The sequence below is a fragment of the Cetorhinus maximus genome, unplaced genomic scaffold, assembly GCF_964194155.1.
Source record: "Cetorhinus maximus unplaced genomic scaffold, sCetMax3.hap1.1 HAP1_SCAFFOLD_731, whole genome shotgun sequence".
Classification (NCBI taxonomy): domain Eukaryota; kingdom Metazoa; phylum Chordata; class Chondrichthyes; order Lamniformes; family Cetorhinidae; genus Cetorhinus; species Cetorhinus maximus.
The window spans coordinates 112511-182646 of NW_027596673.1; the positions used below are offsets into that span (position 1 = coordinate 112511).

The 70136-nt window shown below is 54.0% G+C and overlaps 2 protein-coding genes across 3 annotated transcripts in view; one reads left to right on the forward strand and one right to left on the reverse strand.

Annotated features, from left to right (window-relative positions):
- The first annotated feature begins 22765 nt into the window (after positions 1-22765).
- LOC144674634 (E3 ubiquitin-protein ligase RNF212B-like) lies at positions 22766-60453 on the forward strand. Of its 2 annotated transcripts, XM_078535890.1 has the most exons (13): positions 22766-22874; positions 23359-23474; positions 25430-25490; positions 28167-28195; positions 31698-31744; positions 33025-33085; positions 37626-37686; positions 38753-38810; positions 41713-41752; positions 45243-45394; positions 47867-47925; positions 59337-59380; positions 60110-60453. In XM_078535890.1, exons 1-13 carry the CDS (start codon positions 22785-22787, stop codon positions 60135-60137), a joined length of 846 nt encoding a protein of 281 aa, XP_078392016.1. In that variant the 5' UTR covers positions 22766-22784; the 3' UTR covers positions 60138-60453. The 2 variants fall into 2 exon arrangements, with proteins under 2 accessions (XP_078392016.1, XP_078392019.1); XM_078535893.1 differs by lacking the exons at positions 22766-22874; positions 25430-25490 and having other exon boundaries at positions 23392-23474.
- An 8699-nt stretch (positions 60454-69152) lies between these two features.
- Positions 69153-70136, reverse strand: part of LOC144674633 (homeobox and leucine zipper protein Homez-like) — a 2413-nt gene continuing 1429 nt past the window's right edge. Inside the window, exon 1 of the mRNA XM_078535889.1 lies at positions 69153-70136. This exon is cut by the window's right edge and continues 1429 nt beyond it. Within this exon, the coding sequence (XP_078392015.1) occupies positions 69163-70136 (974 nt within the window). The 3' untranslated portion in view covers positions 69153-69162.

A 70136-nucleotide genomic window follows, 5' to 3' on the forward strand; every position in this document is an offset into this window, starting at 1 on the left:
AAATGAGGACAGAGTTGGAAAGGTGGCGGAGCCGGGGATGGGGTTCGATTCAGGGACGAAGTCACCCTTGGGGACAGAGTGAGAAATGGGGACGGAGTCGGGAATGGGGATGGAGTTGGAAATCTGGCAAGCCAAGGGTAGAAACTGACTCGGCGACAGACGCAGACTTGAGGACAGAATCGGAAATGGGGACAGAGTCAGGGATGGAGTTGGAGATGAGGATGGAGTCGGGGATGGAGTCACAAATGAGGACAGAGTTGGAAAGGGGGCGGAGCCGCGGATGGGGATCGATTCAGGGACGAAGTCAGACTTGAGGACAGAGTAAGAAATGGGGACGGAGTCAGGGATGGAGTTGGAAATGAGGACGGAGTTGGGGACGGAGTCAGAAATGAGGACAGAGTTGGAAAGGTGGCGGAGCCGGGGATGGGGATTGATTCAGAGACGAAGTCAGACTTGAGGACCGAGTGAGAAATGGGGACGGAGTCAGGGATGGAGTTGGAAATGAGGACGGAGTTGGGGACGGAGTCAGAAATGGAAACGGAGTTGGAGGCTGGGAGGTGTCAGAAATGGGGTTGGAGTTAGAAATGGAGACGTAGTCAGAAATGGAGACTGAGTAAGAAATGGAGACTGAGTCGGACATGGAGAGGGATTCGGAAATGGAGAAGGAGTCGGAAATGGGGACAGTGCCGGAAATGGAGACAGTGCCGGAAATGGGGACAGAGTCGGTAATGGGATTGGAGTGAAGGCCGGAGTCGTCGATGGGGCTGATGTTGGAAAAGCGGTCAGAGTCAGAAGTGGGACAAAATTCGTCAACAGAGTCATAAATTGGGCTGGAATCAGAAACAGGAATCAGTCAGAAATGGAGACGGAGTAGGAAATGGAGGTGGATTTGGAAATGAGGACGAGTTGGGGACGGAGTCGAATATGGGGATGGAGTCGGAATTGGGGATGGAGGCAGAAATGGAGACTGAGTAGGAAATGGAGAGGGATTCGGAAATGCAAACGGAGTTGGGAATGGAGACGGTGTCAGAAATGAAGACGGAGTCAGAAATGAAGACGAAGTCGGAAATGGAGACGGAGTCGGAATTGGAGACTGAGTCGGAACTGGAGACTGAGTCGGAACTGGAGACGGAGTCGGAACTGGAGACGGAGTCGGAAATGGAGACGGTATCAGAAATGGAGACGGAGTCGGAGATGGAGAGGGATTCGGAAATGGAGATGGAGTCAGAAGTATGGCCAGAGTCAGAAATGGGTACGGAGTCGGGAATGGAGGTGGTGTTGGTGATGGAGTCGGAAATGGCGATGGAGTCAGAGATGGAGTGGAGCATGGGACAGAGTGGGAAATTGGGAGGAAGTTGGAAAAGGCGATGGGGTTGGGGATGGGGATGGGGTTTCGGACGGAGTCAGGAATGGGGTTGGAGTCGGGAGAGGATTGGAAATGAGGCTGAGTCGGAAATGCGTTCAGAGTCGAAAACATGGATGGAGTTTGAAATGGGAACGGAGTCGGAAACAGGCTGGAGTCATAAATGGGGCCGGAGTTGGAACCGGGGACGGAGTCAGAAATGGGGACTGAGACGGAAATGGAGACTGTCGGATATGGAGACAGAGTCAGAAATAGAGATGGAGTCGGAAATGGAGTCGGAGTTGGAAATGGAGACAGAGTCGGAAATGGAGACAGATTCAGAAATGGTAACTGTCAGTAATGGAGACTGTGTCAGAAATGGAGACTGTGTCAGGAATGGAGACTGTGTCAGAAATGGAGACAGAGTCAGAAATGAGGACGGAGTCGGGGCAAGAGTTGTGAATGGGAACGGAGTTGGAAATGGAGACGAGTTCAGAACTGGGGATGGAGTCAGAAGTGTGGACAGAGTCGGAAATGGGGACTGAGTCGGGAATGGGGATGGAGTTGAAATTAGGGCAGAGCTGAGGATGGAGATGGATTCAGTGACGGACTCAGACTTGAGGACAGAATCAGAAAGGGGACTGAGTCAGGGAGGAGATGGCAATAGGGTGGAACTGAGGATGGGGATGGAATCAGGGACGGAGTCAGACTTGAGGACAGAGTCAGGGACGGAGTTGGAAATGGGAGTGGAGTTGGAAATGTGGACCGAGTCAGAAATGGAGACGGAGTCTGAAATGGAGACAAAGCCGGAAATAGAGACGGAGTCAGAAATGGAGACGAAGCCGGAAATGGAAATGGAGTCGGAAGTGTGGCCAGAGTCAGAAATGGGTACGGAGTCGGCAATGCAGGTGGCGTTGGTGATGAAGTCGGAAATGGCGATGTAGTTAGAGATGGAGCGGAGCATGGGACAGAGTGGGAAATTGGGAGGAAGTTGGAAAAGGCGATGGGGCTGGGGATGGGGATCGGGTTTTGGACGGAGTCAGGAATGGGGTTGGAGTCAGGAGAGGATTGGAAATGGAGGCTGAGTCGGAAATGCGTTCAGAGTCGGAAACATGGATGGAGTTCGAAATGGGAACGGAGTCGGAAACAGGCTGGAGTCATAAATGGGGCCGGAGTTGGAAACGGGGACGGAGTCAGAAATGGGGACGGAGACGGAAATGGAGACCGTGTCAGAAATGAAGATGGAGTCGGAAATGGGGACAGAGTCGGAAATGGTGATTGAGTCGGAAATAGGGCAGAGCCGAGGGTAGAAGTGGACATGACAATGGACTCAGAATTGAGGACAGAATCAGAAATAGGGACAGAGTCAGGGATGGAGTTGGAGATGAGGATGGAGTCGGGGATAGAGTCACAAATGAGGATGGAGTTGGAAATGTGGCGGAGCTGGCGAAGGGGATCGATTCAGGCACGAAGTCAGACTTGAAGACAGAGTGAGAAATGGGGACGGAGTCAGGGATGGATTTGGAAATGAGGACGGAGTTGGGGACGGAGTCAGAAATGGTGACAGAGTTGGAAACTGGGAGGTGTAGGAAATGGGGACGGAGTCAGAAATGGAGACGAAGTCAGAAATGGAGACGGAATCAGAAATGGCGACCGAGTCGGAAACACGGACAGTGTCGGAAATGAGGATGGAGTCAGAAATGGGGTGGAATCAGAAATGGGGATGGGGTGAAGGCCGGAGTCATGAATGGGGCCGAAGTTGGAAGTGGGGACAGAGTCAGAAGTGGGACCAGATTCGTAAACTGAATCATAAATGGGCTGGAATCGGAAATGGGGAGGAAGCTGGAAATGGGTCAGAGTCGGCAATGGGGACGGAGTCGGAAATGGAGACGGTGCCGGAAATGGAGATAGAGTCGGTGATGAAGTCGGAAATGGCGATGGAGTCAGAGATGGAGCGGAGCCTGGGACAGAGTGGGAAATTGGGATGAAGTTGGAAAAGACAATGGGGTTGGGGATGGGGATCGAGTTTCAGAAGGAGTCAGAAATGAGGATGGAGTCGGGACAGGATTGGAAATGGAGGCTGAGTCGGAAATGCGTTCGGAGTCGGACATATGGATGGAGTTTGAAATGGGAACGGAGTCGGAAACAGGTTGGCGTCATAAATGGGGCCGGAGTTGGAAACAGGGACGGAGTCAGAAATGGGGACGGAGACGGAAATGGAGACTGTGTCGGAAATGGAGACAGAGTCAGAAATGGCGAAAGAATCAGAAATGGCGACGAAGTCAGAAATGGAGACAGAGTCAGAAATGGAGACGGAGTTGGAAATGGAGACAAAGTCAGGAATGGAGACAGAGTCAGAAATGGAGACGGAGTCGGAAATGAAGACAGAGTCAGAAATGGAAACTGTGTCAGGAATGGAGACAGAGTTAGAAATGAGGACGGAGTCGGGACCCGAGTTGTGAATGGGGACGGAGTTGGAAATGGGGATGGACTCAGAAGTGGGGACGGAGTCAGAAATGGGGATGGAGATGGGAATAGGGATGGAGTTGAAATTAGGGCAGAGCCGAAGATGCAGATGGATTCGGTGACGGACTCAACTTGAGGACAGAATCAGAAATGGGGACTGAGTCAGGGATGGAGATGGCAATAGGGTAGAATTGAGGATGGGGATGGAATCAGGGATGGACTCAGACTTGAGGACAGAGTCAGGGACAGAGTTGGAAATGGGAGTGGAGTTGGAAATGTGGACCGAGTCAGAAATGGAGATGGAGTCAGAAATGGGGATAGTGTCGGAAATGGAGACGGTGTCAGAAAAGGGTCCGGAGTCGGAAATGGGGATGGAGTCAAGGACGGAGTTGTCCAAGGGGCTGAAGTTGGAAAAGCGGACAGAGTCAGAAGTGGGACCAGATTCGTCAACGGAGTCATAAATTGGGCTGGAATCAGAAACGGGCATCAGTCAGAAATGGAGACGGAGTAGGAAATGGAGACGGATTTGAAAATGAGGACGAGTTGGGGACGGAGTCGAAAATGGGGATGAAGTCAGAAATGGAGACCGAGTGGGCATGGAGAGGGAATCGGAAATGGAGACGGAGTCGGGGATGGGGACGGAGTCGGAAATGGCGACGTGTCAGGGACCGAGCCAGAAATGGAGATGAATTCAGAACTGGGGATGGAGTCAGAAGTGAGGACGGAGTCATAAATGTAGACGGAGTCAGGGACGGAGCTGGAAATGGAGATGGAGTTGGGAACAGAGTCGGAAATGGAGACTTGAGTCAGAAATGGGGACGGAGTCGGGGCCAGAGTTGTGAATGGGGACGGAATCAGGAGTAGAGATGAATTTAGAACTAGGGATGGAGTCAGATGTGGGGATGGAGTTGGAACTGGGGACTCAGTCCGGGATGGAGTTGGGAATAGTGTGGAGCTGAGGATGGGGATGGAGTCAGGGACGGATGCAGACTTAAGGACAGAGTCAGAAATGGGAATGGAGTCAGATTTTGGTTGCAAATGAGGACAGAGCTGGAAATGGTAGTGGATTTGGTAATGGGGACCGAGTCAGAAATGGAGATGGAGTTGGAAATAGAGACAATCAGAAATGGAGACGGAGTCAGAAATGGAGACGAAGTCGGAAATGGAGACTGTGTCAGAAATGGAAACAAAGTCGGAAATGGGGACAGAGTCAGGAATGGGGATTGAGTTGGAAATAGGGCAGAGCCAAGGGTAGAAATGGACTCGGCAACGGACTCAGACTTGAGAACAGAATCAGAAATGGGGACAGAGTCAGGGATGAAGTTGGAGATAAGGATGGAGTTGTGGATGGAGTCACAAATGAGGACAAGAGTTGGAAATGGGGTGGAGCCGGGGATGGGGATCGATTCAGGAATGAAGTCAGACTTGAAGACAGAGTGAGAAATGGGGACGGAGTTGGGGACAGAGTCAGAAATGGCGACGGAGTTAGAAACTGGGAGGTGTCGGAAATGGAGATGGAGTCAGAAATGACGACCAGGTCGGAAACACGGACAGAGTCGGAAATGGGGATGAAGTCAGAAGTGGAGACGGAGTCAGAAATGGGGAAGGAGTCAGAAATGGAGACGGAGTCAGAAATGGCGACCAGGTTGGAAACACGGACAGTGTCAGAAATGGGGATGAAGTCAGAAATGGCGACAGAATCAGAAACTGTGAGGTGTCAGAAATGGAGACGAAGCCGGAAATGGAGGCTGTGTCAGAAATGGAGACAGAGTCGGAAATGGGGACGGAGTCAGAGATGGGGATTGAGTTGGAAATAGGGCAGATCCGAGGGTAGAAATGGACTCGGCAATGGACTCAGACTTGAGGACAGAATCGGAAATGGGGACAGAGTCAGGGGTGGAGTTGGAGATGAGGATGGAGTCGGGGATGGAGTCACAAATGAGGACAGAGTTGGAAAGGGGGCGGAGCCAGGGATGGGGATCGATACAGGGACAAAGTCAGACTTGAAGACAGAGTGAGAAATGAGGACGGAGTTGGGGACGGAGTCAGAAATGGCGACGGAGTTGGAAACTGGGAGGTGTCGGAAATGGGGATGGAGTCAAAAATGGCGACCGGGTCGGAAATACGGACGGTGTCAGAAATGGCGACGGAGTCAGAATTGGCGACAGAATCGGAAACTGGGAGGAGTCGGAAATGGGGATGGAGTCAGAAATGGAGACAGAGTCAGAAATGGCGACGGAGTTGGAAATGGAGACGGAGTCAGGGGTGGAGTTGGAAATGAGGATGGAGTTGGAAATGGGGGTGGAGTTGGAAATGGGGACAAGTTAGAGGCGGAGTCGGAAATGGTGATGGAGTCAGAAATGGGGAGGAATCGGAAATGGGGATGGAGACAAAGCCGAAGCCTGGAATGGGGCCGAAGTTGGAAATGGGGACAGAGTCAGAGGTGGGACCAGATTCATAAATGGAGTCATAAATGGGGCTGGAGTCGGAAACAGGAATGGAGTCGTAAATGTGGACAGAATCGGGTACAGAGTCAGAAGTGGGGATGGAGTTGGAAATGGGGCAGAGTCGGCAATGTGGACGGAGTCAGGAATGGAGACGGTGTCAATGATGGAGTCGGAAATGGCGGTGTTGTCAGAGATGGAGCGGAGTCTGGGACAGAGCGGGAAATAGGGATGAAGTTGGAAAAGGCGATGGAGTTGGGGATGGGGATCAAGTTTGAGACGGGGTCACAAATGGGGACAGAGTCAGCACAAAATCGGAAATGGAGACCAAGTCGGAGATGGGGCTGGAATCGGAAACAGGGACGGATTGGAAACGGGAATAGGGTTGGAAACGGGGCCGGAGTCATAAACGGGGCTGGAGTCGGAAACGGGGATGGAGTCAGAAACAGGAATGGAGCCAGAAATGGTGACGGAGTTGGAAATGGAGACAGAGTCAGAAATGGAGACTGTGTCAGGAATGGAGACAGAGTCAGAAACGCGGACGGAGTCGGGGCCCGAGTCGTGAATGGGGACGGAGTTGGAAATGGAGATGAGTTCAGAACTGGGGATAGAGTCAGAAGTGGGGACGGAGTCGGAAATGGGGACTGAGACGGGAATGGGGATGGAGTTAAAATCAGGGCAGAGCCGAGGATGGAGATGGATTCAGTGACGGACTCAGACTTGAGGACAGAATCAGAAATGGGGACAGAGTCAGGGATGGAGTTGGAGATGAGGATGGAGTCAGGGATGGAGTCACAAATGAGGACGTAATTGGAAATAGGGCAGAGCCGAGGATTGGGCTGGATTTGGGGACAAAGTCAGACTTTTGAGGACAGAGTGAGAAATGGGGACGGAGTCAGGGATGGAGTTGGAAATGAGGACGCAGTTGGAAATGGGGGTGGAGTTGGAAATGGGGATGAAGTCGGAAATGGGGACAGAGTTGAAAATGGGGACGAGATGGGGATGGAGTCAGAAATAGAGACAGAGTCAGAAATGGAGGCGGAGTTAGAAACGGCGACGGAGTTGGAAATGGAGATGGAGTCGGAAATGGAGACGGAGTCGGAAATGGGGACTGAATTGGGAATGGAGATGGAGTCGGAAATGGAGACGGAGTTGGAAATACGGACAGTGTCGGAAATGAGGACGGAGTTGGAAATGGGGCAGAGTTGGCAATGTGGACGGAGTCAGGAATGAAGATGGTGTCGGTGATGGAGTCGGAAGTGGCAGTGGTGTCAGAGAGGGAGCGGAGTCTGGGACAGAGTGGGAAATGTGGATGAAGTTGGAAAAGGCAATGGAGTTGGGGATGGGGATCGAGTTTGGGACGGAGTCAGAAATGGGGACGGAGTCGGGGTTAGAATCGGAAATGGAGACCAAGTCGGAAATGGGGCCAGAGTCGGAAACAGGGACAGTGTTGGAAACAGGGCTGGAGTCATAAACAGGGCCGGAGTCGGAAACGGGGACGGAGTCTGAAATGGGGACGGGGGAGCGTATGGAGTCGGAAATGGTTATTGGGTTGGATACAGGGCCGGAGTTGGAGACAGGATGAGTCGGAAACGGGGATGGAGTCAGAAATGGAGACGGAGTCAGAAATGGCTACGGAGTCGGAACCTGGGAGGAGTCGGAAACAAGGCTGGAGACGGAAATGGGGCTAGAGTCATAAGTGGGGCCAGAGTTATAAATGGGGACCAATTTGGAAACTGGGCCCAAGTTGGAAATACGGCCTCAGTCGGAAAAGGAGACGAGGATGGAGTTGGAACGGTGATGGAGTCAGAGATGGAGGTAGAGTCTGGTACGGAGTTGGATAAGGGGATGGAGTTCAGGATGGGGATCAAGTTGGAGACGGTGTCAGAAATGGGGAGGGAGCTGGAATGGGAAGGAGTCAGGAATTTGGACAGAATCGGAAATGGGGACGGAATCCGAAATGGGGACGGGGTCAGAAATGGAGACAGAGTCGAAAATGGGGTCGGAGTTGGAAATGGTGCTGGAGTTGGTGATGGAGTTGGAAAAGGCAATAGATGTAGAAGTGGAGACAGAATCTGGGAGGATGCAGGAAATGGGGATGGAGTTGAAAAGGGGATGGAGTTGGGGGCAGGAATGGAGTTGGGGATGGTGTCAGAAATGGGGATGGAGTCAGAAATGGGGAGGAGTCAGAAATGGGGGCAGAGTTGGAAATAGGGATGGAGTCGGGTCAGAGTCGGTAATAGGAACAGGGTCAGAAATGGAGATGGAGTCGGAAATGGTGTTGGAGTCGTAAACAGGGCCAGAGTTGTAAACAGGGTCAGAGTCAGAAATGGGGATGGAATCTGGAACAATTATGGGGTCGGAAACAGGGCTGGAGTGGAAGACAGGAAAAGAGTTGGGAATGGGGTCAGAGTCGAAAATTGGGAGGAGTCGGAAATGGGGATGGAATCAGAAATGGAGATGGAGTAGGAAATAGGGACAGAGTTGGAAATGGGGACGGAATCGGTACCGGAGTCGTGAATGGGGATGAAGTCAGAACTAGGGATGGAGTCAGAAGTCGGACGGAGTCGGAAACGGGGTCTGAGTTAGAAGTGAGGCCCAAGTCGGAAGTGGGGACGGAGATGGGGATGGAGTTGGAAACAGTGCCGAAGGCGGATACAGGGCCGGAGTCAGCAACAGGGACAGTGTTGGGAACGGGGACAGAGTCGGATACAGGGATGGAGTCAGAAACAGGGACTGAGCTGGAGACGAATGGAGTCGGAAACTGGGAGTGAGTCAGAAATTGGGATGCAGACAGAAAAGAGGATGAGTCAGAAATGGGGCTGGGGCCGGAATCGGGGATGGGGACGAAGTTGGAAAAGAGGATAGAGCCGGAAATGGGGACAGAACAGAAACGGAGATGGAGTCGGAAATGGGGACCGAGTCAGAAATAGGGACAGAGTCAGGGGTGGGGACAAAGTCGGAAAAGAGGATGGGGTTGGAAATGGGGACAAAGTAGAAATGGAGACGGAGTCAGAAATGGGGTTGGAGTTGGAGACGGAGTGAAGGCAGAGGTTGTGGATGGGGACGAAGTCGGAAATGGTAACAAAGTTGGAAATGGGGACAGAGTCAGAAGCGGGGACAGAGTCGGGAATGGGGACAGAATTGAAAATGGAGACAGAGTCGGGGCTGGAGTAGGGGATGGAGACAAAGTCGGAAATGGGAACGGAGTTGGAAATGGGAACTGAATCAGAAGTGGGGATGGAGTCAGAAAATGAGCGGAGTTGGGGATGACGATAGAGTCGGGGATGGAGACAGGCATGAGGACAGAGTTGGAAATGGGGACAGAGTCAGACATGAGGGCAGAGTCGGGGACAGGGATGGAGTTAAATGCCCTCTGAAATGGCCTAGCAAGCCACTCGGTTGTAACAAACGGCTGCAAAGACACAAAAAAGGAATGAAACTAGACAGACCATCCGGCATCGATCTAGGCACCGGAAACGACAATGGCAGCCCTGTCGATCCTACAAAGTCCTCCTTAGTAACATCTGGGGGCTAGTGCCAAAACTAGGACAGCTGTCTCACAGACTAGTCAAGCAACAGCCTGACATAGTCATCCTCATGGAATCATATCTTACAGATAATGATCCAGACTCCACCATCACCATCCCTGGGTATGTCCTGTCCCACCGGCAGGACAGACTCAGCAGAAGTGGCGGCACCATGGTATACAGTCGGGAGGGAGTTGCTCCGTGAGTCCTCAACATCGACTCCAACCCCATGAAGTCTCATGGCATCAGGTCAAACATGGGCAAGGAAACCTCCTGCTGATTACCACATACCGCCCTCCTCAGCTGACGAATCAGTGCTCCTCCATGTTGAACATCACTTGGAGGAAGCACTGAGGGTGGCAAGGGCACAGGGTGTACTCTGGGAGGGGGACTTCAATTGTCCATCACCGAGAGTGGCTTGGTGGCACCACTACTGACCAAGCTGACCGAGTCCTAAGTGACATAGCTGCTAGACTGGGTCTGCAACTGGTGGTGAGGGAACCAACAAGAGGGAAAAACATACTTGACCTCATCCTCACTAACCTGCTTGATGCAGATGCATCTGTCCATGATAGTACAGCGCACAGTCGTTGTGGAGACGAAGTCCCGTCTTCACATTGAGGACACCCTCCATCGTGTTGTGGCACTACCACCGTGCTAAATGGGATAGATTTCGAACAGATCTAGCAACTCAAGACTGGGCATCCATGAGACGCTGTGGGCCATCAGCAGCAGCAGAATTGTACTCAGACACAATCTGTAACCTCATGGCCTGGCATATCCCCCCTCTACCATTACCATCAAGCTAGGAGATCAACCCTGGTTCAATGAAGAGTGCAGGAGTGCATGCCAGGAGCAGCACCAGGCATACCTAAAAGTGAGGTGTCAATCTGGTGAAGCTAAAAAACAGGACTACTTGTATGCCAAACAGCATAAGCAGCAAGAGATAGACAGAGCTAAGCGATCCCACAACCAACAGATCAGATCTAAGCTCTGAAGTCCAGCCATATCCATTCGTGAATGGTGGTGGGCAATTAAACAACTCACTGGAGGAGGTTGCTCTACAAATATCCCCATCCTCAATGATGGAGGAGCCCAGCACAGCAGTGCAAAAGATAAGGCTGAAGCATTCGCAACAATCTTCAGCCAGAAGCGCCGAGTGGATGATCCATCTCGGCCTCCTCTGGAGGTCCCCAGCATCGCAGATGCAAGTCTTCAGCCAATTCAATTCACTCCATGTGATATCAAGAAACGGCTGAAGGCAGTGGATACTGCAAAGTCTATGAGCCCTGACAATATTCCGGCAATAGTACTGAAGGCTTGTGCTCCAGAACTTGCAGTACTCCTAGCCAAGCTGTTCCAGTACAGCTACAAAACTGGCATCTATCCGGCTATGTGGAAAATTGCCCAGGTATGTCCTGTACACAAAAAGCAGGACAAATCCAACCCGGCCAATTACCGCCCCATCAGTCTATTCTCGATCATCAGTAAAGGAATGGAAGCGGTCATCAACAGTGCTATCAAGTTGCACTTACTTAGCAATAACCTGCTCACTGATGCCTAGTTTGGGTTCCGCCAGGGCCACTCAGCTCCTGACCTCATTTCAGCCTTGGTTCAAACATGGATAAAAGAGCTGAACTCCCGAGGTGAGGTGCAGAAAGAGCTTCTTCTGCACCGTGTGATTCTGTGAGGTGAGAGTGACTGCCCTTGACATCAAGGCAGCATTTGACCAAGTGTGGCATCAAGGAGCCCTAGCAAAACTGAAGTCAATGGGAAACAGGGGGAATACTCTCCGCTGGTTGGAGTCATAGAATCAAAGAACCATAGAACACTACAGCACAGAAAACAGGCCATTCGGCCCTTCTAGTCTGTGCCGATATATTATTCCGCTAGTCCCATTGACCTGCACCTAGTCCATAACCCTCCAGACCTCTCCCATCCATGTATCTATCTAATTTATTCTTAAAACTTAAGAGTGATCCCGCATTTACCACGTCAGATGTTAGCTCGTTCCACACTCTCACCACTCTCTGAGTGAAGAAGTTCCCCCTAAACCTTTCCCCTTTCACCCTAAAGCCATGTCCTCTCGTGTTTATTTCTCCTAATCTAAGTGGAAAGAGCCTACTCGCATTTACTCTGTCTATACCCCTCACAATTTTGTAAACTTCTATCAAATCTCCCCTCATTCTTCTACGCTCCAAGGAATAAAGTCCTAACCTGTTTAATCTTTCCCTGTAACTCAACTCCTTAAGACCCGGCAACATCCTAGTAAATCTTCTCTGCACTCTCTCAATCTTACTGATATCCTTCCTGTAGTTAGGCGACCAGAACTTCACACAATACTCCAAAGTTGGCCTCGCCAATGTCTTATACAGCCTCACCATAACATCCCAACTCCTATACTCAATACTTTGATTTATGAAGGCCAGTATGCCAAAAGCTTTCTTTACAACCTTGTCTACCTGTGACGCCACTTTCAGGGAATTATGTATCTGAACTCCCAGATCCCATTGTTCCTCCGCACTCCTCAGTGCCCTACCATTTACTGTGTATGTCTTACCTTGGTTTGACCTTCCAAAATGTAACACCTCACACTTTTCCGCATTAAATTCCATCTGCCATTTTCTGGCCTATTTTTCCAGTTGGTCCAGATCTCTCTGCAAGTTTTGAAAGCCTTCCTCGCTGTCCACAACGCCTCCAATCTTAGTGTCATCAGCAAACTTGCTGATCCAATTCACCACATTATCATCCAAATCATTGATATAGACAACAAACAACAATGGTCCCAGTACAGATCCCTGAGGCACACCACTAGTCACAGACCTCCAGTCTGAGAAGCAATCATCCACTACCACCCTCTGTCTTCTCCCACACAGCCAATTTCAAATCCAGTTTACAACCTCTCCATGGATACCAAGTGTCTGAACCTTCTGAACTAACCTCCCATGTGGGACCTTGTCAAAGGCCTTACTAAAGTCCATGTAGACAACATCCACAGCCTTTCCTTCATCTACTTTCTTGGTAACCTCCTCGAAAAACTCTACAAGGTTCGTTAAACACGACCTACCACGCACAAAGCCATACTGACTATCCTTAATCAGCCCTTGGCTGTCCAAATAGTTATATATCCGATCTCTCAGAACACCTTCCAATAAGTTACCTACTACTGATGTCAGGCTCACTGGCCTGTAATTACCTGGTTTACTTTTGGAGCCTTTTTTAAACAACGGAACAACATGAGCTACCCTCCAATCCTCCGGCACCTCACCCGTGGCTAAGGACATTTTAAATATTTCTGCCAGGGCCCCTGCAATTTCTACACTAGTCTCCCTCAAGGTCCGAGGGAATATCATGTCAGGCCTGGGGGATTTATCTACCTTTATTCGCTGTAAGGCAGCGAGCACCTCCTCTTTAATCTCTATATGTTTCATGAAACTACTGCTTGTTTCCCTTCTTTCCTTATACACTATGCCAGTTTCCTGAGTAAATACTGATGCAAAAAAACTGTTTAAGATCTCCCCCATCTCGTGAGGCTCCACACATAGACGACCACTCTGATCTTCAAGGGGACCAATTGTGTCCCTTACTATCCTTTTACTCTTAACATACTTGTAGAAACCCTTCGGGTTTACCTTCACGTTATCTGCCAAAGCAACCTCATGACTTCTTTTTGCCTTCCTGATTTCCTTTTTCAGTATTTTCTTACATTTTCTATACTCTACAAGTACCTCATTTGCTTCTTGTTGCCTATACCTGCTATACACCTCTCTCTTCTTAACCAGATTGGAAATATCCCTTGAAAACCAAGGTTCCCTATGCCTGTTAACTATGCCTTTAATCCTGACAGGAACATGCAAACTCAGCACTCTCAAAATTTTGCCTTTGAATGCCTTCCACTTACTGAACACATCCTTGCCAGAAAACAACTTATACCAATCCACTCTTCCTAGATCCTTTTTCATTTCCACAAAATTGGCCTTTCTCCAATTTAGAATCTCAACTCGAGGACCAGACATCCTTATTAGACCTAATTAGCTTAAAACTAATGACATTGTGGTCACTGGACCCAAAATGTTCGCCTACACATACTTCTGTCACCTGACCTGTCTGGTTCCCTAATAGGAGATCAAGTATTGCATCCTCTCTCGTTGGTACCTCTATATATTGATTCAGAAAACTTTCCTGAACACATTTGACAAACTCCAAGCCATTCAGCCCTTTTACAGTATGGGAGTCCCAGTCAATATGTGGAAAGTTAAAATCTCCTACTATCACAACTTTCTGTTTCTTACATCGGTGTGCTATCTCTCTACAGATTTGCTCCTCCAATTCTCTCTGACTATTTGGCGGTCTATAATACAACCCTATTACTTATTACCTAGCACAAAGGAAGATGGTTGTGGTTGTTGGAGGTCAGTCATTTCAACTCCAGGACATCACTGCAGGAGTTCCTCAGGGTAGTTAGTGTACTAGGCCCAACCATCTTCAGCTGCTTCATCAATGACCTTCCTTCCATCATAAGGTCAGAAGTGGTGATGTTCGCTGATGATTGCACAATGTTTAGTACCCTTCGCGACTCCTCAGATACTGAAGCAGTCCATGTCCAAATGCACAAGACCTGGACAGTATCCAGGCTTGGGCTGACAAGTGGCAAATAACATTCGTGCCACGCAAGTGTCAGGCAATGAAGTTACCATCAGTTCAATGGCATTACCATCACTGAATCCCCCACTATCAACATCCTGGGGGTTACCATTGACCAGAAACTGAACTGGACTAGCCATATAAATACTGTGGCTACAAGAGCAGGTCAGATGCTAGGAATCCTGCGACGAGTAACTCACCTCCTGACTCCTCAAAGCCTTTCCATTATCTACAAGGCACAAGTCAGGGATGTGATGTAATACTCCCCACTTGCCTGGATGAGTGCAGCTCCTACAACACTGAAGAAGCTGGACACCGTCCAGGACAAAGCAATCTGCTTGATTGGCACCACATCCACATTCACTCCCTTCACCACCAACACACAGTAGCAGCAGTGTGTACCACCTACAAGATGCACTGCAGGAATTCACCAAGGCTCCTTAGACAGCACTTTGCAAACCCACGACCACTACCACCTCGAAGGACAAGGGCAGCAGACAAATGGGGAACACCACCACCTGCAAGTTCCCCTCCGAACCACTCACCATCCTGACTTGGAAATATATCAGCCGTTCCTTCACTGTCGCTGGGTCAAAATCCTGGAACTCCTTTCCTAACAGCACAGTGGGTGTACCTGCACCACATGGACTGCAGCGGTTGAAGAAGGCGGCTCACCCACCACCTTCTCAAGGGCAACTAGGGATGGGCAATAAATGTTGGCCTGGCCAGCGAAGCCCACATTCCGTGAATGAATAAAAAAAGTTGGGATGGAGTTGGAAATGGGGCCGGAGTCGTAAACAGGGACAGAGTTGGAAACCGGGACGGAGCCAGAAATGGGGACGAAGATGGGTTTAGAGTCGGAAAAGGTTATGGGGTCAGAAACAGGGACAGGGTCGGAAACGGAGGGGTGGGAAATGAGGATGGATTCAGGAATGAAGACGGAGTCAGAAATGGAGACGGAGTCAGAAGTGGGGCCAGTGTCGGAAACGGGAATGGAGTCGGGGCCGAAGTTGTGAACGGGTACGAAGTCGGAAATGGGGTCGAAGTCAGAACTGGGCATGGAGTCAGAAGTGGGGACGAAGTCGGAAATGGGGATGGAGTTGGAAATGGGGATGGAGTCAGAAATTGGGCGAGTCGGCAAGAGGGACAGAGTCAGAGATAAGGATGGAGTCGGAAATGGGGACAAGTCGGGGACGGAGTCGGAAACTGGGACGGAGTCAGAAATGGGGATGGAGTCAGAAATGGGGACGGAGTTGGAAATGGGACCGGAGTCAGAAATGTGACTGGAGTCAGAAATGGGGACAGAGTCAAGACAGCAGTCATGAATGGGGATGAAGTCGGAACTGGGGACAGAGTCAGGAGTGGGGCCAGATTCGTAAACAGAGCCGGATTTGGAAACAGGGCCGGAGTTGTAGACAGGGATGGAGTTGGAAAGAGGGCTGGAGTTGGAAAGAGGGCTGTAGCCTGAAATGGGGATGGAGTCAGGAATAGGGACGGAGCTGGTGACAGGGACAGAGTTGGAAATGGGGGCAGAGTCAGAAATGGGCACGCAGACAGAAAAGGGGATGGAGTAGCAAATGGGGATGAAGTCAGAAATGGGAGCGAAGTCGAAAATGGGGACGTAGTCAGAAGTAGAGACAGAGCTGGAAATGGGGATGGAGTCAGAATGGAGATGGAGTCGGTGATAGATTCAGAAAAGGGGGTGGAGTGGGAAATGGAGACAGAATCTGGGACCGAGTCAGAAATGGGGATGGAGTTGGCAAATGTGATGGTGTTGGGAACAGAGTCAGAAATGGGAACAATGTCAGAAATGAGGACGGAGTCAGAAATGGGGATGGAGTCAGATAAGGGGACGGAGTCAGCAATTGGCACAGAGTCAGAAATGGGGACGGAGTCAGAAATGGAGATGGAGTCGGATAAGGGGACTGAGTCAGCAATTGGCACAGAGTCAGAAATGGGGACGGAGTCAGAAATGGAGATGGAGTCGGATAAGGGGACTGAGTCAGCAATTGGCACAGAGTCAGAAATGGGGACGGAGTCAGAAATGGAGATGGAGTCAGACATGAGGACAGAGTCGGAAATGGGGACGGAATCGGGGATGGGGACAGAGGTGGGGAGAGAGTTGGAAATGGGGACAGAGTCGGGAATGGGGATGAGGTTGGAAATGGGGATGGTGTTGGTCAAGGGGATGGAGTTGGGAATGGAGTCAGAAATGGGGACGTAGTCAGAAATGGGAGCTGAGTCGGAAATGGGGACAGAGTCAGTGATGGAGTCGGAAATAGGGACGGAGTCAGGGCCGGATTCGGAAATGGGGACGGAGTCAGGGATGGAGTCGGAAATGGGGACGGAGTCAGGGATGGAGTCGGAAATGGAGATGGAGTCAGGGATGGAGTTGGAAATGGGGGCAGTGTTAGAAATGGAGACTGAGTTGGAAACGCGACGGAGTTGAAAATGATGCTGGAGCCAGGGAAGGAGTCAGAAATGGGGACAGAGTTGGAAAGGGGGACGGAGTAGGAAATTGTGTCAGGGAGTGAACGGAATTGGAAATTGCCAACATGGAAAGCTCATTGCTCGCTGCCTATTTCCACTCAGCTCTCCCGTGAAGGATGGACTGGATCCACTGCAACAACTGTTATCAGAAACCAGCCAGTAATGTCCGCTTCAGCATCTCCAACTGCAAGCACATAGTCTGTCACAAGTGCATCGGACAGGGTAAGGACAGGCGAAGGTGGTGGGTGGGGTGGGGCTGTGTTCATCAGGAACTGTGAACATTGGGTAGAACCAGAGGCTGCCTGTCAATCTGAGTGTCGCTCACATTTTATATTCGGGTGGCCATCTGCAGCCTGTCCGCCAGTCCGATGGTGAATTCCATCTCCTCATGGATGGTGTGCATAGGCGGGTTTTTACACTCTGTAGGATAAGGACGTGTTGGCCAAGTCGCGCACTGCCCCTGAGGAGGTTATATAAGTGCAGGACATTTGCTTGTAAAATAGTGCACAGACAGACTGTCCCCAGTGTCCGGTTACTTGGTGCAATCCGTGGGCGTGCGAGCAACCAACAGTGATGGAAGTGTTATGGACAGGAGAGGGGTTATTTTAAATAGCACTAACTTCTCCTCTTACCACCCGTCCGTAAACAGAAAGGTGTCTTTGATTTACCAGGTGTTCAAACCTGGGCTGACAGCTCCTTTTCTGTGAGGCTGCAGACTGAGCTTGCAGTCCCACAAGGCAGCATTACAGGTTCCACAAGCCAGAGGTCCATGTCGCATGATTCCCACCTCTACACACTGTCTTTGACCAGGGACGTGTGTCCCATGTCTGGGTCCCCAAGATTGTTCGATGTTGCAACCAATTAAGAAATGAAAGGAAGGTTGCGGGGCCCTAGACGAGCAGACTCCTGCTGGCCAGCTTGGGTTATGAAATACAGATGGGCTTTGTATAGCTCTCTTTGAATTTGGTCTGTGCAGCGCACGATGTGTCGTTAGTGGCTGTTCAGAGGTTATGAGGTGCAAATTTCTCCGATATTGCCAGGCAGCTCCTTTTGTTCGAGGGTCACAGCCAGGCATAGCTTCAGCCTTTTAAAAGGTCTTTGTCCAGTTTTTAAAATTTTAGAGATAGCCAGGAGGATATCTATGTCTATTTTAGAAAAAGATGTACAGTTTCTTAGTCCCCTCACAGATGTTATCATAAATGTCTACCTGTCCGTCTCTCTCTCTCTCTCTCTTTCTCTCTCTCGCTCTGTTTTACAGATAAATGCAGCATCTGCGGAACAGCCTGCAAACACTTGGCTCTTACAGACAACGTAAGCATTACTGACCTACTTCCATTGCAACTCCCAGTTGGTTGGTGGGGGGAGTCAAGGTCTCTGGGGGGGGGCAACATCTAAAAATCAGAGTTGGACCTTTCGGGCATGAAATTGGGAAACACTTCTACACACAAAAAGCGGAGTAAAGGTTTGGAGATTCCCCTCCACAGAGACACAGTCAATTGTTAATTTTAAATCTGAGGTGGATTGGGATTTTGCTAACCTAAGGTATTAAGTGGAAAGGCAGATTATATGAAGCTGGGTTGCAGGTCAACCGTGATCACGTTGAATGGCGGAATCAAGACGAGGGCTTGAGTGGCCGCCTCCTCTTCTTGTTTTCATTTCCTATTGAATTAAGAAAATTGTACCTTTGTATAATTTAAAACAACGCACGCAAAGACTTTGCCATGACACAATGAGAGAGTGGGCGTGCGATAGAGTAGTGTGTGCAACAGTGAAATGTGTGTTGCATTGGGTGTGTTACAGTGAGCCGTGTGCGTGAGGCGGGTGGGGGGGATGTGATAGAGCACCATGAGTGTATGTGTGCATCTGTGTGTGTAACAGTGAAGTGTGTGCTACATTGGGTGTACTGCAGGGACCAGGAGGGAGAGGGTGTGTGACAGAGCAGTGTGTAAAACAGTGAAGCCTGTGTTATGTCGGGTGTGTTACAGTGAACCATGAGGGATGGGGTGTGTGACAGAGCAGTGTGTACGTGTGTGTAAAACATTGAAATGTGTATTATGTCGGGTGTGTTACAGTAAGCCGTGACTGTGAGGGAGGGGCTGTGTGACAGAGCAGTGTGTATGTGTGTGAAAGAGGGTGTGTGTAACAAAGTAGTGTGTATCTGTGTGAAGGAGGGGATGTGTGACACAGCAGTGTGTGTGTGTGAAGGAGGGGTTGTTTGTCAGAGCAGTGTGCGTGTCTGTGTGAAGCAGGGTGTGTGTAACAAAGCTCTGTGTGTGTGTGTGTGTGTGTGTGTGGAGGAGGGGGTGTGTGACAGAACAGAGTGTGTGTGTGTGTGTGTGTTTGTGAGGGAGGGGGTGTGTTACAGAGCAATATGTGTGCGTGAAGGAGAGGGTGTGTGATAGAGCAGCGTGTGAGAGTGTGAGGGAGGGGGTGTGTTACAGAGCAGCGTGTGTGTGTGTGAGGGAGGGGATATGCTACAGCGCAGCGTGTGTGAGGGAGGGGGTGTGTTACAGAACAGTGTGTGTGTGTGTGTGTGTATGAGGGAGGGGCATGTTACAGAGCCGTGCGTGTGTGTGAGGGAGGGGATGTGTTAATGAGCAGTGTGTGTGAGGGAGGGGGTGTGTTACAGAGCAGCATCTGTGTGTGTGAGGGAGGGGGTGTGTTACAAAGCAGCGCGTGTGTGTGAGGGAGGGGGTGTGTCACAGAGCAGCGTATGTGTGTGAGGGAGTGGGTGTGTTACAGAGCAGCGCGTGTGTGTGAGGGAGGGGGTGTGTTACAGAGCAGCGTGTGTGTGTGTGTGTGTGTGAGGGAGGGGGTGTGTCACAGAGCAGCGTATGTGTGTGAGGGAGGGGGTGTGTTACAGAGCAGTGTGTGTGTGTGTGTGAGGGAGGGGGTCTGTTACAGAGCAGCGTGTGTGCGTGTGTGTGAGGGAGGGGGTGTGTAACAGAGCAGTGCATGCGTGTGTGTGAAGGAGGAGTTGTGCAACAAAGCAGTGTGTATGTGTGTGAAGGAGGGGGTGTGTGACAGAGCAGAGTCTGTGTGTGTTTGTGTGTGTGTGTGGGGGGGGTGTGACAGAGGTGTGTGCGTGTGTATGTGTGAAGAAGGGTGTATGTAACAAAGCTGTGTGTGTGTGTGAGGGAGGGGGTGCATTACAGAGCAATGTGTGTGTGTGAAGGAGGGGGTGTGTGTGTGTGTGCAAAGGAGGGGGTGTGTGACAGAGCTGTGTGCGTGTGTATGTATGAAGAAGGTTGTGTGTAACAAAGCTGTGTGTGTGTGTGTGAAGGAGGGGGTGTGTTGCAGAGCAATGTGTGGGTGCGTGTGGGAGGGCGTGTGTTACAGAGCAGCATTTGTGTGAGGGAGGGCGTGTGTTACAGAGCAATGTGTGGGTGTGTGTGGGAGGGCGTGTGTTACAGAGCAGCGTATGTGTGTGTGTGTGAGGGAGGGGATGTGTTACAGAGCAGTGCGTTTGTGTGAGGGAGGGGGTGAGTTAATGAGTGGTGCGTGTGTGTGAGGGAGGGGTGTGTTAATGAGTGGTGCGTGTGTGTGAGGGAGGGGGTGAGTTAATGAGTGGTGCGTGTGTGTGAGGGAGGGGGTGTGTTAATGAGCGGTGCATGTGTGTGCGAGGGAGGGGGTCTGTTACAGAGCAACGTGTGTGAGGGAGCGGGTGTGTTACAGAGCAGTGCATGCGTGTGTGAAGGAGGGGGTTTGTTACAAAGCATTGTGTGCGTCTGTATGAGGGAGGGGGTGTGTTACAGAGCAGCATGTGTGTGTGAGGGAGGGGGTGTGTTACAGAGCAGTGTGTGTACGTGTGAGGGAGGGGGTGTGTTACAGAGCAACGTGTGTGTGTGAGGGAGGGGCTGTGTTGCAGAGCAGCACGTGTGTGTGTGAGGGAGGGGGTGTGTTGCAGAGCAGCACGTGTGTGTGTGAGGGAGGGGGTGTGTTGCAGAGCAGCACGTGTGTGTGTGAGGGAGGGGGTGTGTTACAGAGCAACGTGTGTGTGTGAGGGAGGGGCTGTGTTGCAGAGCAGCACGTGTGTGTGTGAGGGAGGTGGTGTGTTGCAGAGCAGCACGTGTGTGTGTGAGGGAGGGGGTGTGCAACAGAGCAACGTGTGTGTGTGTGAGGGAGGGGGTGTGTTGCAGAGCTGCACCTTAATTGAAAAGTGCCGTATTTTCAGGAGTCCCCCCACTTTGGTGAGCTGGGGTGTTCACAATGCGGTGGACAACACCACACCCACCCCCCGCCCGTCCACCATCCCACCCTTCCCCACACCCCCACCATCCACCCACACCAACCATTGCACATTTAGTAGGCAAAGTGGGGGTAAGGCCTGGGTAAACTGGTCAAAAGCTGCAGACGCTGAGATGAACCTTTCTTCCTTTTAGATGGCAGACTACGAAAAGATGTACTTCAAAAAGCCATCAGAGATCTGCAGGAAATACCTGGAGCACATCGCGCAGGTCAGTGTCACTCACCGGGGTTAAAATCCCATGCAAGCGCTGGGGAAATGCAGCAGTTTAGGCAGCACCTGTGAAGAGAGAAAGAGTGTTATTGTTGCAGGTCAATGACTTTCGTCAGGGGTGGATGAAGGTTATCAATGTTTATGCAAGTGCAGGAGCCGAAAAGTTGGGAGAGGGAGGATGAACAAAAGCAGAAGGTTAGCGATAGGATGTAAAGCAGGAGTGAATAAATGATAAAAGGGGAACGACGGTACTCAAGAGATAGGCCTCAGGGCAAGAGGTAAGTGGCAAGAGCCCAGCCATTACCAGCACCTCTGTGCAGAAAATGAGAACACTAGGTTTTCATCCAAAATCTTTAAACTTGGTGCTGGGTGCGGAAGTTGTAAAGTGCCCAACCGAAGGTTCTTCAAGCTTTCTGTTGAACTTTAAAATAATTATTCGTTCATAGGATGTGGGCGTCGCTGGCTAATCCGAGGGAGGTGTCAGCTGTGGCTCAGTCCATAGCACCCTCGCCTTTGAATCAGAAGGTTGTGGGTTCATGTCCCACTCCTGGAAACCAAGAACTGTGATTGTACTCAAAAGAGTTGCAATCTGTGACTGTTGATAACTCGAAAAAAAATCCAGTGACATTATCACCACACCATTGTCCACCCTGGGTTTTAGGTTTGAATGTGTCTGTGGTTTCAATTATCTGCTCCCTGGGACTGTGCTATACGTACAGCCCTGGTTTTCAAGATGTCTGCTCCCTGGGACTGTGCTGTACGTACAGCCCTGGGTTTAAGATGTCTGCTCCCTGGGACTGTGCTGTACGTACAGCCCTGGGTAATGTATTTGCCCCCTGCGACTGTTCTGTAAGTACAGGCCTAGGTTTAAGGTAGCTGCTCTCTGGGACTGTTGTGTACATTCAACCCTGTGTTTAAGGTGTCTGCTCCCTGGGACTGTGCTGTATGTACAGCCCTGGGGTAATGTATCTGTTCCCTGGGACTGTGCAGTACGTACAGCCCTAGGATAATGTATCTGCTCCCTGGGACTATGGCCTACGTACAGCCCTGGGTTAAATGTATCTGCACCGTGGGGCTGTGCTGTAGATACAGTCCTGGGTTTAATGTATCTGCTCCCTGATATTGTGCTATACGTACAGCCCTGGGTTTAAGGTATCTGCTTCCTGATGCTGTGCTATATGTACAGCCCTGGGTTTAAGGTGTCCGCTCCCTAGGACTGTGATGTACATACAGCCCTGGGTTTAAGATGTCTGCTCCCTGGGACTGTGCTGTACGTACATCCCTGGGTAATGTATCTGCTTCCTGGGACTGTGCCGTACGTACAGTCCTGGGTTTAATGTATCTGTGCCCTGGGACTGTGCTGTAAATACAGCCCAGGGTAATGTATCTGCTTCCTGGGACTGTGCTGTATGTACAGCCCTGGGTTTAAGGTGTCTGCTCCCTGGGACTGTGCTGCACGTACTGCCCTGGATATTGTATCTGCTTCCTGGGACTGTGCTGTATGTACAGCCCTGGGTTTAAGGTGTCTGCTCCCTGGGACTGTGCTGTACACACAGCCCTGTGTTTAAGGTGTCTGCTCCCTGGGACTGTGCTGTATGTACAGCCCTCTGTTTAAGGTGTCTGCTCCCTGGGACTGTGCTGTGTATACCACCCTGTGTTTAAGGTGTCTGCTCCCTGGGACTGTGCTGTACATACAGCCCTGGGTTTAAGATGTCTGCTCCCTGGGACTGTGCTGTACATAAAGGCTTGTGTTTAAGGTGACTTCTTGCTGGGACTGTGCTGTATGTACAGCCCTGTGTTTAGGGTATCTGCTCTCTGGGACTGTGCTGTATGTACAGCCCTGTGTTTAAGGTGTCTGCTCTCTGGGACTGTGCTGTATGTACAGCCCTGTGTTTAAGGTGTCTGCTCCCTGGGACTGTGCTGTATGTACAGCCCTGGGTTTAAGCCGCCTGCTCTCTAATTGGTCTCCCTGGTCATTCACAGGTGACAAAGTTCCAGAGGAAGCAAACGGAGCTACTCCTTTCCTACTATAAACACAAGATTACTAAAATGGAGGCCGCCCTGCAGGAGGCACAATGCAAAATAATATCGCAGGAGAAGTAAGTGTGAGTGAGCACCTCCAGCGACCAAACTGAACGCCCCTTTGCACTTCATTCCCCTTGATTCAACACTCTCCCTTTTCGAAATCATTAACACTCCCTTCCCTTCCCCTTCCGTCAGTATTCCCGTGAAACGAACAGCCAGACGATCTGTATCTCTAGTGGCTGCTGGTTACGGCACGGATGTATATTGGCCCCTGGTACCCGGGTGGCTGCGGACAGCGCTCCCTGTAAACCAGGGTGTCCCCGGCGGGCCGTGGCACCGGCATGGGGTCACGGGGTAAGCAGTCGGGTTCCACGAGCGCCGGGGCGGCAACGGCGGCTGCGGAACGAGGACCGGTTGGCGGTCCTGGGGTCGGCTGCAAGACTCCTTTGGACGCCTGCGATTTCTTTTCTCGCCGCGTGCGCGTGGCCTCAAGCCAACGGGTGCTCGAGGGCCGATCACTGACACCAACAGACACAGCAGAAACGGTAAGGCGCCTGTGTCCCCGCTGTTTGAATCCCCTATCCCGCTCAGTGACGCCTGCTCCCCGCCCCACCACCACCACCGCCTCCCACCGACCCCATTTTTCACCCTGCAGAAGGGGGGGGCGGCAACGAGCGTGAAGCATTAAAATGGGGTCACCGCAGAAGAACGTTTGGGAAGCGCTCTCACTAAAACGCTTGGCAGCGTCCGGCCCGCACGGGAATCTGGAACGTTGTACCCCGCGGGCGCGATAGACGGGCTGCGCACGGCTGAAATAAATCAGTGGGAACCATCCGGCTGAGAAGTCAGGCGGAGCCCTCGGTTTGTTTCTTTAGCTGGGCTGGAAATATCGGGCACCATGTTAAAGTAAGGACAGACCGACCTTTTTTCCACCATGCGTTCCCTCAGTGCAAGATAATAACCGCAGGAGGAGTAAGTGCGAGTGAGCACCTCCGACCATCAAACTGAGCGCCCCTTGGCACTTCACTCCCCTGATTCCACGCTCTCTCTTTCTGATTTAGTTAGCACTCCCTTCCCCTCCCGTTCCGTCAGTATTCCCGCGAAACGAACAGCCAGACGATCTGTATCTCTAGTGGCTGCTGGTTACGGCACGGATGGATATTGGCCCCTGGGTGACGGCGGACAGCGTCCCCTGTAAACCAGGGGGTCCCCGGCAGGTCGTGGCACCGGTATTCCCTTGGCCCGCACCACGGTCAAATCGGAGCCTGCTCCGCTCTGACGCGATCACGGACGCCGGGTAGGGCTTGTCCGGGGCTGAGGGGGCGGGTGGGTGGGATAGGGTGTCAAATCTGATGCCAGGCCTCCTCTTACCTCCCACCCCCACCGCCCCGCCCCGCCCCGCCCCGCCCCGCCGACCATGCGTCTGCATCCGTGTAGCGTGCCGACACAGGGCGTGTGGTGCGCAGCTTCAGGTCGGGGCATCTCGTTTGGATGTGGGCATCGCTGGCCAGACCAGCGTTCATTGCCCATCAGTGTTCAAAGGGTATCATCAGAGTCAGCCACATTATTTGTGGATCTGGAGTCACTGATAGGCCAGGCCGGGTCGGGGCAGCAGATTTCCTTCCCTGAAGACCATTAGCTTTGACTACAATCGGTAACGGTCAATCGGTCGTGACTAGGCTTTTAAATCTTAATGGAAATTTTATTTAATTCAACTCCTACCACCTGCCGTGGGGCGATTCGACCCCAGCCCCCAGAGCCTGGTCCCGGGTCTGTGGATTAATCGGTCCAGCGACAACGCCCCAGTACCACCGCCTCCCCATAAACTCATTACGCTGCACGCGGGAGGGGGGGAGTGAGCGCCCGCCTCCTCTTGGCAGGGTGCACGGTTTACAGCTCCGAGGGAGGGGCGGGGACTCGTCCGCCCGCTTCCCCACCCCCCCACCCCGCCCTTCCCTGTGCCGCGATCCGGTGGCACCAGAGAGATTTCCTTTAACTTGCTTCTGTTTCCTCCCCGCTTCGCCACCAGGGAGTCAGCGGCGCTGAAGAACCAAGTTAACGACATGAAGAAGCTGCTCGCCGTGGCCAGGGTGAGGCTCCTTCTCTGACCGGGTTGGCCGGCTCGGTCAACAGCCCCTCCCCTCGGACCCCACCGAGGATATCTGAGACAACCGCGCGTCGCGGCGCCTGGCTGGGCTGTGACTTACCCTCCCCACCCCGCCCCCCGCCGTCGACCAAACCTTCCCCCGTCCCATAACACGTCCCACTGGTTGTTCCGCCCTCCCCTTTGAACTCCACCCTCCCTCAGCCCCTGCCCTTCTTCCTCATACCGCCCTCCCAACCCCCTCCCCTCTGCTGCCCCAAATCCATCTACCTCTTGCCCATCCCAGTCACCCCCACTCACCATCCCCTCTACTCCCCGCACTCAACCCTTTCGCACACCATCCCCACTGTCCTTTGCACTACACGCTTCCCCTCACCATCCCCTCCACACTCCACCTTTCCCCTCACCATCCCCACTTCCCTCCGCACTCCACCCTTCCCCTCACCATCCCCTCTGCTCTCCCCTCTCTGCTCTCCCCTTCAACATCCCCTCTGCTCTCCCCTCTCTGCTCTTCCCCTCAACATCCCCTCTGCTCTCCTCTCTCTGCTCTTCCCCTCACTCCCCTTTGCTCTCCCCCTCACCATTCCCTCTGCTCTTCCCCTCACCATCCCCTCTGCTCTCCCCTCTCTGCTCTTCCCCTCACTCCCCTTTGCTCTCCCCCTCACCATCCCCTCTGCTCTCCCCTCTCTGCTCTTCCCCTCACTCCCCTTTGCTCTCCCCCTCACCATTCCCTCTGCTCTTCCCCTCACCATCCCCTCTGCTCTCCTCTCTCTGCTCTTCCCCTCACCATCCCCTCTGCTCTCCCTTCTCTGCTCTTCCCCTCAACATCCCCTCTGCTCTCCCCCTCACCATCCCCTTTGCTCTCCCCCTCACCATCCCCTCTGCTCTCCCCTCTCTGCTCTTCCCCTCACCATCCCCTCTGCTCTCCCCACTCCGCCCTTCCCCTCACCTCACCTCTGCTGTCCCCACTCTGCCCTTCCCCTCACCAACCCCTCTGCTCTCCCCTCTCTGCTCTTCCCCTCACCATCCCCTCTGCTCTCCCCACTCCGCCCTTCCCCTCACCTCACCTCTGCTGTCCCCACTCTGCCCTTCCCCTCACCAACCCCTCTGCTCTCCCCACTCCACCCTTCCCCTCACCATCCCCTCTGCTCTCCGACCTTCCCCTCACCATCCCCTCTGCTCTCCCCTCTCTGCTCTTCCCCTCACCAACCCCTCTGCTCTCCCCACTCCACCCTTCCCCTCACCATCCCCTCTGCTCTCCGACCTTCCCCTCACCATCCCCTCTGCTCTCCCCACTCTGCTCTTCCCCTCATCATCCCCTCTGCTCTCCCCACTCCTCCCTTCCCTTCACCATCCCCTCTGCTCTCCCCACTCCACTCTTCCCTTCACCATCCCCACTGCTCTCCGCACTCCACCCTTCCCTTCACCATCCCATCTGCTCTCTGCCCTTCCCCTCATCAACCCCTCTGGTCTCCGCACTCCACCCTTCCCCTCACCATCCCCTCTGCTCTCCGCACTCTGCTCTCCCCCTCACCATCCCCTCTGCTCTCCGCCCTTCCCCTCACCATCCCCTCTGCTTTCCGCCCTTCCCCTCATCATCCCCTCTGCTCTCCCCACTCCGCCCTTCCCCTCACCATCCCCTCTGCTCTCCGCACTCCGCCCTTCCCCTCACCATCCCCTCTGCTCTCCGCACTCCACCCTTCCCCTCACCATTCCCTCTGCTCTCCCCTTTCTGCTCTTCATCCCCTCTGCTCTCCCCATCACCATCCCCTTTGCTCTCCCCCTCACCATCCCCTCTGCTCTCCCCTCTCTGCTCTTCCCCTCACCATCCCCTCTGCTCTCCCCACTCCGCCCTTCCCCTCACCTCACCTCTGCTGTCCCCACTCTGCCCTTCCCCTCACCAACCCCTCTGCTCTCCCCTCTCTGCTCTTCCCCTCACCATCCCCTCTGCTCTCCCCACTCCGCCCTTCCCCTCACCTCACCTCTGCTGTCCCCACTCTGCCCTTCCCCTCACCAACCCCTCTGCTCTCCCCACTCCACCCTTCCCCTCACCATCCCCTCTGCTCTCTCCATTCCGCCCTTCCCCTCACCATCCCCTCTGCTCTCCGCACTCCACCCTTCCCCTCACCATTCCCTCTGCTCTCCCCTTTCTGCCCTTCCCCTCACCATCCCCTCTGCTCTCCCCTTTCTGCTCTTCCCCTCACCATCCCCTCTGCTCTCCCCTCTCTGCTCTTCCCCTCACCATCCCCTCTGCTCTCCCCACTCCGCCCTTCCCCTCACCATTCCACCTGCTCTCCGCACTCCACCCTTCCCCTCTGCACTTGGCATTCCACCCTCTGCCTCACCATCCCCTCTGCACTCGGCACTCCACCCTCCGCCTCACCATCCCCTCTGCACTCCGCACTCCACCCTCCGCCTCACCTCTCGCTTTGCTCCACCATTCCCCAGTTCCCTTCTATTCTCCCCACTCTGCCTTTCCTCTCTGACCCCTGTTGCGCTCTGGTCTTCGGTCCCTTTAACAGCCATTATGTCCATGTCCTACCTTCTGACCCCGACTGAACCCCCACCTTCCGTCCGTTTAATAACTCCTTTGCTACTTTGTGTTCTTTCACAGTCTGGATTAATAAATTTCAACGTGTGTTTCTGTCTGTTCCCTGTACAGGCCTCACCCAATGTAATCCAGCTTCGAAGGTCAGCATTTTGTACTGCATCTCGTTAGCAAGTGCCTGCAGCCTGAACTGATTTTTGATGTGCATGTACCTTTGATCGTAGCAGAATGGTCAGTGTATTTTGTCTGACCTTCTGTTCCCTGGAGAAGAAAGTGGATCCAACACTGACCTTTCACCTTCTCTCCCTCTCTCCGGTGGGGGATGGGTGTGATATTGCACCAGGCACTGACCTTTCACCCTCTCTCTTTCTCTCTCTCTCTCTCTCTCTCTCTCTCCCTCTCTCTCTGTCTGTCTCCCTCTCTCTCGTTCTCTCTCTCTCTGTCTGTCACACTCTCTCTCTCCCTCTCTCTTTCTCTCTGTCTGCCTCCCTCTCTCTCTGTCTCTCTCTCTCTCGGCCGCCCTTCTACCTCCCACCATCCTTAAACTTGAGTTCATCCAAATCTCCCGGTGCCCGCGCCCCAGCTCGCACCATGTCCCGTCCACCCGTCACCCCTACGCATGCTGGCCTACGTTAGGCTCGTCCCGATTTTAAAATTCTCACCCTTGCATAGGCACGTAGAAACATACATACAAATTAAGAGCGGGAGTAGGCCACTCGGCCCCTCAGGCCTGCTCCGCCATTCAATAAGATCGTGGCTGATCTGATTGTCACCCCAGCCCCACATTCCCGCCAACCCCCCTCTGATAACCTTTCACCTCCCCCTCGCTTATCAAGAATCTATCTCGCTCCGTTTTAAAAGTATTCCAAGACTCTGCTCCCACCGCCTTTTGAGGAAGAGAGTTCCAAAGACTCACCGCCCTCTGATAGAAAAAATTTCTCCTCATCTCCATCCTAAATGGGCGACCCCCTTATTTTTAATGATCCCCTAGTTCTAGATTCTCCCACAAGAGGAAACATCCCCTCCACATCCACCCTGTCAGGATTTTAAAGGTTTCAATCAAGTCGCCTCTCACTCTTCTAAACTCCAGCGGATACAAGCCCAGGCTGTCCAACCTTTCCTCATAAAACAACCCACCCATTCCTGGTATTAGTCTGGTAAAACTTCTCTGAACTGCTTCCAACGCATTTACACCCTTCCTTAAATAGGGAGACCAGTACTGTACACAGTGCTCCAGACGTGGCCTCACCAGTGCCCTGTACAACTGAAGCATAACCTCCTTACTCTTGTCCGTCCTTGGCCTGCTGCAATGTTCCAGTGAAGCTCAACGCAAACTGGAGGAACAGCACCTCATCTTCCGACTAGGCACTTTACAGCCTTCCGGACTGAATATTGAGTTCAACAATTTCAGATCATAAACTCTCTCCTCCATCCCCACCCCCTTTCCGTTCCCCCTTTTTCTTTTCCCACCTATTTGTAAATTTATTTCGATCCATAGTTTTATCTCCACCTTTTAGCCCATTTCGATCTCTTCCCCCCACCCCACCCTCCACTAGGTCCATCTGCCACTAGCTTGTCCTGCTTGCTACCCTTAATGTCCCCATTAGCACATTCCTTAGCTAATATCACCACCGTCAACACCCCTTTGTCCTTTTGTCTATGACATCTTTGGCAGTCTCTTCTTGGCCTTCACCTATCACTGGCCCCATATCCAGCTCTACCTGTCCCACCCACCTCTACCAGCTTATATTTCACCTCATTTCTCTATTTCCTTAGTCCTGATGAAGGGTCATACGGACTCGAAACGTCAACTGTGTTCCTCTCCACAGATGCTGTCAGACCTGCTGAGTTTTTCCAGCTATTTTTGTTTTTGTTCTCCTTACTCTTGTATTCAGTTCCCCTCACAGTTAACGATAACCTTCTGTTGGCCTTCCTAATCCCCTGCTGTACCCGCACACCTCGACAAAAACCAGTGCATCTCTTTCTAGACCTGCTTTGCCAAGACACGTTTCAGAAAGAGGTGAGCGATGGCCTCTTGCCTGACCGCAGTCGCCTCGAGGGCACTGTGCGGAGGCGGTGAAACTCGTTGCCCCTAAGGTCTGAAATTTCCTCCATCAACCACACTGTATCTCTACATTGATTATTGCGAGGGGAACTGAATACAAGAGTCGGGAGGTTATGCTTCAGTTGTGCAGGGCACCGGTAAGACCGCATCTGGAGCGCTGTGCACAGTATCGGCCTCCTTACTTAAGGAAGGATGTGAATGCGTTGGAAGCAGTTCAGAGAAGGTTGACCAGACTCATACCAGGGATGGGCGGGGTTGTTTTATGAGGAAAGGTTGGACAGGCCGGGCTTGTATCCGCTGGAGTTTAGAAGAGCAAGAGGCGGCTTGATTGAAACCTTCAAGATCCTGAGGGGTCTTGACAGGGCAGATGTGGAGAGGATGTTTCCTCTTGTGGGAGAATCTAGAACTAGGGGGGGTCACTGTTTAAAAATAAGGGGACCGCCCATTTAGGACGGAGACGAGGAGAAATTTTTTCTCTCAGAGGGCAGTGAGTCTTTGGAACTCTCTTCCTCAAAAGGCGGTGGAAGCAGAGTCTTTGAATATTTTTAAGGCAGAGGTGGATAGATTCTTGATAAGCGAGGTGGGGGGGTGAAAGGTTATCGAGGGGGTCGGCGGGAATGTGGAGTTGAGGTCACAATCAGATCGGCCATCATCTTATTGAACGGCAGAACAGGCTCGAGGGGCCTCCTCCTGCTCCTAATTCATACGTACATCTCTCCCCGATATGGAGAGCTGCTACAGCTGCTTCATCTCTGACTGTCCCTCCAACATAAGATCAGAAGTGGAGGTAGAAATGCAAAGTGCTGGAGAATCTGGAAATCTGAAACGAAAACAGAAAATTCTGGAAATGCTCAGCACCAGCGGAAAGAGAAACAGAGTCAACATTTCGGCCTGTGACCTTTCATCAAAGCATGAATATAGAAGATCAAGGAGTGGCCAAATTGAGGTGTTTATAACTATTAAAGGGTTTGATGGGGTGGGTGAGGGGATCCAGAACAAGTGGGCGTAACCTTAAAGACTTGGATCGGCGGTTTAGCCTGCTCCTCCCCTTCTTACGAAACAGGCGCCAAGGGGCTGATTTCCCTTCTCCTGTTCATGTGTAACAGGCTCAAGGGTCTGAATAGCCTCCTCCTGTTCCTGTGTAACAGGACCAAGGGGGCTGAATGGCCTCCTCCTGTTCCTGTGTAACAGGCTCGAGGGTCTGAATAGCCTCCTCCTGTTCCTGTGCAACAGGCTCAAGGGGGGCTGAATGGCCTCCTGCTGTTCCTGTGTTACAGGCTTGAGAGGGGCTGAATGGCCTCCTCCTGTTCCTGTGTTACAGGCTTGAGAGGGGCTGAATGGCCTCCTCCTGTTCCTGTGTTACAGGCTCAAGGGGGCTGAATGGCCTCCTCCTGTTCCTGTGTTACAGGCTCGAGAGGGGCTGAATGGCCTCCTCCTGTTCCTGTGTAACCAGCCAGCCTTTGCTTGTATATAGATTGGACACAATTATGCACATTAATTTGGGCATACTGCAGAATACATTGCACATCACTGTTTTCTCTTTCTTTGCACTCCCCCCCTTCTCTCCTACCCCCTCACAGGTCCAGTACTCCTCGTCCGATCGCCATCACGTCTCCCTCGAGCAGAGGTAAGTGCAGCCTAACTCCAGGTGCGGAGATATGCGGGGATATCTTGTTGTGGTACATTCCATCCACCTCTCTCTCTCTCTCTCGTTCCCTTTCTACCTGCTCAGCAGGGCGTGAGAGGCAGAGCCCCAGCCCCGCGATTACGAATAATCAAGAGTGAAAAACAACCACACGGGCACGTTGAATGGCCTCTTCCTTTTCTTATGTGACATGACCCAGGGGCTGAATGGCCTCCTCCTGTTCCTGTGTAACAGGCTCGATGGACAGAATGGCCTCCTCCTGTTCCTGTGTAACAAGCTTGAGGGGGCTGAATAGCCTCCTCCTGTTCCTGTGTAACAGACTCGAGGGGGCTGAATGGCCTCCTCCTGTTCCTGTGTAACAGGCTCGAGGGGGCTGAATGGCCTCCTCCTGTTCCTGTGTAACAGGCTCGAGGGGGGACTGAATGGCCTCCTCTCGTTTCCCACATGCCCACCTTGTCCGGCAGGAGCGCCGTGTAGGATCAGCAGGGGATGCATCTGTGTACCTCCCCCCCCTCAACCCCTCCACTCCCACCTCTGCGTGATCCGTGACTCTGGCTCCAGTGGGGGTGACAGGCCGCCAGTCAGTCGTCAGCGAGGTGCCGCTCGCGAGCGGGTGCGGAGCTGCCTGATTCGGGTGTCGCCTCCTCCTGTTCCCTGTGTAACAGACTCGAGGGGGCTGAATGGCCTCCTCCTGTCCCTGTGTAACAGGCTCGAGGGGCTGAATGGCCTCCTCCTGTTCCTGTGTAACAGTCTCGAGGGGGCTGAATGGCCTCCTCCTGTTCCTGTGTAACAGGATCGAGGGGGCTGAATGGCCTCCTCCTGTTCCTGTGTAACAGGCTCGAGGGGGCTGAATGGCCTCCTCCTGTTCCTGTGTAACAGGCTCGAGAGGGGCTGAATGGCCTCCTCCTGTTCCTGTGTAACAGGCTCGCGCGAGGCGGCGGGTCACTCCCGAGGTCCCCTGGGTCCCACTGGCCCCGGGAATCATTTAAACGGGGACAACCTCCCTCCCGCTCAAAATGAAGGGTGGGCAGGTCCAGCACAGGGGTGGGGTGGTGGGGTGGTGGGGTGGTGGGGTGGGGCAATGAGGGATCGGGTTTTTCTCGGGCTGTCAGAAGCTGGAGGGGGGAGCGGGCTCTGTTCCGGGAGCTGGGTGAGGTGGTGGTGGGGGAGAGACGCTCTCGCTCGGCTCGTCGGGTGGGGAAAATGGGCCCGTCGACAGCGGCAAATCTTCTCTCCCTGTTTGTGTTCCCCCCCCTCTCCAGTCACGCCGAAGCTGACGCCTCAGAGCATCGGGTCGTACAGCGGGAGCGCGGCACCGAGCAGGTAGGTGCCGGAACGTTCCGGGCCCTGGCTGCCCGCGCGGCGAAGGGCGGCGGGCGGCATGGTCTCACCCACCGTAGCAACAACAACAACCACCGGCATTGGCAGGCGCCAGGGAGCCACAGAAAAGCCATGGTGCAGAGAAGAGGTCATTTCAACCCCCGCGTGCCCGCGCCGGCCGAGGAACCAAGCCCGCCCCATTCCTTCAGGATAGCAGGACGCGCGCCCGCTCCCCCTAACCCCTAACCCCTCCCCCGACCCCTGCCTTCCCCGAGAGGTTCGACGGGAGGGATTTTCCACCCCCCCCGCCTTGCTGACCGAACCACATTTGCAGATCGTGCGGTCAGGTCTGCCCTCTGAGAGAGAGCTTGGCCAACGAGGTAGGTTCTGAGGGAGCGTCTCGAAGGAGGTGGGGGGGGCAGTGTGGGGGGGATGAAGGAAGAGGCGGAGAGGCTCAGGGAGGGAATCCCAGCGGTCGGGATCCGTGCAGCCGAAGGCACGGCTGTCAATGGCGGAGCGATTAAAATTGGGCGGTGGGGGGTGGGCGGCGCTTGAGCAGGCGGGAATTGGAGGAGGGCCCGTGGGGTGGGGGGGGGTGGGTGGAGATGGAGGAGGTTACCTAGACGGGCTGGGGGGGAGCGGGGGGGAGTGGTGGGGGGTGGGGGGGTGGATGTGAGGCCACGAGGGATTTGAAAACAAGGATGAGAATGTGATAAGCGACCCGCTGATCCACCTCACAGAGTGCAGAAGAGGCCCTTCGGCTCATCGAGTCTGCACCGACAGCGATAGAGATAAAATAGCTGCTCCCCCGCCCCCCGCAACCCCTGGGAGGCCAGGGAGAACCCCCCCCCCACCCCCCGGCCATCAGCAGCCCGTTGATTAGCGGCTGTGGGATCCTCTACACCTCGACCCGGCACCTCCGACACTGCAGCTACGTATCGAGTGTAGCCCCCCGCCCACACACACACACACCCCCACCCCCGCCCCCCCACACCGCTCACCCCCATTACCTTCACCTTCCTCCGGCAGGGTATAAGCTAACACAGGACGGGGGCGGGGGAGTAAGGGAGGGGTGGGGTGGGGGGGGAGGGGGTGGGGGGTGTTGGTCGCTGAAATCTGAGTTCCTCCTGCTCTGTGTGGGATTCAGTACCAATTGTAGCCACACACACACACACCCCCCCCCCACAAGCCCCAATATAAGACCAGCTGAGTGGGGATGGGGTAAGTCTCCCCGCACCCTGGTTTCTGTGAGTCTCGGTGTCACACCAGGCAGAACGATGGGCCGAATGTGACCTGTCGTCAGCTTCCCGCCGCCTACGAGGGATGACGGATACGCAGCAAACGATCCATTTGGTGGGTGGTGGTGGGAGTGTTCCTCATCGGGCTGATGGCTGTGAGGGCCGAGCCTCGGTAAGCCGGCTCTTCCGCCAACGCCGCGTGCGAAGCTCGTAGTTCTCGGCGCCGGCGCCCATTTGCCGAGCCGCTGTGGCCGCAGCCTCGTGGCCCTGCCGCGTGCCAGCCCGCGGGAGGCGTCGCCATCTCCCTCTTTTCGCCAGCCTGTGACTCCCCGGCCGCGGCGCCCGGCGATCAAGGACCCTCCGTGTCACGCTCTCGAGCGCCCTCGACGCCGAGCCTTGGGCTGGCCGTCTGGCCCCGGCTGCCTCACTGTACTGGAGGCCCTTGGGTACGCGGCCGCCTCCCATCCGATGGAGGCGCCCGATCTTGCCGTGGCCACCTCTGTTTGATTAGCGTCTGGAGCTCAGGAGCTCTGACTCTGAGAGGACTGCCCTCATCCCTGATTCTGTCCTGCCAGGTTATACCCGTAATGCGCCACAGACGAACCGGAGCTTCCCTTTCTGGTAGCTGATGGGCGGCCCGTGCTTCACAGCCGTGTAATGAAGTGCTGAGAACGCAGGCCCTGTAAACAGTCAGCTTGGCGCCGAGGGTCAGCATGGCGTTATCCCGTGCCAGTCGGCCAGAGGTGGGTAGCTGCTTCCCCTGTGCTTTCCCAGCTGTGAGCCGCAAGGTAGAGAGAAACTGAGGAACGTGACAGTGGACTGACCTGATGGTTATCGTTCTTCCTCCCACCACACACACACACAAACACACACACGCGCGCACGCACACACACAAACACACACATACACAAACACACGCACACACATGCACGCACACACACACACATACAAACACACACAAACACGCACAGACACAAACACAAATGCACGCGCACATACACGCAAACACACACATGCACACACACAAACGCATGCACCACGCACACACACACAAACACACATGCACACACACCCAGCAGGCCTATCGAGCCAGTGCAAATGGAATCCTGCCCTCTGACCCACACAGTCAAGGCGAAGGGATTACACACACTGTGCCGTACTCCCGCTCTCCCACCACCCCTCCCGCCCCGCCCCACATGCTGATCCCCACCTGAGCTATTAAAACGTGCGGAGGGGAACAATCAGACCCTCCCCACTCCCCAATAACCAACCCCCCACCCCACCCCACCACCCCTGACAGCTACGACTGTGAGGGTGAGAGAAAGACGGACTTTCATTTCTGTAGAGCTTTTCACGAACCTCGAGACGCCCCAGGGTGCGCCGCAGCCGATGAAGTACGGGTACCAGACCCCTTACCCAGCGTCCCAGAATCCGGAACGCAAACCGGGTCCCGGCCCTGCGAGCCGCAGTCCCCGTCAGGCATTGTTACCCAGTCATATCCAGGTCGCGGTGCGGTGATCCCCCCCCAGCCCCAGCTCATTGAGTCTGGGATGAACGGCGGAAGCCGGCCTGGTCCGCTCCCCGCTCCTTCCCTTTTCCTGCCCTGGCACGGTCCGCCTGGGTGGAGAAATCAGCCCCGCTTTAAATTACCCTATCCCCTTCCCCATCCCAGGACCCAAAATCCAGAAGACCCCCCCCCACCCACCGTACATACCTTGCGCACGACTGGCCCCGAGCTTCCCGGATACGGGGTCCAGGGCCTGCGCTTCAGAAGTCTGGTCGCCATCCTAATCTAGGAAACGTCCGTCTGTGCGCACAGCAAGCTCCCACAAGCAGTGTTGTGCAAAAATGGCCAGATAGCCCTCCTCTTTGGTGTTGCCAATCGAGGGATAGACGTTGGTCAGGGCACTGGGGAGGACTCACAGAACCGCAGAACGGTCACAGCACAGGAGGAGGACGTTCGGCCCGTCGTGTCTGTGCCGGCTCTCTGAATGGGCAGTGCGCTTGGTTGCCACCCTCCCCGGCCTTCTCCTGTACCCCTGCCACATCCTTCCTTTCCTTTTCAGGCAGCAACCCGATTCCCTCTTGAACGCCTCGATTGAGCCTGCCTCCGCCCACGCCCTCTGGCGGCTCGCTCCAGATCCTAACCGCCCGCCGCCTGAAAACTGTGTCCCCTCGTGTCTCCGCTGCTTCTTTTGCAGCAGTGTGTGTACCATCTGCAAGATGCACCGCAGCAACTCGCCGAGGCTCCTCCGGCAGCACCTTCCAAACCCACAACCTCTACCATCGGGAAGGACGAGGGCAGCAGACGCACGGGGAACACCACCACCTGGAAGTTACCCTCCGAACCGCATTCGCTGTCTCGACTTGGAAATATATCGGCCGTCCCTTCACTGTCGCCGGGTCGAAATCCTTGGAACTCCCTTCCTAACAGCACGGCAGGTGTACCTACACCACACGGGCTGCAGCGGCTCGAGAAGGCGGCTCACCCACCACCACCTTCTCGAGGGGGCAATGAGGGACGGGCAACAAATTCTGGTCCAGCCAGCGACGCCCGCATCCCTTGAATGAATAAAAAAAGATTACCTTAAACCTGTGCCACTCTCGTTCTGGATCCTTCCAGCACTGGGAACGTTTCCCCCCACCACCCCCCCCCGCCCCCCCACCCTACCCAGACCCCCTCGTGATTTTGAACGCCTCTATAATCAGATCTCCTCTCGCCCAGAAAAAAACAGTCCCAACTTCCCCCAGTCTCTCGACGCAACTGTGCAACTCCCCTGTGCTTCACCGAAACGGCAGCCATGGGGATCTTAACCTCTCGCCCAAGTCGCAGCGCGTCTGCCAGCGCGAGGCTCCCTCAGCACCGGGACTGTGGGAGCGGGTGGGGAGACTTCCTTCCCTCACGCCACGCCCCACCCCGACCAGGACCCAGCGAGTTTATCCAATCAGCTGCTGAACCCACACACGGAAGAGGAAGGGGTCAAGCTGCATCCATTCCCACACCCGCCGCACCCCCCCAGGTTTATGCCGAGCAAGCCGGCCTCGGCAGGGGGCTCCGCGAACGGTACTGAGCCCCGCACAAAGCTGGAGGAGGTCAGGCTCCATCCGTATCCCCCCCCTCCTTGACCCCAGGGTCTTCTGTCGAGTCAGTTCATCCCCATATCCAGCGTGATGGCGAAGGGGGTTCAGATGGTATCCAGTTGGGGCCAGACGATTGAAGGAATCACTTCAGGTCTTGAGCTGAAAGTCGAATTACAATCCCACCTCTCTCTCTCTCTCTCTCTCTCTCACATCCCTTCAAACAGCAGGCCAGAGTCGGTGGGACAGCTGACTTGGAACAGTGTGTCTCGATCTGGCAGCCTGCTGGTAAGTACCGTCGTTCGACAGTCAGCGCATCGTGCGGCCGCTCTCACCTCCGTCTGCGTCCCTGCCGCGTGACTGCCCTCGCCCAGCCGCTCCCGTCCCTGTGTGCAGTGCGCCAGTGGGATAGGGGAGGCTCCAGAGGATGCGCTCTTGTGCCTGTTGAAACACAGATTCCCCTCCCCTCCCGCCCCACCCCCCCATCCCGTCTTTGGTACTGGTTGTCCGGCGGCTGCCATGTGAGGCGGAGCAGCGACCACGAGCCGCGTGGTCGAGTTCACAGCCGGGCCCGACCCCGGGCGCTCGCTCGATGTGCCCGCACCACCCCACCCCCCCTGCAAGGAATTCCCTGTGTGGCGACCAGGAGCGACAGCCCGCGCTAGGGCCGCCAACTGCGATTGAGCGCGCGCAACGAGAACGGGAGACGCCGGAGAAAATCGCCGGCGGTCCGGGGGTTTCCCGCTCCCGCCGGGGGATCCGGGCCCCGCGGGTCTGGCAGCGTCCGCGGAGGGAGGGAGAAACGGAGTTAACCTTCTGCGTGGCTCCCTCCGAAGGAGGGCCGTACGGACCCGGAACGCTGACTCGGCTTCTCCCCTCCACGGGTTGCTGCCGGGCCGGCTGAGCTCTTCCGGCGTTTTCCGTTTTTTATTTCGGATTTCCGGCATCCGCAAGAATTTTGCTTTCATTTGATGACTCAGCGTGTAGGCCTGGAGGCTGGAACGCACGATTTCCCCCCACCCCCCACCGCCCCCCCCACACAACGCTGCAGCCATTAGTCGGCCCACCGGCCCATCCTTGCGACGCACTGCCTCCCTGGGCCAATTGGAGAGCAAAAAGCACCACGCTGAGGTGAGGCTCTCCAGTGAGGAAACCGATCGCCACGCGGTCCGAGCCCAGTGCGAAACCAGCAGAATCCGGGAGGGTGGTAACTGAGGCCTTGGGGGGGTGGGGTAGGGGCTCTGCACCTTTTCTTACACACAGTGGTGGAACCAAATGCATCGCTAAACACTCGGAGCAATCAGTAAAGCTCACTTGCTGCCTGTACGGTGACTCCTCCCTCGTTCGTTCGCAGACCCCCAGAGGGAGCTCCGTAGCCTCCGGGAGGAGCACGCCCAGAGACGCCACCATGGGTGAGTGAACCGCCTGCAGAGGCACAGTCGGAGAGGAGGGGTGGGGGTGGGGGGGTCTCCTGGGAGGGGGAGGGAGAGCGACTGTGGGTGTCATACCGTGGGGGGGGTGGGGGGAAACAGACTGGGGGTCATTTCCTGAGGAGCAAGAAGGGGAAACAAATAGGGGGTCATTCCATGGGGGGAGGGAGTGGGGAGACAGACTGGATTCATTCCCTGGGGGAGGGACGGGGAGACACACTGGAAGTCAGTCTCTGGGGGAGGGGGAGACAGACTGGGAGTCATTCCTTGGGGGAGGGGGAGACAGACTGGGAGTCATTCCCTGGGGGAGGGGGAGACAGACTGGATTCATTCCCTGGGGGAGGGGGAGGGGGAGACAGACTGGGAGACATTCCCTGGGGGAGGGGGAGACAGACTGGGAGACATTCCCTAGGGGAGGGGGAGGGGGAGGGGGAGGGGGAGAGAGACTGGGAGTGATTCCCTGGGGGAGGGGGAGACAGACTGGGAGTCATTCCCTGGGGGAGGGGGAGACAGACTGGGAGACATTCCCTAGGGGAGGGGGAGGGGGAGGGGGAGACAGACTGGGAGTGATTCCCTGGGGGAGGGGGAGACAGACTGGGAGTCATTCCCTGGGGGAGGGGGAGGGGGAGACAGACTGGGAGTGATTCCCTGGGGGAGGGGGAGACAGACAGGGAGACATTCCCTGGGGGAGGGGGAGACAGACTGGGAGTCATTCCCTGGGGGAGGGGGAGGGGGAGACAGACTGGGAGACATTCACTGGGGGAGGGGGAGGAGGGGGAGACATATTGTGGACCGGGCCTTCCCCCCGCTCGAGGTGAATCGTGACCTCCCCTCCCCCCCCACTGAACAAGCTTAAGCCTCAGCGGCCCGTGTTTTACCTCGGCTCACCCCGGCGCCCACCGCCCTCCCAGGCCTCCCCGAGGACCACCTCATCGCCGTAGCCAAGTCCTGACCTGATCCAGTCTCTCCTGCGAAACCTGACCCCCTAACAGCCTGACCCAGCCGCCCTCCCCCTCCCTCCCCCCACCCCCCCCTACCGGGCCCCCGGGCGACGCCAGCAGGCCCGCTGGCCGGACGGGACAGTTGGACGCCGCGTCCTCAGCCAGCGCCCTGCGAAGGACATTCCTTGATCGCCAGCAACGTTACCACGATGGAAATAAGGCAACAGCGCCCTCTTACGGAGCCCGGTCTAGTCACAGCCCCGCCCCGCTGTGAAAACGGGCACCGGCCCACCGCTGTCCTGCCCGAATTCCCGGCAAACGTCGGCGGCCGAAGGGCAGAGGAGCTGAGGGCGCAGATTTGAAACGATGGGGCGACAGAACCAAGGTGGGGGCCCCGACACGAGGCGAAGCTTTTTCAACACCGTAAAGAGTGGTTGGGACTTTGAGCGCCTCCTCCTCCTCCTTCTCTTCCTCTTCCTCCTCCTCCTCCAATTGCTCCTACTCCTCCTCCTCCTCTTCCTCCACCTCTTCTTCCTCCGCCTCCTCCTCTTTCTCCTACTCCTCCTCTTCCTCCTCATCCCCTCCTCCTCTTCCTCCTCCTCCTCCTCCCCGTCCCCTTCTCCTCCTCCTCCTCCCCTCCTATTCCTCCTCCTCCTTTTCCTCTTCCTCTTCCTCCTCCTCCTCCAATTGCTCCTCGTCCTCTTCCTCCACCTCCTCTTCCTCCGCCTCCTTCTCCGCCTCCTCCTCCTCTTTCTCCTCCTCCTCCTCCTCTGCCTCCTCCTCTTCCGCCTCCTCCTTCTCCCTCCTCCTCCTCTTCCTCCTCATCCTCCTCCTCCTCCTTCCTCCTCCTCCTTTTCATCTTCCTCCTCTTCCTCCTCCTCCTCCAATTGCTCCTCCTCCTCCTCCTCCTCCTCTTCCTCCACCTCCTCTTCCTCCGCCTCCTCCTCCTCTTCCTCCTCCTCATCCTCCCCCTCCTTCTCCTCTTCCTCCTCCTCCTCCAATTGCTCCTCCTCCTCCTCCTCCTCTTCCTCCACCTCCTCTTCCTCCGCCTCCTCCTCCTCTTCCTCCTCCTCATCCTCCCCCTCCTTCTCCTCTTCCCCTCCTCCTCTTCCTCCTCCTCTTCCTCCTCCTCCCCTCCTCCTCTTCCTCCTCCTCCTCCTGCTCCTCTTCCTCCTCCTCCCTCCCCTCCTCTTCCTCCTCCTCCTCCTGCTCCTCTTCCTCCTCCTCCCCTCCTCCTCCTCCTCCTCCTCCTCTTCCTCTTCCTCCTACTCCTCCTCCTCCTCCTGCGCTGTACCATCCTACAGTTGCCTCCGGCGTTGCCCCTGTCCGCTCGATCACGTGCACAGACGCACTTGGGCGCAGGGACTGCAGCGGTTCAGGAAGGTGGCTCACCATCACCTTCTCCAGGGGCATTTAGGGACGGGCAACAAGCTCTGGGGCCTAACCCCCCCCTCCCCAGCGACGCCCACACGCCCCCCGCGAATGGATTAAAAAGAGAAGCTTCTCCAGCGTTGGTCACCGAATGGAGGGGGTGGGGATTAGGAGCCGGTGCTCCTGCGGGTGTTTCCCTCCCCAACCTGGAGGTGTATTGAGAACAGATATAGCTTCCCGCCATCCCCCCAGCCCAACCACCGCACCACCTTCCCCCCAACCCCCGCCCCACCACCCCCAAGACCCACCCGACACCGCCCGCCTCCAAAGGGATCAGATCACTCAGCAGGGATGGAACCTGAGCTCTTCTTGCACCTAGGTACCAACTGTAGCCCCCCCTCCCTGACTGCCTGGCTCCCCCCCCCACCATCCCCCCTGGGGCTGGGATAATTTAACAGTACAGACTGGACCAGGGAGGGTGAGGGGGTCATATATATATATGTATATATATGATGTTGTGGGAGTGTCTGAATTTATATCTGCGGCAAAGTTAATTTATCTTTTTGATTTAGGCTCACCTTCTGCAGGGTCTGGAGACAGCTTCTCCTACAGGTGAGGGCTTGCAGGCTCTGTTTTTGACTCTCTCTTTGTCTCTCTCTGCCTCTCTTTCTCCCTGTGCTTTGCTGCCTCTCTATCTCTGTGCCTCACTGTCTCTCGCTCTCACTGTCTCTCTTTCTCTCTGTCCCTCTCTTTTCTCTCTCTCTACCCTCTGTGTCTCTTTCTCTCTCTGCCCCTCTCTTTATCCTCCTCTTGTTGTCTGTCTGTCTATTGCTGTCTCTTTCTCCCTCTTTCACTCTCTATCCCTCCGTGTCTCTTTCTCTTTGTCTCTTTCTTTATCCCTCTCTCTTGCTGTCTGTTTCACTATTGTTGTCTCTCTCTCTCTCTCTTCTCTCTCTACCCCTCTGTGTCTCTTTCTCTCTCTGCCCCTCTCTTTATCTCTCTCTCTCGTCTGTCTGTCTATTGCTGTCTCTCTCTCTCTCCTCTCTCTGCCCCTCTGTGTCTCTTTCTCTCTCTTCCCCTCTCTTTATCTCTCTCTCTTGTCTGTCTGTCTATTGCTGTCTCTTTCTCTCTCTCCTTCATTCTCTGTCTCTCTGTGTCTCTTCCTTTCTCTATCCCTCTCTTTATCCTTCTCTCTTCCCGTCTATCTTGCTCTTGCCATCTCTATCCTCACTCTCTTTTTTGCTGTCTCTCGCTCTCTATCTCTCTCTCTTGCTGTCTCTCTCAATGTGTGCTTCTCTGTCTCAACAACAACAATTTGTATAGCGCCTTTAACGTAATAAAAGGTCCCAAGGCGCTTCACAGGAGCTTGGTAAAGCAAAGTATGACATTGAGCCGGCACCTAAGGAGATATTTCCAAAAGCCCGGTCAATGAGATCAGTTTTGAGGAGCACCTTAAAGGAGGAAAGCGAGGTAGGGAAGGGGAGAGGTTCAGGGAGGGAATTGAGCTTGGGACCCACGTAGCTGAAGATACGGCTGCCAATGGTGGAGCAATTAAGATCAGAGAGTCTGCAAAAGGCCAGAGTCAGAGGAGCACAGAGATCTCGGAGGATGGTGGGACTGCAGGAGATTACAGGGATGGGGAGGGGCGAGGCCCTGGAGGGATCTGAAAACAAGGAAGAGAATTTTAAAATCGAGGCGTTGCTTGACCGGGGGCCATGCGTGGGCCAACAAGCACAGCGGGGCGACAAGAGGGAACGGAACTTGCTGCGAATTAAGACACCGGGGGCAGCAGAGTTTCGGACGGGCTGAAGTTTACGGAGGGTGGGATGTGGGAGAGCAGCCGGGACGGCGCTGGAACAGCCGAGCCCGGAGGTGACCAAGGGTGTGGATGAGGGCTTCAGCAGCGGAAGAGCTGAGGCGGGGGGTGGGGGGGTGGGGGGGGGGTGGTGCGGAGTCGGGTGACGCCATGGACCTGGAAATAGGCGATCTCGGTGATGGCGTGGGTATGTGGCTGGAAACTCACCTCGGGGGTCAGCCGCGACACCAAGGCTGCAGACAGACTGGTTTTAACCTTGGGCTGTTCCCAGGGAGAAGGACGGAGTCGGTAGCCGGAGAAGGGAGTTTGGATGCAGGGAGCGAAAAAACGTGGCTCAGCCTCCCCGATATTAAATTGGAGGGAATTTCTGCTCGGCCAGAGGTAACGGGTGTGGGACCAGGGGGAGAAGCCCTTGCAAGTGATTCTCTGGCCACCATGTGATGGACAAGAATGGAAGCGGGTGAGAGCAGCCCCACCCAGCGGGACGACGGGGGGAGAGGCGTTGGAGAAGGATGGCGGGGTCAACCCGTGTCAAAGACGGGGAGCGAAAGTTTACCCCTGTCACGGTCACGGAGGATTATCGACCGCGACTTCGACAAGAGCCCCTTCGGTGCTGAGGCAGGGGTGGAAACCCGGTCGGAGGGATTCGAACACGGAGCTCCGGGGAAAGATGGGAACGGATTCGGGAAGGCGGCAACGCGTCCGAGGACCTCGGAGAGGAAAAGGAGGTTGGAGGTGGGACGGTGCCTGGCGAGGACGGGGAGAGGGGGGGTCAAGGTTGTTTGTTTGGAGGAGAGGAGCGATGGCGACGATTTTAAAGGAGAGAGGTGCAACGGGGTGAACCATTTACAATATTGACGGACATTCGGCCCAGGCAGGGAAGTTGGGTGATCAGCAGCTCTGTGGGAACAGGATCGAGGGAACCAGGAGGTGGGTCTCATGGACAAGATGAGCTCAGAGAGGACATGAGGGGAGACTAATGCCAGGGACGGGCGGCCTGTCTTATGAGGGAAGGTTGGACAGGCCGGGCTTGTATCCGCTGGAGTTTTTAGAAGAGTAAGAGGCGACTTGATTGAAACCTGCAAGATCCTGAGGGGTCGGATGTGGAGAGGATGCTTCCTCTTGTGGGAGAATCTAGAACTGGGGAGGGGGGGTCACTGTTTAAAAATAAGGGGGTCGCCCATTTAGGACGGAGACGAGGAGAAATTTTTTCTCTCGGAGGGCGGTGAGTCTTTGGAAATCTCTTCCTCGAAAGGCGGTGGGAGCAGAGTCTTGGAATATTTTTAAGGTGGAGCGGGATAGATCCTTGATAAGCGAGGGGGGGGGTGGGCGGGATGCAGATTTCAGGTGACCATCAGATCCGCCGCGATCTTATTCAATGGCGGAGCAGGCTCGAGGGGCCGAATGGCCTCCTCCTGCCCCCCCGGTTCGTACGTAGAGAGGAACGAGAGAAGGACGTAAGTTCAGGGCTAGGGCGCGGGCAGCGTTAAAGGGAGCGGTGGGCTGGCGGAAGGGAGGGCCGATGACCAGGTGGCCTCAATCTCAGTGATGAAGAAGCTCCGCGAACTCCTCGGCCGCTTCTCGCTGGAGGGGAAAGTGGAGGGGACGCGGGAGCGGTTGTTTAAGAAGACGTTTCGCAGTCGAGAAAAGAAGCTGGGGTGGTTGGGGGGGCGGGAGGGGAGGGGTGTGGAGGGGGGTCGGTGGGGGGTGGGGTGGAGTGGTTAATCCCAGGGTGACCCCGGAACAGTGACCAGCTTTGGCAAACGAGAGCAGGACTTGGTAGGGATGGTGCCCTCAAAGCGTCCCCGAAGAGGTCAGGTCAGATCCCGCCGACCCGTGGGAAGCGGAAGGGGGGGGCGGGGGGGGGGCGCCTTCTCGACGCTGAGGGGAGTCCCGGAGTTTGAAGTCCACCCCCGCCCCCCTACCCCCGGCTTGAGAGAAGGCACGGGTCCAGGTTTTTCCCGGATCTTTTCCCACGGGCTGTAGGTCGCAAGAAAGGGACGGCAGGAGCTTACGGATGGAAGCGGAGGGGAAGTGAAGCAGTGTCTCCTCTTGCTGGTGGGGGAACTGGGTGGGAGCCAATGGGTCAGACAGTGACCTTTCACCTTCTGGGACTTGGGGTCTGATCCGGCCCAACGGAGAGAGAGAGAGAGAATTGGGGCGGGGGAGGGAGTGGTGGGGACTGGGGGCGATGGAGGGGGCATGTTGCAGGGCGAGGGTGAGACGCGGATGCCTTGAGTGCCTGTGGCCAGAAAGGGACGATGATACGGCTCTTCTTCCTTGCAGGTCGGCGCTGAGAACCCCGACCCTGCTGACCATCCCGGTGATCGGAGGGCAGGGCTCCTCGCAGGGATACGGCCTCGGAGGTGCCGGGCTTTCCCCTCAGAGTGCCAGGCATGCCCCCCTGGCAGTTTACACCAACCCTCTGCGGCTTGTCGGTAAGGCACTCCCCGGCTCCGGCGCCACTATCCCACCCTCCCCCGCCTCCCCCTGCCCCTCCCTCCCCCTCCCCCTCCCCCTCCCCGCCTCACCCTCACCCTCCCCCTCCCTCGCCTCTCCCTCCCCGCCTCACCCTCACACTCCCTCGCCTCACCCTCCCCGCCTCATCCTCACCCTCCCCCTCCCTCGCCTCACCCTCACCCTCCCCGCCTCACCCTCGCCCTCCCCGCCTCACTCTCCCCCTCCCCCTCCCTGCCTCACCCTCCCCCTCCCCGCCTCCCCTGCCCCTCCCTCACCCTCACCCTCCCCCTCCCTCACCTCACCTTCACCCTCCCTTCCTCCCCCTCCCTCGCCTCACCCTCCCCCTCCCTCGCCTCACCCTCCCCCTCCCTCGCCTCACCCTCCCCCTCCCCGCCTCACCCTCACCCTCCCCCTCCCCCCACTCCCCCGCCTCACCCTCACCCTCCCCTGCCTCACCCTCCCCTCCCTCTCCCCCACCTCACCCTCACCCCCTCCCCACCTCACCCCCCCTCCTCCTCCCCCTCCCCGCCTCACCCTCACCCTCCCTGCCTCACCCTCCCCGCCCCCCCACCTCCCCACCCCCCAGTTGTTGTGGAAGTGGGAAGGCGGGGCGGGGTGCCGAAAAGACTGAGGGTCCACTTGAAGCTCGGCTCCGCAGCCTCTGACCACTCCCGCTTCTCGCTCCCTCTCTCAGCGCGACGTCCGTACAATCTGAGCACGGGTTTCACCGCTGCCAGTCCCCGCACTGAGTCACAAGGGTGGGACACCCCCTCTCCCACACCCAGCCCCTCTCCCCCCAAACGGAGGAGTTCGTGTACTTGCACCACCATCTTGGCCAAGCGCTTATCTCGTATCATTTCAAAGTTTCATGGCCACCGTCGAATGTTTTGAGGCCGTCCATCAACCCCGACCCCACCACCCACGCTGACATACCGTGGTTTGCTTCCTTCACTTTTCTAATATATTCTTTGATGGGGTGTAGGAGGCTCTGGCAAGGCCCCAGCATTTGTTGCCCCCATCCCTAATTGCCTCTTGAACTGAGTGTCTTACTTGGCCATTTCAGAGGTGCAGTTAAGAGTCAACCACGTTGCTGTTGGGGGCGGTGAGAGAGGTGGGGGGTGGGGGGGGGGCGGTCTGGAGTCACGTGTAGGCCAGATTGGGTAAGGATGGCAGATCTCCCTTCCTTAAAGGGGTCATTAGTGAATCAGATGAGTTTGTAACGGCAACCAGTGATAATTGTCATGGTCACCACTACGGAGACTAGCTTGATAATTCCAGATTTATTTATTAATCGAATTTAAATCCCACCAGCTGCCGTGGTGGGATTTGAACCTGTGTCGCCCCCCCCACCCCCTCAAGAGCATTAACCTGGCTTTCTGGGTTACTAGCCCAGTGGCGTTACCACTACGTCACCGTCTCCCCCTAAAGCAGACTCCACAACTCTTCGCTCCACTCCCCTACCCCATCCCACGATGGCCTCCCGCCCTTCCCTCAACCCGTCACCATGGGCTCTCTCCCCTCGCCCTCCATCCGTAGTCTCTTCCTCCCCCTCATCCTGGGCTCTCTCTCTCTCTCTCTTTCCTTTTCCCACCCCCACTGTGGCCTCTCTCTCCTAACACCCGCACCCCCCCGCTCGCTCACACAACCACTGCAGTCTCTCTCCCCTCCCTACCCCAGCCCACCTGTGGTCCGTCACTCCCAAACCCCCACTGAGGATTCTGTTCCCCCCCATTGCCCCCCCCCACCCCACCACCACCCATGTTGGTAATCACTGCGGGCTTCCCCCGATGATGCGATAGCCTGTGGGACAAGTATGGGGGTTTTTTTGTTGCTGAAAAGAGAAAAATGTTGTTAAACTTTTCATCTCGGGACAAATGCAAGAATGTCAAATTTCAGTTGATCACAATAATTTATACTGTAGGAGGAATGGGTGCTGATTCGTTGGCAAGTCGACTCTGATTGGCCGAGGCGTTGCCATGGAGGAAGGCTCCCCAAACTCACGGATAATTCAAAAATGGCACAAGGCTTGAACATATCCCTCTTGTTTGCAAGGAGTGGCTCAGTGTGTATGAATGTATGTTACTTCCAGCAAGCGTAAATGACCCCTGTTACGAGCTCAACTGATTATCTTAAATTGGTTGTTAGTGAGGCTATTGGCGCACTCCGGGTTGTTCAACAAGTGCTGTCCAATCACCGCTAACAGTCGATGTTTCGTTTTAGGTTTTGCGAGGGCGGGCTGGTTGAGCATAGTCTGTACTAGGCCAAATGGAATCAACTTGCCAATCCGTCCTTTCTCCTGTGGTATAAGTTGTTGTGACCATTTGAAATTTGGCCTTCTTGTGTTTGTCCTGATGACCGCAAGGTGATAAGCTTTGGCAAGACGTCTCTCTTTTCAGCAGTATTCAAGTTTTGTACTACCAAGCGACTGTGTTGTGTTTTTTTTTCTCTAGGACTGAACGACAGCCGTCAAACTCCCTCAGTGAACGGCGAACCTCGACGTCCAATTCAGGTAAAGCCTAATCAAGTTAAACCAGTGATGAGGGCATGCCAGTATGGGAGACTCTCCAGGATTTGGGACATTACCATTGCCCAGAGGGGTCCCAGAGTCTACAGTGCTGCCATCGCCAGTTCCCAGAGGGATCTCAGATTATAAACTGCTGCTATCGCCAGTGCCCAGAGGGATCTCAGAGTTTAAAATGCTGACATTGCCAGTGCCCAGAGGGGTCCCAGAGTTTACAGGGCTGGCATTGTCAGTGCCCAGGGGAGTCCTAGTGTTTAAATTGCAGGCATACCAGAGCCTAGAGAAACCCCAGTGTTTACAGTGCATGTACCCTAGTCCAGAGGTATTCCACTGTTTACACTGCAAGCATCATCAGAGCTCTGTGATGTTTCAGTGCTTACAGTGCGGGCATTGCCAGTGCCCAGTGGTGTTCTGGTGTTTACAGTGCAGGTATCATAGTCCAACGATGTTCTAGTGTTTACAGTGCAGGTATCATAGCCCAGAGATGTTGCAGTGTTTACAGTGCAGGTATCATAGCCCAGAGATATTGCAGTGTTTACAGTGCAAGTATCATAGCCCAGAGATGTTGCAGTGTTTACAGTGCAGGTATCATAGCCCAGTGATGTTGCAGTGTTTACAGTGCAGGTATCATAGCCCAGTGATCTTCCAGTGTTTACAGTTCAGGCATCATCAGAGCTCTATGATGTTTCAGTATTTACAGTGCAGGCATTTCCAGTGCCCAGAGGTATCCCAGTGTTTGCAGTGTTTTACAATGCTAGGTCAGGAGTTAATATTTCGTACAGCCCCATAACCTCTCTACTCCTCTTACATCAGACAACTTTGTCTGACTTTCAGTGACCCAGCCTTCCGCCATCTTCGCCTTATGCCCTGGAATTAAATCTCTCCACCTGTTCTCTCCTTTAAGACCCTCCTTAAAACCCACCTCTTTCCAATTGTAACTTCCTCTGCCTCGATGTCCATTTTTTTTTTAACCCAGTTACGTCTCCGTGAAGCAACTGGGTGGCACCCAGTGACTCAATGGGTTTCACCGGCACCTCTGGGAGTCAGAGGGTAGAATCGGTTCCAGCCAACTCCAGAGACTCCAGCCCCCATAGTCCAGGCCTGACACGCCCAGTGCCAGCACTGAGGAGGTGCCGCACCGTGGGAGGTGCTGTATTTCCGATGAAACTTTAAAAACCGAAGGCCCGGTCTGCTCTCTCTCGGGCGGACGTAAAAAGATCACCACGGTCACCACTGGAAGAGGAGCTTCCCCACGGTGTCCTGGGGCCAATATTTATCCCTCCACCAACATCACCGAAGGACAGACGATCTGGTCGTTTGCGTCATTGTCGTTCGTGGGATCTTGCTGTGCCCGTCTCTCACGTTTTCCACAAGATCAATTGTAGATTTTTAAATCCGAGATTGAGAGATTTATTTTTGTTTTGTTAACCGAAGGCATTAAGGGATTGGGGTGGGGTGGGGGTTGTGGGGGCAGAGGCGGGCACGCAGGTCGATAGGTCGCAGGTCAGCCGCGATCTCATTGAATGGCAGCAGAACAGGCTCGGGGGAGTATAATGGCCTCCCGCTGTTCCTATTGCAATGGTGACTACACCTTTTTTTAAAAAAAAGAGCACTTCATTAGCTGTGAAGCTCTTGGGACGTCTGGTGGTGGTGAAAAACGCCCTACAAGCACAAGTTCTTCGGTTTAGTGAGCATGCAGGGAGGCCCTCTTCCTGAGGCCCCTTTCTCCGGGGTTCTGATCCCTCGCTTGGGTCAGAACAGCACACTCAGTCTTGGCCCAGCCCCAATATGAATTTCTCTCTCTCTCTCTCCTTCCTTAGCCAGACATGTTGCGAACCTCAGGACAGCAGAGCTCCTGAAGGAGTGTGGGGGATGGGTTAGGGGGGCGGGGGGGGAGCGGGTGGGTAATGGCTTGATAAACTGCATAAGCCGTAGGAGCAGAAGTAGGCTATTCGGCACATCAAGTCTGCTCCGCCATTCAATGAGATCATGGCTGATCTGATAATCCTCAACTCCACTTTCCTGCTTTTTCTCCTAACCCTTGATTCCCTCACTGATTAAAACTCTGTCTATCTCAGCCCTGAATATACTTAACGACCCAGCCTCTACAGCCTCTGTGGTAAAGAATTCCACAGATTCACTACCCTCTGAGAGAAGAAATTCCTCCTCATCTCTGTTTTAAATGGGTGCCCCTTTACTCTGAGATTATGCCCTCTGGTCCTAGACTCTCCCACAAGGGGAAACAACCACTCAGCATCTACCCTGGCAAACCCCCTAAGAATCTTATATGTTTCAATAAGGTTGCCTCTTATTCTCCTAAACTCCAATGAGTTCAGGCCCAACCTACTCAACCTCTCCTCATAAGAAAATCCCTCCATCCCCGGGATCAACCTAGTGAACCTTCTCCGGACTGCCTCCAATGCCAGTATATCTTTCCTTAGATAAGGGGACCAAAAACTGTTCTCAGTATTCTAGGTGTGGTCTAACTAGTGCCTTCCCTATTTTTATGCTCCATTCCCACTGAAATAAAGGCCAACATTCCATTTGCCTTCCCTATTACCTGCTGAACTTGTATGTTAGCTTTTTGGGATTCATGCACGAAGATTCCCAAACCCCTCTGTGCTGCAGCTTTCTGCAGACTTTCCCCATTTAGATAATATTCAGCTCCTCTATTCTTCCTGCCAAAATGCATAACCTCACATTTTCCCATGTTATATTCCACCTTGCTGACTCACTTAACCTGTCTATATCCCTCTGTAGACTCTTTGTGTCATCCTCACCACTTGCCTCCCACCTATTTTTGTGTCATCCACAAACTTGGCGATAGTACATTCACTTCCTTCATCTAAGTCATTAATATATATTGTAAATAATTGTGGCCTCAGCACTGCTCCCTGTGGCATTCCACTGGTTACAGGTTGCCATCCCAAAAATACCCCCTTTATCCCAACTATCTGTCTTCTATTAATTAGCCAATCCTCTATCCATTCTAATATACTATCCCAAACACCATGGGCTCTTACCTTATTAAGTAGCCTTATGTGCAATACCTTATTGAAAGCCTTTTGGAAATCCAAATATATTGCATCTACTGGTTCTCCTTTATCTATCCTGCTTGTTACCTCCTCAAAGAAGCCTAATAAATACGTCAGGCATGATTTCCACTTCATGAAGCCATGCTGACTCTGCTTGATTATATTATGCATTTCTGAATGCTCTGCTATTACATCCTTTATAATAGACTTTAACATTTTCCCAATGACGGATGTTAAGCTAACTGGCCTATAGTTACCTCTTTTTTGTCTCCCTCCCTTTTTGAATAAGGGTGTTACATTGGCAGTTTTCCAATCTTCTGGGACTTTTCCAGAATCTAAGGATTCTTGGAAGATTGCTATCAGTTCATCCACTATTTGTGTAGCTACTTTCTCTAATATCCTAGGCTGCAACCCATTGGGTCCAGTGGACTTATCGGCCTTTAGCCCCATTAGTTTCCCTAGTACTTTTTCTCTAGTGAAAGTCGTTGTATTTATTTCCTAACCCCCCTTTTCCCCGTGATTATTTAATATTTTTGGAATGCTATTAGTATCTTCTACCGTGAAGACTGATGCAAAGTATTTATTCAACTCCTCTGCCATTTCCTGGTTCCCCATTATTATTTCCCCAGCTTCATTCTCTAAGGGGCCTATGTTCACGTTGGCCCCTCTCTTCCTTTTTATATATTTAAAGAAGCTCTTACTTTCCATTTTTATGTTACTTGCTAGTCTACCCTCAAAATTTATTTTCTCCCTCTTTATTTTTTTTTGGTCATCTTTTGTTGGTTTTTAAAACTTTCCCAATCCTCTGGCTTACAACTAATCTTTGCCACATTGTATGTTTTTTCTTTCAATTTGATATGATCCTTAACTTCCTTGGTTAACCATGGTTGGTTTATCCCCTTCCTAGAATCCTTCTTTCTCACTGGGATATATTTTTGTTGTGAGTCATGGACTATTTTCTGAAACGTCTGCCATTGTTCATCAACCATCTTTTCTGCTAAACTCCTTTCCCAGTCTACTCCTGTCAACTCTGCCCTCATTCCTTTGTAATTACCCTTATTTAAGTTTAGCACAGTTGTTTCTGACCCAAGTTTCTCACTCTCAAACTGAATGCTAAATTCTACCATGTCATGGTCACTGTTTCCTAGGGGATCTTTTACTCTGAGATCATTTCTTAAACCTGCTTCATTACATTACAAGATCCAAAATAGCCCGATCCCTGGTTGGATGCAGAACATATTGTTCTCGGAAACTGTCCCAAGTACAGTCTATGAATTGCTGCTCATGTCTACCTCTGCCAATTTGATTTTCCCAATCTACATGAAGATTAAATTCATCCATGATTAATGTACTACTTTTTTTACACGCCCTCATTATCTCCTGATTTATTCTCTGCCCTACAGTATAGCTACTGTTGGGGGGCTGATAGACTACTCCCACCAGTGTCTTCTTCCCCTTGTTATTTCTTACCTCCACCCGTATAAATTCTACATCCTCCGATCCAAGATCATTTCTTGCTATCGTACTTATTCTATCTGGTACTAACAAAGCTACCCCACCACCCTTTCCTTCCTGCCTGTCCTTTCGAAAAGTCACATACCCCTGAATATTTAGTTCCCAGCTTTGATCTCCTTGTAACCACCTCTCCATAATGGCTATAAGATCATACCCATTAACCTCTATTTGTGCCGTTAATTAATTTACTTTGTTCTGAATGCTACGTGCATTTAGTAAAGAGCCATTAATTTTGTCTTTTTGCCATTTTCCCCCCTTTGACCCTATTTGCTGCTTTTTTTAATGTTTGTACACTCCCTTTCTGTCACACTCTGGGTATCAATGCCTAAACAGCTGCCCTGCAATGTTGCCATATCCTTTTGCTTTGTTAGCCTACGTATCCCCTCTCCAGAACACTCCCTTCCCCCCGCCCCCCCGACTGTTTAGTTTAAAGCCGTCTCTGTTGCCCTAGTAATTCGATTTGCCAGGACACTGGTTCAAGTGAAGCCCGTCCCACTGGAACAGCTCCCTTCTACCCCAGTGCTGGTGACAGTGCCCCATGAACTGAAACCCATTCCCCCCACACCAATCTTTGAGCCATGCATTTAACTCCTTGACTTTATTTACCCTATGCCAGTTTGCCCCTGGCTCAGATAGTAATCCTGAGATTATTACCTTGTAAGTTCTGCTTTTTAATTTAGCTCCTAACTGTTCAAATTCTTTCAGCAGAACCTCCTTTCTAGTCCTATCGATGTCGTTGGTGCCAACTCGATGACGACAACAGGATCCCTCCTCTCCCACTCCAATTTCCCCCCCAGCCCTGAGGAGATGACCTTATCCTGGTACCGGGCAGGCAACACAGCCTTCGGGACTCGCGCTCATGGCTGCAGAGAACAGTATCTATCCACCTAATTATGCTGTCCCCCACCACTACTACGTTCCTATTTCCTCCCCCCACTTGAATGACTCCCTGTACCACGGTGCCGTGGTCAGTTCGCTCATCCTCCCTGCAGTTCCCACTCTCGTCCACACAGCTTGCAGGAACCTCATAACTTTGGACAGTTTCAGGGACCGAGGCTCCTCGAACGCTACCCCCCGGGTCCCCATACCTGCTTCGCTTGCAGCCACACCCTCCTGCCCCTGATCACAGATCAAATTTGAATGGCCTGGGGGGTGTGACCGCCTCCTGAAGCAAAGTGTCCAGGTAACATTCCCCCTCCCTGACGTGGCGCAATGCCTGCAGCTCGGACTCCAGCTCCTCAACTCGGATCCGAAGCCCCTCGAGCTGCAAACTCGAATGTGTTCGCTCTACGTCACCTTGCTGTCCAGTAGCACCCACACTCTGCAGCAGCAACACATCGCCCGTCCTGCTCTTTACGCTTGGGGGCTCTCTTTACTGTGCTACAGTCAGCTGAGCTCATTAAATAGCAATCTAGCCTCTGAATCAAAAGAACATTGGAGTTTAGCGGAATGAGAGGGGATCTTATTGAAATAGATAAGATCCTGAGGTGGCGGGGATGGTTTAACAGGGTGGATGCTGCGAGGATGTTCCTTCCCTCCTGGGGTAATTTAGAAACAGGGGGGTGAGTATTTCAAAAATAAGAGGTCTCCCATTGAAGACGGAGACGAGGAGGGATTTCTTCTCTCAGAGGGTCGTTAGTCTGTGGAATTCTCTCCCCCAGGGAACATAAGGAGTAGGAGCAGGAGGAGACCATTCGGCCCCTCAAGCCATTCAGTAAGGTCATGGAAGCCGGGTACTTGAATATATTCGAGGCCGAGTTAGAGATATATATTTGATCGACGAGGGAGTCGAGGGTCATGTAAGGGGTGCGGACAGGGCAGTGGAGCTGAGGCCACAATCGGGTCAGCCACGGCCTTATCGAATGAAGGAGCAAGTTCAAGGGGCCGAATGGCCTACTGCTGCTCCGACCCCTTATGTTCTTCAGACGATAATCAAAGACCATACACTTCCAACCTGTTCTATTGGACGCTAAAGATCTGCCAGCTCCCACCGCCACCCCACCTGCCCCCCCCCCTCAGCTGTCAGCCACAACAAACACCACCCCCCACCCCCCCCTCCCCCCGCCACAAGCCGCATTATTGGCAGAGCAGCAGCGTCGCCTGGCCCGCCAACAGGACCTGGGCTTCACACCACCGCCGAAACTGAGCAGCAGGGACCCGAGGTGGCCGGGCTGGGGGCGTCGGCCGAGGCCACGAGCGAAAGCCCCCCACCCCGGGTCGAGTTTTGAGCCTCCTGACTTCGGAGGCGGGATTTTTAAAAAGAAAGAGAAAGAAATACGTCGATCTTGAAGGCCTCGGGCCGAACCAAAGCGCTTCAATCGAAGTATTCTGGCAGTGGAATCAGCGCAGGACAAGTGCAGTTTGCAGTCCCTCTCCCTCCCCCACCTCCTCCACTGCCTTCTGCTTCCTCCAGGCAGCCCTCACGCGGGATTACGCAATCGCAGGATTGTTCCAGCGCAGAAGGAGGCCGCACGTCCCATCGGGTCCACACCGGCTGTCCGAATGAGCGACTCACCTCGTACCATCCCCCCCTCCCCCTGCCACCTTTCTCCCCGTAACCCGACACCTTCTCCCTTTTCAGGTGACGGCCTCCATCCCTCGTGAACGCTTCAATGGAATAGGCCCCAGCCACGCTCGCAGGCAGAGCTCTCCAGACTTTGACCGCTCGCTGCCCTCTTTTGTGTCACCTCTGCTCCTTTTGCCGGTTGCTTTAAATCCGCGCCCTCTCGCTCTTGACCCCACGACGAGCGGGAACGGCTCCTTCTCCGTCTACCCTGCCCGGACCCCCTGCTCGAGGTTTCGCACACCTCCATCGTGACGTAAACGTTCGAGGCGCGGAAACAGGCCATTCGGCCCAACTGTGGGTTTATGCTCCACACGAGCCTCCTCCCTGCACCACCCCCCCCCACCCACTTCATCTGCCCCCCCACCCCAAACCCCCACCCCCACCCACCTATCCTTCAATTCCTTCCTGCCTCATTCGTTTATCCAGCTTCCCTTTAAACGCGTCTACATTATTCACCACAACACGCCCCACATGGTAGCGAGTCCCACGTTCTCACCGCTCTCTAGGTAACGGGTTTTTATCATTGGTTATTACATTTACGAATTGGGTGGAGGCGATATGGTGGGGGAGGAGGTGTGTGCGGAGAGGGTCTCTTCCTCCTGTTTCGCAGACATCAAACCCGACCGGCTTCCACCACCCCACCCCACCCCACCCCACCTCCCGCTTGGCCGGTGCCCTTCCCCTCGGACTTTGGAAGATCCGAGAGGGAGTGCGGGCATACACTTTACATTTACATGGTTACAAAGGATGTACAGCAAGGGGTGGTGAGTGAACGCAGACAGATTGTTTTCACCTCCCGCCACCCTCAGGAGGAGGGTAATGAGCCAAGCGGAGAATTCAAAACACATTTCACAGCCACCTGGAATGAGGAGGTCAACAATCACATTCCTTCACACGGGGTGGGTGAGGGGGGCGGTGCGGGGGGGAGGTGGTTGTCTATGGGAGCCTGGAAATCCTCGCCACTAGCTGTAGTGGAATCAGAGTCTGAACGTCCTTCTCACAGAAAATTACCGGTAGACAGTGGTCGGAAGAGAGGAGTCTTAAACGTTACGGCTGTGCACAGGAGAGTGGGATTAGACTGGGTGGGGACTGAATGAGGAGAGTGGAATTAGACTGGGTGGGGAGCGAGTGCGGAGAGTGGGATTAGACTGGGTGGGGAGTGAGTGAGGAGAGTGGGATTAGACTGGGTGGGGAGTGAATGAGGAGAGTGGGATTAGACTGGGTGGGGACTGAATGAGGAGAGTGGGATTAGACTGGGTGGGGACTGAATGAGGAGAGTGGGATTAGACTGGGTGGGGAGTGAATGAGGAGAGTGGGATTAGACTGGGTGGGGACTGAGTGAGCAGAGTGGGATTTGACTGTGGAGTGTGAGGGAGGAGAGTGGGATTAGACTGGGGGGAGTGAGTGAGGAGAGTGGGATTAGACTGGGTGGGGAGTGAGGGTGGAGAGTGGGATTAGACTGGGTGGGGAGTGATTGTGGAGAGTGGGATTAGACGGGGGGGAGTGAGTGTGGAGAGTGGGATTAGACTGGGTGGGGATTGAGTGACGAGAGAGATTCGAATGAGTGGTGAGTGAGGAGAGTGCGATTAGACTTTCATTTTACACGTTTTTGGGATTAGTTTGTCACTGGCTAGGCCAGAATTTCTTGCACATCCCTGATTGCCCTTGAGAAGGTGCTGGTGAACTGCCTTCCTGACCCTGCCGTCCAGGTACACTCATCATGCTGTAAGGGAGGGTGTTCCAGGATTTTGATCCAGTGACAGTGAAGGAATGGCCAAATCAGGATGATGTGTGGTTTGGAGGAGAACTTGCAGGCGGTGGTGTTCCCAAGTGTCTGCTGCTCTTGTCCTTCCAGGTAGTAGAGCTGATGGGTTTGGAAGGTGCTGTTGAAGGAGGATTGATGAGTTCCTGCAGAGCATCTTGCAGATGGTACACGCTGCTGCTACTGTGTGTCGGTGGTGGAGGGAATGAATGTTTGTGGGTGTGGTGTCAATCAAGCGGGAGCTGCTTTGTCCTGGATGGTGTCGAGTTTCTTGAGTGTTGGAGCTGCACTCAGCAAGGCGAGTGGGGAGTATTCCATCACACTAAGATAAAAGTAAACTGCTGTGGGTGCTGGAAATCTGAAACAAAAACAGAAAATGCTGGAAAAACTCAGCAGGTCTCGCAACATCTGTGGAGAGAGAAACAGAGTTAACGTTTCGAGTCTGTATGACCCTTCCTCAGAGCTGAAGAGAAGTGGAAATGTGATGAAATTTATACCGTTTAAGGGGGGTGGGGAAGTTAGAACTGGTTAGAAGGCCATCAATAGGTGGGAACAAAGAAGAGATTGACAAAGATGTCATTAAGTAAGGACAAAGGGAATGTAAATGGTAGTGGTTAGTGCTAAAAAAGGTGCTAATAGTGGCATACTCAGACACTTCCCTTCCCTTCCTTGACCTCTCTGTCTCCATTTCTGGTGATACTGTCCACCAATATTCATTACAAGCCCACCGACTCCCATAGCTACCTCGACTACAGCTCCTCACACCCTGTTTCCTGTAAGGACTCTATCCCATTTTCTCAGTTCCTTCGCCTCTATCACATCTGCTCCGATGATGCCACTTTCCAAAACGGCACTCCTGACATGTCTTCCTTCTTCCTTAACCGAGGTTTCCCACCCATGGTGGTTGACAGGGCCCTCAGTCGTGTCCGACCCATCTCCCACGCATCTGTCTTCATGCCTCCCCTTCCCTCCCAGGACCACGATAGGGTCCCCTTTGTCCTCACTTTTCACCCCACCAGCCTCCGCATTTCAAGGATCATCCTCCGCCATCTCCAGGATGATGCTACCACCAAACACATCTTCCCCACACCGCCCCCTTCAGCATTCTGTAGGGACCATTCCCTCCGGGACACCCTGGTCCACTCCTCCATCACCCCCAACACCTCATCCCCCTCCCACGGCGCCTTCCCATGCAATCGTAGAAGGTGCAACACCTGCCCCATTACCTCCTCCCTCCTCACCGTCCAAGGGCCCAAACACTCCTTTCAGGTGAAGCGGCATTTTACTTGCACCTCCTTCAATTTGGTCCAATGCATCCGCTGCTCCCAATGTGGTCTCCCCAACATTGGAGAGACCAAACGCAGACTGGGTGACCGCTTTGCGGAACACCTTCGGTCTGTCCGCAAGCATGACCCAGACCTCCCTGTCACTTGCCATTTCAACACACCGCCCTGCTCTCATGCCCACATGTCCGTCCTTGGCCTGCTGCATTGTTCCAGTGAAGCTCAACGCAAACTGGAGGAACAACACCTCATCTTCCGATTAGGCACCATACAGCCTTCCGGACTTAACAATTGAGTTCAACAACTTCAGACCATGAACTCTTCCCCCGCCATCCTCACCCTCTTTTTTCCATATTTATTTTTATTTTTTATGCACTTTATTTTTATTCATCTGCTTGCTCCATGTTGTTCTTTCACACAATGCTACCCTTGTGCTACTAACATCACATTCTGCTTTCTTACCTTTACGCTGCTATCAGCGCCTTTTAACCACCACCATTAACACTCCCTTTGCCCTTTACTTCAGGACATCTTTGTCAATCCCTCCTTTGTCCCCACCTATCGCTGGCCTCCTATCCAGCTCCACCTGCCCTACCCCCACCCCCGCCCTTAAACAGGATAAATTTAATCACATTTCCACTTCTCTTCAGCTCTGAAGAAGGGTCACATGGGCCCCAGACGTTAACTGTGTTTCTCTCTCCACAGACGCTGCCAGACCTGCTGAGTCTTTCCCGCATTTTTGTTTTCCATCGCACTCCTGACTTGTGCCTTGTTGATGGTGGACAGGCTTTGGGGGGGGGGGGGAGTCAGGAGGTGAGTGACTCTCCGCAGGATTCCCAGCCTCCGGCCTGCTCTTGTAGCCACAGTATTTATATGGCTGGTCCGGTTCAGTTTCTGGTCAATGGTTAAACCCCCAGGATGTCGATAGTGAGGGGGGGATTCAGCGATGGTAATGCCCATTGAACGTCAAGGGGCGATGGTTAGATTCTCTCTTGTTGGGGGTTGGCCGCTGCCTGGCACTCGTGTGACGGGGACGTTACTTGCCATAGTTGTCGTGTGGGAAACGTGGCTGCCAGTTCGGGGCACAGCAAGATCCCAGCAGCGGGCGTGTAAAAATGACCAGGTCACCTGTTCTAACGACGCTGTGCCGAGAGATAATTATCGATCGGCACGCCGGAGTACGCCCCCTGCTACGATGCGCGTGGACTAACCCAGATGTCCTTTTCTCCTCCCAACAGTTGACTGCCACACCACGAAACGCCATCTTTCGACAGCCTTCCGCGTAAGCGCTTCTTCACGTGTTGCTTTCTTTTTTAATCGGGGGCCGGGGGAGGTGTCCGATTTACCTACTTGGCGCAGGGGGTGTATCCCACCAACCCTTCCCCCCCCTCCGCCTCCGCCCACCCAACTGCACACCTTTCTCATGTATAGCCCTGGGTAAATCCACAGCCTCGGGTCTCGCATAGAGCAGGGGGGCCCGGAGCCCCATCTCCAAGGCCCATGCTGATCCAGGGAGGCGAGGCGAGGCGTTGGGTCGGCGGGGCGGCCAGGCAGCTGCATTCGGCCTCAGCGCCCCCTGGATCGGAGAAGAGGGAACGATTGAACCGCCCACCTTCTGCTCTTGGTTACCGTCCCCGCTGGGGCTGTGACGGTGGAATCGGATTGGGGGGCAGACTGCAATTCCCCTCACGGTCGCGTATCCCGACGACCCTTGCAGGAGGACGTGGCGCTTGCTCTGGGAGTACGGCGTGAAGCCCACATCTCATCTCCGGTGCCTGCAAGGGAGTGCGGGGTGGGGGGGGCAGGGGGGCTGTGGTTGGGTGGGGGGAAGGCACTCAGACTCGACGGCAGCCGACGTTCCCTCTCGGTCGTGGTGTGCAGTCTGGTTTATTTATTTCGGCGCTGCGCGGTACTTTCCAGATCGGCGCGCTCCTGTGCGCGTTCAGAGGTGGTGAGGGGGTGCTGGTGGCAGCGACAAAATAACCGGGCATCAACCCATTCTCTGTTGCAGCCCAGCCTCTAGAAACGCAGTGGCGTAGGAGCACCGGAGTGGCGTGGCGGGGGTACTGCCCTGCGTGAGCTGCCACCGGGGAGCACGGCCCCGAACCCCCCCCCACCCCGCAAGGACTTCAGCTGCAAAACCAGTGGCGCGCAGCATGGGCTGCCGCAGCCGGAGAGGACAGCAGGCGGGAGGGGCGGATGTCTGTCTGTCTGTCTCTCTCTCTCCCTTTCTTTCCTCTATCTCTCTTCGCTCAGTTAGAACTTCGGGTGTAAGTCAGAACCTAATAAAGAAACTCGGTTGGTGTGAATTTCAGCTGTCCTGTCTCCTTGGTCGGGAGGGGCACTGCTAGGTTGCTGCTGCTCTAGCCCACCCTCACACCACAACCACCATCCCCCCACCCGAGTCAGTGCCTTCAGACGGGATGGGGAGGGAGGATGGAGGGAAAACGAAGGGTTTTGACGTTTCAGTCAGAGTCTGGGGCGACAATCCGATCGCAGTCACGAATGACAAAAGGGGCAGCTGTACAGGAGAGTATTACGCTCCAGAGGGTAACAGTCATGCAATGGGCACGTCGCTCGTGGTGCCTGCCCCGGGACTCCCGAAGCAGCCGCTCCGCTCGGAGCTCGGTCGCGGCAGGAGACTCCCCTGGGGAGGACAGCAGGAACGCAACTGGGGGAACGTCTTCCAGGCGTCCCTGACGGGGGTCCAACAACAGCCCCCTCCCTTCCCCCCGGCCGACTCACGGGAGACCCCGGCTCGTAACCGACCGGAAGGCAGAAGGCTCGTCCAGGGAGGCACCGAGCGCACCAGGAGGCTTGGTCGGGAACGTGCAGGGGCGACGTTGAGGCATCGGAGGGAGTGCGCGCGCACCTCCAAACCACTCACCTGCCCGACTCTTCCGAGCACCGCCTGCCCCGCCGGTGGCAAGAGTCTGCACCCCACCCATTGGACTCATCACCCATCTCAGAACCCATCGAACCTAGGTGAAGACAAATCATCCTCGGTCCCGAGGGGCTGCCTCAAGAGTTAGCATTTTACAGTTTGGGGGCGGGGGGTAACAGTATAGGAGTGTTACCTGATTACATATACCTGACTAACGTGTGAATCATAGAATGGCCACGTCTCAGAAGGGCCTGTGCCGCTTCTCTGCAACCAGCACTCAGCTAGTCCTCCTCTCCCTTTTCCCTGTAGCCCTGCACTCCTTTTCTCTCCAGATATTTATCCAGGTCCCCTTTGAAAGCCATGACTGCTTCTGCCTCCGCCACCCCCTCAGGCAATGTGTTCCAGATCCTGACGACTCTTTTTAAAATAAATTTATTCTTTCTTGGGATGCGGGTGTCACTTGCAAGACCAGCACCTGTTGCCCGCCTCTATTTGCCCCTTGAGAAGGTGGTGGGTGAACCTCTTCCTTGAACCGCTGCAGTCCGTGTGGTGTTGGTACACCCACCGTGCTGTTAGAGAGGGAGTTCCAGGGTTTTGGCCCAGCGACAGTGAAGGAACATCGTTCCAGGTCAGGATGGTGTGTGGCTTGGAGGGGAACTTGTGGGTGGTGGCGTTCCCATGCATCTGCTGCCCTTGTCCTTCTAGATGGTAGAATTTGTGGGTTTGGAAGGCGGTGTCGAAAGAGGCTTGACCAGTTGCTGCAGTGCATCTTGTACATGGTACACACTGCTGCCACTGTGCGTCAGTGACGGTAGGAGTGAATATTTAAAGTGGTGGATGGGGTATCGATCAAGCGGGGTTGTTTTTTCCTGGATGGTGTCGAGTTTCTTGAGTGTTGTCAGAGCTGCGCTCATCCAGGCAAATGGAGAGTATTCCATCACGCTCCTGGCTTGTGCCTTGTAGATGGTGGACAAGGTTTGGGGAATCAGGGGGTGAGGTACTCGCTGCAGAATTCCTAGCCTCTGGCATGCCACACTATTCATATGACTGGCCCAGTTCAGTTTCTGGTCAATGGTAACCTCCAGGATGTTGAAGGTGAGGGTAATGCCATTGAATGTCAAGGGGAGATGGTTAGTTTCTCTCTTGTTGGGGATGGTCATCGTGTGGCGCAAGTGTCACTCGCCACATCACTTCAAGCCTAAATGTTGTCCAGGTCTTGCTACGTATGGACATGGACTGTTTCAGTATCTGAGGAGTCGCGAATGGTGCCGAACATTGTGCAATCCATCAGCGAACATCCCCACTTCAGACCTTATGATGGAGGAAAGGTCATTGATGAAGCAGCTGAAGATGTTTGGGCCTGAGATGATTGACTCCCAACAGCCACAACCATCTTCCTTTGTGCCAGGCATGACTCCAACCAATGGAGAGGTTTCCCTGCAATTCCCATTGACTCAGTTGGTCAAATGCTGCCTTGATGCCAAAGGCAGTCACTCTCACCTCACCTCACTGTGTAAAAAGGTTTTTTCCTCACGTTGCCATTTCTTCTTCTGCCAATCAACTTAAATCGGTGTCCTCTGGTTCCTGACCCTTCTACCAATGGAAACAAGTTATTTTTTTAATTCATTTATGGGATGTGGGCATCGCTGGCTAGTCCAGCATTTATTGCCCATCCCTAATTGCCCTTGAGGAGGTGGTGGTGAGCCACCTTCTCAAGCCACTGCACCACATGTGTTGTAGGTATACGCACAGTGCATTTAGGGAGGGAGTTCCAGTCCATGTCCAAATGCAGCAAGACCTAGGCAATATACAGGTTTGGGCTGACAAGTGGCAAATAACATTCATGCCACACAAGTGCCAGGCAATGACCATCTCCAACAAGATGGTGTATAAACGCAAGTCCTTCTTTCAGAATTGGCCACAACAATGCAGTTGGGTTTGAACCAGTGTTTCATGAAGGTTCACCTTGCTTTTGAACTCCATACCTCTATTTATACAGCCCAGTGCCCCATTCGCCTTTATTAACTATTTTCACAACCTGTCTTGTCACCTTCAACAATTTCCACACAAACACCGCCTCCCCCCCACCCCCCAGGTTCCTCTGCTCCTGGAACCCCTTTTTAAATTGTACTGTACCCTTTATTTTGTATTGCCTCTCATTCCTATGTATCCAGAGGTGGTGGTGGAGTGGTATTGTCACTTGACTGGTAATTCAGAGCATCAGGGTAATTCTCCAGGGGACCTGGGCTCAAATCCCACCATGGCAGATGGTGGAACTTGAATTCAATAAATATCTGGAATTAAAAGTCTAATGATGACCATGAAACCATTGTCGATTGTCATAAAAACCCATCTGGTTCAGTAATGCCCTTTAAGGAAGTAAATCTGCTGTCCTCACCTGGTCTGGCCTACATGTGACTCCAGACCCACTTAATGTGGTTGACTCTTAAAAATGCCACCTGAACAAGGGAAATTAGGGATGGGTAATAAATGCTGACCTAGCCAGCAATGCCCGCATCCAATGAGTGAATTTTTGAAAAAATACAGGCCAAGATAAAGCAGAAAAAGAAAGCTTACGACAGTCCCAAAAGACTGTAGGAAGCGTAGGGGAGTATAGAAAGTACAGGGGTGAAGTAAAAATGGAAATTAGGAAAGCAAAGAGAGGATATGAAAAAAATATTGGCAGGTAAAATCAAAGAAAACCCTAAGATGTTTTACCGGTACACTAAGGTAGGGCCTATCAGAGATGTGCATGGTAATTTGTGGGTTGATGCAGAAGATGCAGGCAAGGTTCTCAATGAGAACTCAATGTACATTGTACAATATAATTCTCAATGTACTTTGTCTCTGTCTTCACTAAGGAGTTAAAGAGGAGTGTGAAATATTGGATACAATAAGCATAGCGAGAGGGGAAGTACTGGAGGGACTGGCACCCTTGAAGGTGATTAAATCACCAGGGCCAGATGGATTGTATCCCAGGCTGTTGAAGGAAGCCAGGGAGGAAATAGCAGATGATCTGAGGATCATTTTCCAATCCTCACTAGATACAGGCGCGGTCCCAGAGGATAGGAGGCCTGCGATCGTTGTACCATTATTTAAAAAGGGTGTGAGGATAGGCCAGAAAATTATAGGTCAGTCAGCCTGACTTCGGTGGTGGGCAAATTATTGGAAACAATTCTTAGAGACACGATAAACTGACGCTTAGAAAGGCACGGATTGATCAGGGGTAGCCTGCATGGTTTTGTGAGGGGAAGATCGTGTCTTACTAACAATAGAATTTTTTGAGGGAGCAACAAGGATTGATGAGGGTCTTGCAGTGGATGTTGTCTACATGGGTTTTAGTAAGGCATCTGACAAGGTCCCACATGGCAGACTGGTCAGGAAAGTGAGATCTCATGGAATACAGGGGAAGGTGGCAAGTTGGATCCAAAATTGGCTCAGTGACAGGGCACAAAGGGATGGATGGTCAATGGATGTTTTTGCCAATGGAATATGGTTTCCAGTGGCATTCCACAGGGCTCAGTGTTGGGACCTGTGCTATTTGTTGTATATATCAATGAGTTAGACTTAAACGTGGGAGGCATGATTGGGAAATTTGCAGGTGACACAAAAATTGGCCGTGCAGTTGACAGTGAAGAGGGTAGCTGTCGACTCCAGAATGATACCAATGGCTTGGTTGAGTGGGCGGAGAAGTGGCAAATGGAATTCAATTTGGAAAAGTGTGAGGTAACGCGTTAGGGGAGGGCAAACAAAGCCAGGGAATACTCAATAAACGGGAAGTTATTGAGAGGGCTTGAGGAAGTGAGAGACCTTGGAGCGCATGTCCACAGGTCCCGGAAGGCGGACAAGGTGGTCAAGGAATCATATGGAATGCTTTCCATTATTGGGCGAGGCATTGAATACAAAAGCATGGATATAATGATGGAACTGCATATAACGCTGGTTAGGCCACAGCTGGAATTTTGTTTACAGTTCCCCACATTACGGGAAGGACATCATTGCTCTGGCTGAGGGGGGCCAATTACCAGGGGGCATAGATTTAAGGTGATTGGTAGAAGGATTAGAGGGGGACACGAGGAAAAACCTTTTTCACCCAGAGGGCGGTGGGCGTACGGAATTCGCTGCCTAAGCTGGTGGTTGAGGCTGAAAAGTTCAACTCATTTAAAAGTTACCTGGGTCTGCACCTGAAGTGCAGTAACCTACAAGGCTACGGACTAGGGGCTGGAAAATGGGACTAAAACGAACAGCTAGTTTCTTTTTTCTCCTTTGGGCTGGCGCAGGCATGATGGGCTGAATGGCCTCTTTCTGCACCGTAACTTGTCTATGGTTCACACTTCCCTACATTAAATTCCACCTGCCACGTGTCCGTTCATTCCACCAGCCTGCCTATGTTCCCTTGAAGTCCGTCACTATCCTCCCTGACAGTTTGCAGTTCTTCCCAAGTTTTGTGTCATCTGAAAACTTTGGAAATGTGCCGCCAAAAATCCACATCTAGGTCATTAAAACACATTTTTAAAAAAAAATTTAATACCGAACCCTGGGATAACCCGCTATACACTTACCCTCCAGTCCAGAAAAAAACAACCATTCACCACTGCTCCTTATTTGCTTTCACTCAGCTAACTTCTTATGCATGTACCATTTATTCCACAGGCTTTAACTTTGATGGAAAGTCTACCGTGTGGCACTTTGTTATACGCTTTTTGGAAGTCTGTGTACACCACATCAACCATGTTACCCTCATCAAGATCATTGAATATGACTTGCCATTCACAAATCCATGCTGGCTTTCCTAATTAATCCACATTTGGCCGAGTGACTGTTTTATCTTTTCCTGTGTTATTATATACTTGCCATGGTCACCATTACTAGTTTATTCCAGGTTTATTAATTGAATTTAAATTCCACCAGCTGCCGTGGTGGGATTTGAACCCATGCCCCCAGAGAATTAGCCCAGGCCTCTGGATAACTAATGCAGTGACATTACCACTACACCAACATCACACCCACCATACCCTCCCCACTAGTTGGTGCCCTACAGAGTGTACCCAGTAGTGCAATGGCACCTCTTTCATTTCTTCGCTCTAACCAAATAGATTCTGTCCTTGAGCCCCTTGAGTTCATCCTTTCTCTCCAGCGCTGCAAGATTCACCTTAATCAACCCCTGCCTCCCCTCCTCCTTTCTTTCCTCCTCTGTGATTTTCCTGAACACCTTGTGTCCAGAAATATCTAGTACCCAGTTCTGCCCTTTTTTTTTAAAAAGCCAGGTCTCCCTTATCACCACAGCACATTGCCACTTAGCTGCCAGCACCTACAGCTCACCAACCTTATTTACCTTGCTCCATGCGTTCACACACACACTCGCTGTAAACCTAATTGAGACCTTGTTGCATTCCTTCATTCTGAGCCTGCCTTATTATTTCGTACTCTAGTGCTGACTCTACCAATGATTTATGCACCTTGGTTTTCCTCTCTTAGTGTTACATCCATGTTCCCATCACCCTGCCAACTTGGATTAAACCCACCACCCCACTCACCAACCCCCCCCCACCACACCCAATCGCACTAGCAAACTGGCCCACAAGGGCATTGGTCCCGGTCCTGTTGAGGTGCAACCCATCCAGCCTCTGTAGGTTCCATCACCCCAAGAGCTGGTGCCAATATCCCAGAAGTCTTAAGCCCTCCCTCCTGCATCAATTCTTCCCCTCACACCCCCTCCAAAATCTCACGGACAGATACATAAATAATTAAAAAGGCAAATGAAGTGTTAGCCCTGGGAGTGTTTGACAGGGCAGTGTGGAGGTTACATTACTCTGTACCTAACCCTGGACTCTACCCTGCCCTGGGAGTGTTTGATGGGGACAGTGTAGAGGGAGATTTACTCTGTATCTAACCCCGTGCTGTACCTGTCCTGAGAGTGTTTGACGGGGACAGTGCAGAGGGAGCTTTACTCTGTATCTAACCCCGTGCTGTACCTGTCCTGGGAGTGTTTGATGGGGACAGTGTAGAGGGAGCATTACTTTGTGTCTAAGCCCATATCCAAACAAAATTTTTGTGTCCTCTAGCTCTGGCCTCTTGAGCACCTCCAATTTTAACCACAGCACCATTGGTGGCCATGCCTTCAGGTGCCTTGGGCCTTGAGCTCTGGAAATCCCTCCCTAAACCGCCTCCTTTAACCCACTCTTTTAAAACCTACCCCTTCAACGACCAGCCACTCGGTCACCGAGCCTGACGTCTTTTTTTGAGGCTGGCGCCAAAAGTTTCGCTGGGTCATTTGCTCCACTGTGGCTCCTTTACCACATTACAGGCGCCGTGTAAATGCAAGTCGTTGTCGTAAAACCCCCCTCACAGCCGAGCGGTGCAACAACGTGCAGCTCGCGGGGGTGAGATTGACTTTTGAAAGCAGCCACCTTCACGGGCCGGCGGTGTTATTGATACGCGTCTTCCGTTGTCGGAGGGAGATAACGGATCAAGGTGACGCTACATATATTCATACACAGGGCCCTATTCTTTGCAGACAGGAAGAACGTGTACATACATTGCGCCTGTTTCAGCCTAAACAAAATAAGTGACAGCCATTCGCTGACTCATTCCTCAGGGCAACACCTTGACCAATCAAGGTCTAAGCTGCCTGGCTTACATGTCAAACAATGCTTGGCAGTTAACTGTCAGTCACCATCACTGGTGCGTCCTCCACGGCAACGCCTCTACCCGTCAGTGCCCACTTGCCAAACAATCAAGCACTCTCTCCACGTGCAGTATAAATTGTTGTTTCCCCCCCCCCCCCCGCCGATATATTGGTATTCTTGCAAAGTGTCCTGACGAGTGCGAGATGAAAAGCTTCCACGTGCCTCTTTCTTTTCAGCGACGCTCGAGGAGGCGAATTTCCTTTTTTTTTTATAAAAAAAAAACACAAGACAACAGGAGAGGCCGGTTGGAGCTCGGAGAAGCTCCCGAGAAAGAAAGAGAGGCGCAGTCGAGGCAGGTTATTTTATAAAAGATTTTTTTTTTTTTTTTTTGTACGTTTGTTCGTTTTTGGAAATCACAACACTTCATCAGTCCGCATAATCGCTCGGGATAAACCCGACGCTAAAACTGGCTCAGAGACACATTTGGTTGTTCAAATCTTTTCTTTTTTTTAACTTAACGAAAAGTTCAACAAAAGGAGGTCGAGGAGGTGGCGGCGACAAGGGAGATGAGATGGGTTCGGCGAGCCGGGGGCAGATCGTGGTGTGGTCGGCAGCGGAGCAGGGAAGGGAACGTTGCTCTCGTCGGTCTGCATAGAGAGAGAGGAGTCCTGTAGCACCTGTAGTTTTCCCACCCCGGCTTCACCCATTCGGAGCGTCCAGACTGTCGCCGTGCCGGCGGGAGGGTACGGTCGGAGCGGGAGGTCGCTCGGTCGCCGACGCTGGCCCCTGCAACCGCGGAGGTAGGCCTCAGGAGTCCTCTCCCTCCCCCCCTACTTCCTAAACTCCTCCAACGCCCGCCCCCAAAAGGTGCCGGCCCCTGGATAGGACATGGGTTCCACCAACGCTGACCTCCTTCCCCCACCTGCTCCTGACCCCTTCTTCCCTGTAGCTTGCCCCGCATCCCCCTCATACCCCTCACCCTCACAAACCCTCCTCCCCCGTGCCACATCCCGCAGCCAGGATCGGCTAGCCCGACACGGACCGATGGAAGGGGAGTTGTCGCTGGGAGTTCCCAGCGGGATCTAAGACTCCACCCCCCACCCCCCCCTACCCAAAGGCAGGGTCAGAGGGAGTGGGTGGGAGGCGGGGAGCAGAGAAACCATGCACTGGACCGGACGAGGGATCCAACGCCAGGAGGGCAACAGGCCAGGAACAGGGGCCTCACACTGCGGAGGATGGGGGGGGGGGGGGGGGGGGGAAAGAGGAGGGAGTGAGGGAGGGAGGGGCCGGCGCGTAAACATTGAGGAGGCGAGGGTGGTAAGGTTGGACGGGAGGAGGGGGGCGGTGGCATCAACAAGGGGAATGGAAAGCTTCCCGATCCCACCTTGATCCCCCTCACCGCCGATCCAAAATAAACCCAGGCAAAGTTGACCCCCGGGTGGAATTGCGCCCTCCCTGGTCCGGATAGAGTTGGCCCTTCCCTGGATAGGTTTGCCCACGCTCCTCGCTCCCGCCACCGACGGGGCGGCGGGAGGGGGGAGGAGGGTGGGGTTAAAGCGTCACCCTGACGATGTGGCCCCCGACATGGTCCGGCTGCCTCTCGCCCGGCCCTCTGCCTCCGCCCTCCTCCGCCGGCCTGTCCTCCTCGGACCCGCCGTCCTCCGGATCCAGGGGCCGGGGCCTCCGCCGTCGGCGGAACCACTCGGCCACCTGCTGGGCGCTCATCCGGGTCTCCACGCAGAGCCGGTACAGGTCGTCCTGCCGCAGGCGGCCGCCGTGCCGGCTCGCGTACTCCTCCAGGGGCCCGCAGTCCGCTCCGGGCCCGGTCTCCGCCTCGGCCCCCGGCCCGGCCGCCACGAAGGCCGTGGAGCCGCGGTGCACCCACTTGAGCTGCCCGTTCTTCAGGGCGTAGCGGGTGTCGCCGAACCACTGGATGATGTCGGCGCGGGCCAGGGCCGTCTGCTCCACCAGCCGGGTGTAGTCGTCGCCGCTGGGCCACTGCGAGCGCAGGAAGAAGGCCTTCAGGACGGCCAGCTGCTCTTTGGTCTTCCTGGGCCGGCCCGGCGAGGGGGCCGGGGCCTGGCTCGAGGCCTGGGCGCGGCAGGCCGAGGCCGTCTCCACGGTGACAGAGCTCCCGGGCAGGCCCAGGGCCTTGGCGGCGGCGGTGTCCTCCTCCTCCTCCTCCTCCCCCCCCTCCCCCCGACCGCCAACCTCGGCCTTTCTTTGGTTCGAATCGGCACACCCACCCCCCACCGCCTCGCGCCGGGCCGCCGGCGAGACCTGGCCCAGGCAGTCGAGGGCGTCCCCGCCCGCCTCAGCCCGGGGCAGGGGCCGGCCATTGCGCTGCCAGGCCGGGACCCCGGCGCGTCGCAGCTGGAAGTAGGAGGAGGGCAGGCCGCGCAGCTGGTATCGGCTGTCGCTGAACCACCGCTTGATCTCCGGCTTGCCCAGCCCGGTGCGGGCCTGCAGCCTCTGCATCTCCGCCTCGTCCGGGTAGCGGTCCCGGGCGAAGCTGCTCTTGAGCG

Excerpts from the sequence above, each read along its gene's own strand:
- LOC144674634 (XM_078535890.1), top strand. The coding sequence starts at position 22,785 with ATGTACAGCCCTGGGTTTAAGGTGTCTGCTCCCTGGGACTGTGCTGCA. Across the intron at positions 23,475-25,429 it reads AAAATAATATCGCAGGAGAA|GGAGTCAGCGGCGCTGAAGA; the intron begins GTAAGTGTGAGT and ends CTTCGCCACCAG. Across the intron at positions 38,811-41,712 it reads GCCCAGAGACGCCACCATGG|GCTCACCTTCTGCAGGGTCT; the intron begins GTGAGTGAACCG and ends TTTTTGATTTAG.